Below are 72,089 nucleotides of genomic sequence, written 5' to 3'. Positions count from 1 at the left end.
ACCACTTTGTTCATGTACCTAGGATTCTATCCATAAGGTTGTTTAAACCCTCTAAGGTTAACGTTGGGAGTAGGGTTATCTGTCTTAGCCAGAATCTTCAAGGCCTAAACTCTTAGTGACAAATCAATTAGGTTCATAGCCCAGTTGATTGAGGTTTAGTGTTTATTCTAGGAAGTTAAACTCTTGTGATAGTTCCCCATCAGGATTCTATTCTTCATACCTATCTATCTTTCTTATTATAGTTATACTATAGTTATATTAGTTAATCTTAACCTATCACCACTTGTCGCTAGGGTTAACTATATAGGCACTTTTATCCCACGTTACTGAGCAAACTTACAATAATACAAACCTGAGTTATATTTACCATTTACTCGTTAAAAGGAAGATAAGTAGGTGAGTTATAGCTAGGATCCCCAGCTAAATATAAATAATAAAACCTTCGCTTTCTTTTGGTAGCTAATTCTGACATGTTGCGACCTAACGACACTGCACAAATAAAACCGCCCGTTTTGGCCATATCATAAGTAAGTAGAAGTTTTTGGCGCTGTAGGGGACTTATTTTCTGCATGTTAAGGTAACCGTTGATTCTGTCAAGATATCTGAGATTCTTGAGTGGTGTCTAAGAAAGACAATTACACACGGACTTGGTTGTTGGATTTTCTGAACAGTCTCCAATTATATTGGAACCAAAAGGATCCTGCCTATCTGTTGTCGGCCTGACCACTTGTTTCAAAGATAAATTGATAAGAAACACACATGCTTAACAAACAGGGAGTTTGTCAGTATAGGATTTAAAGTCATCATTATAATAAACCCTTATTAAACTATAAAAATAAAATATTAATTATGGTATTAATTTCTTAGATTCCAATTCAAACTTAACCGATTACGAATAAAGTGCGAAAGGCAGTTCCTCTCCCACAACTTCGGAAATTGGAAAAGTTTTCCTTTATAAAACTAAAACAAATCTAGACCCTGATGAATCTCATCAAGAATTAGTTCTTGATCCTTGTAGTCCAAGAAGCCGGATAACTTCATCCGACTTAGAGATTTCATTGCTTTTAGATAGGTTTTACTCGAATGGACCAGGATTCGACCCTCTTCACAATCTAAAAGGGAGGCTCAGTCTTAACGAACTCCTGATTATGGAAGATGAAATACGGGAAGAATACCCAACTATTTTCAATTATCCAGACTTGTTTGAATTTAATCCCAAAGAGAAACGACACATTGATAAAACAAAAGCTCCATTTACTGGAAATCTATTAAATCCTAGTAGAAGGTTAGACATCTATAGAGAATTCATTAGGCACCTCTATTCCTCAGACTTCCCATTCTCAACATTTCAAATCAATCTGTTAAAAGAACTGCGTTCTTAAGTTCGTTCTCTTCACAAACTGTTAAAAGAATGTGGGGATGATATTTTTGTCAAGTATCGGGATACAGAAATTGATTTCAAATTCGATTTAGAGTCATTCGTCAGTTTTCTACCTCACATCAGTGTAAGAAATTTTCTCAAATTCATATCAACCGTTATGTCGTCGCAATGATTTCTGAATTAGAATTTTGGATTGAAAGCAAAAAACCTAACCCTATTTCAAAATATTGAGGTCGAGATTTCTTTTACTTTGATCCAGCCTCATTTCTCATCAAAAGATTAATTGAAGTTTTTCCAGATTCAACCAAGGAAAGAATACATCAGAACTTCTTCGCAAAAAGAAAGGAAATATATTCTGAAATCGTACAATTCCTCACAATGTCAAAATATTTTTTTTACAACTCCGCAAGGAAAGATCATTCGGAAAATATCTGAAAACTTTAAATTTACTATCGGTGTTCCTGACTGCGCAGAAGATCTTTTATTTCAAGATACAGTGTCAAAACTTCTTTTCGAACTTAATTATCGAGATACTGGACCTAGGGATGGAATTTCAAATATTAAAAAAGTTAGAAGGGCTTTGGTTATACTTATGGACGACATCGGAGATTTACAAAAGCGTGAGCGTAAAATGTTAAGTGACTTTGAAATATTTTCAGTACACTCCACTGATTTACTCTGGATGGTCAAAGAAGCTTTAAATTTATCTTTCTTTCCACGTCTTTTCTGAAACTTAGTTGTGGAACCTGTGTAATTTGAGATTTTAATAAAATAAATATTTTAATTTTACTCCGTCCATTTGTCTTTTTCTTTTAAATTTTAGTTTAATTAATAAAAATAACCGGATTAAGATCCGAAGTAAAATTTTATTTTTCTTTTATTAATCTAGTAAAAAATTTAAAATTTAAAAAAATATAAAAATTCGCGAGTCGGGTCGGGGAAATAAGCCCGTGAGCCACACGGGCCCATTTTTCTTTCTTTTCTTCTTCTCCTCCCTTTGAACCCTTCGGCCGACGAGCTCCACCACCACCACCAACCTCAAATCTTGATCAATTTTCACGATTCAAAGCTCAAATCCGCATCTCTCGTGCCTCCTAAACGCGTTTCCATCATCAATTTTGCATAAAAGGTACTATTTCACGGTTAAAATTTGAGTTTTTACTCGGAGTCAAATTTTTTACTTTTGAGAAAAATTGTATTTTATGCCCAATGTTGAATTCCTATATGCTTAGTTAGATAATGTGATTGATATGTGTTAGTTTTTAGGTTCGATTGAAGCATTTTGGTTCACTTTTAGCTTTTGATTCGTTAGTTTAGATTTTAGGCTAGGAATTGATAAATTTTTTGGAAACCTGATGTTTTGCTAGCTCATTTAGGCTTAGTGATTCATCTGGAGTGCTTAGAAACTAGTTTTGGAACAATTTAGACTTGTTTGCTTGAAAATTGAAGTTTTGGTAAAACTACACTAAATTAGGCTTAGGGTTTTTCCTATAGTTAAAACGTTTTTAAAACTTAGGATTGATTGAAAATTAGCCTAAATGAAGATATCATTGACTTGCAAATGAAAATTGAGCCTAGTCTTTGACCTTTCTTATTTTGTACGTTTTGAACAAAATGAATATTTTTCGATAAAAACGGTCTTAAACCTTGACTTAAGGATGTTATAGGTAAAGTTTAATGATTAAAAATATTTAAGGTAATTTAAAATGGTCATTAGAATCATTGTATGATTAAAAATCATCCTACTTTAATCAAAGTTGTTCATTATGACTAACTCGCTATAATTATTAGTATTAGCATTATTTATTGCAATTACGGGTATGCTTTGAATTTTGCTTGGAAATAAGTTTGTAGACTTGTAGTAAGATTAGATATTATTTGCGGTAATTTTGGTTATAATTGACTATAACATGGAATTGGAAAATGCCATTTTTAAAGCCCTCATTTCGAATTTTTTCGAAAAATATAAGCATTTTTAATTTCTAAGTGTTATTATAAGTGTTATTATTTTGGAACATAACCTACATTACTTGACTTTTGTAGATGGCTAATTATCTACCAGAAGAGTATGAGTTGCCCCATTACCTCCGCGGGCAAGACAACCTGTCGGATAACGAACCGTTCATGCGGAATTGGATAAACCGACAAAAGGGTGCCAACAAGTACATAAACTGGGAAATAATGGATCAATGTGGTTGGGCCAATGAGCTGAGACAGATTTTGAGTTTTACAGCACACGGGAAAGTAAACAGCGCATGGCAAAAGCTGTTTGAAATTCATGAACGGGTGTATCAGGAGCCGTATGCAGAATTCATGGCAACATGGAGATTTGAAGCGAATGTTGACCAGGAGGAGTACAACAGTCATCAGTGCATCCATTTTCGCCATCAGAATCAAATGTATCACCTGACTCTTGCGCAGTTCGCGATGCATCTAGAACTGTACAAGAGATCACACGTTAACCGGTATGTGTTTAAAAGAGGATTCACCACCCTGAACAACATCGATCATCAAGCTTTCTGGCGAACCTACACCTCCGATAATGAAGCCTGGAGGTCAAGTAAAAAGGCTTCAAACTTCACTAATCCCGTTCACCGCATTCTTCACCACCTCATCGCCAAAACCCTTCACCCGAAAACCCAACATGGCGGTGCCGTCACCGTTAATGATATACGCCTAATGCACGCCATGATCAATAACCAAAATATGCAAGTCACACATCTTCTAGATCAAGCATTTACCAATGAAAGAAATGCCTCAAGGACAGTTGTGCTAGTTTTAGGAGTCGTTGTCACCAAAATCCTTTGCAGGATGCATGTTTTAGGAAGTATTGAGAGATTTGGGTATTTGACAGCAGCCGAGTATGAAGAGATAGGGTACAAGTTACTGCACACTTGGCAGTACATCCGGATTGAGGACGAGCAGTTGATAGTTACAACTAATCCGGCAATACCAGACTCCGAAGACCGGACAGTGCCAAGGGTAAGAGTTAGGGGATTTAGGCCTGATACGAGGACTAGAGATGGTTGGAGATGGCGAGGTTCACGGGAACCTCGGGATGAGGATGATCCCACCACACAGGGTAGGCCTACTGACACCCGCCGACACTCATCAGTAGGAGAGAGGGATCAGCCGCGCTTTCCACCGTACCATTATCATATGAGGGATATGCTCGGACATGAGAGTTAGTTTGCTCAGTATGCGATCTTTCAGAATCTGGATCACTTCACACATCATGCAGGCAGACATCTCAATGTCCCTCCATACCCTCATGAGTATCCAGTTATGTTTGCCCACAGAGACCCCAGAGGTGCAGGGCCGAGCCATCAGTATTCACAGTCTCCATCTCCACCTCGGCATCATTACACACGGCACACAGTCATCCCATCTCCTCCAAGGGAACAGAGCACAGGGGTCACGAATTTTGTTACCAGCCTTTTTGACACAACCCACGTCAGCACTCACTGAGATACATCCACCGATGCTCAGGTTTCCGCATGGAATCAGGCTGCATGCCGGTATATGACTGAGGATGTCACACAGGGTATAGACGGTATGGGTATGAACCCAAATTGGGGTAGAGATCTGCAGGAAGGGAAGGGTTGGCGTACAAGGCCTATGATTCACACGAGCACCTCATCACTCACGGGACTGATCGCACGATAAGATGAGGTCCAGTTCAGGATATCCTCGGGGATGAACACGGCAAAATTGGCACAGCAATTCACTACAGACGAGGAGATGACTGATGAAGGACAGTCTGCTTTGAGGAACCCGATGAGGCCATGCACGAGTGTATCTTACTATCTTCCATACCATCCAGCTCAGCCATAACTTTCCCTATCTCTGAACTATTTTTATGATTACTTATGATCTTTTGATACTGTACTACATTATTAAACTATGTCTGTACGCCCGATCTTGGGCATAATTACTTTGGTGTTTTTAAGCTTGTATAATAATTAGAATAAATTGCATGAATAAAACGCCACAAACAACCGACGATCGAGATCATACAAGATGGAAGCACGACTTGGAGCAAGGACGCACTGAACGAGGATGACGCCAGCACGAGAATAGAAGAAACCATAACTGGCAAACCTTCCAATTGCACGCCTTGCAACCATAGGGGAGTACTACGTCTTCACCGCTTTTTCAATAGAATATACGCAAATTACTATAGCACTTTAAACACTAAGTGTGGGATTGGCAACCCCATCAAAATAAACTTTTAATAACAAAACACCTCTTTCAAAACCTAAGTGTGGGATACGCCGTATCCATAACATTGAGGACAATGTTATTATAAAGTGTGGGATAACAACTATTGCACATAATGATTCTTGTAAAAATCCTCAAGTGTTTTTAAACTAAGTTTTTCACAAAATTTAAAACTTTCTGAACTATAAAACACTAAGGTTTATAAAATTCTAAGAAAGATCAAAAAGTTTTTTCTACAAAATAGACAAAAGAGTAAAACAAAGTGAAAAACTTTTTGCGAAAATCAAACCGAATTTTCCAAAAGAGCATTGCATAACGAAAGGCGCGATTCGACCTATTATAATTGTTGTGATGCACCCTCAAATAAGACTTTATTAGCACTCATTTTTAGTGCTTCACTATACTTCCATTGAGCGTGCCGATGTTAACATCTCGGAATCAGAACTTGCTCTTGATCTACATTTCGGAATCACACATTTTGACGAGAACTACTAAGTTAGAACCTCGGCTATTCGTGAAGACAAAAACACCCCCATTACACACCTTCATTGCCATCTTCACTCCAAATCACCACAAATTCCATCCACCACTACCTATCCATTCTATTCGCTTCAAAAAAAGAAATAAATCCTGACAAAATCATTCCTTCCGGGAAATCTTCTATAAAGCCGCATTAGAAAATGCGAGCATCCAAGCCAATTATCAAGGAGACCGCCAATAAAAGGGGACCTCGAAGAGAAAAGCAAAAGATGCTTGCAAAAAAAAAATGTGTGTTGATGAATAAAGGTTCTGAGAAAAGGAGCGGAACCAGAAAAGATTCGAGAAAAGAACTCCTGGCAGTCAAAAAGAAGGATGCTCATCTTGAAATTCCTGACAAAAAGCTAAAAGGGTCACCAAAAATTGATCTTTTAAAAGAATTCCCGTCTATCAAACCCTTCACACCCCAAAAACCTCCAAAATCACCATATCTTCACGATACAATCTGAGTCCATAACTAAAAATTCTCTCAAATAAGTGATGAAGATTTGAGTCTTGATCAAGCCTATGACGAAGAATGTGAGCATGACTGGCTAAGAGCAATTTCATTTCTTAGAACTATAGGACACCCAAAACATCTTATTGAATAGAGTGACCCGAGTGAGATAGCCTCAGTTATGTAACCTACTCTCATGCTTGCGGAAAAGGGTTTGGGAATAACAAAAAGAATAATACTGAGTTATCGCTCCTGCGTCTTATAGAACAAAGACCACTTAATCACTACGAATAAAAATCTTCAGTGTTAAAAGCTCAAAAATTTGCTTGAGGACAAGCAAAGTCTAAGTGTGGGATATTTGATATCGGCTAAAAAGTCACGTTTTTACCCCCGATATTGAGTCCCAAAAGCATAAAGTTCAAAACTTTGTTGGCAAAATAATCGCTTTTTGGTTAAATTTGTAGATAAAGTAATTACGAAGACGATGCAAAAAGAATCAAGAGAATCAGAGCTAAAATGAAGATTCTAGAGCGAAAACGGTGAAAGACAAGAAATCAAGTTATGATCTAGCAAATCAGCAAGCCAAATGGCTTGCCAAATGGGCTGTCAAACGGCTTGCCAGTATGGCAAACGGCCTGCCATAATCCCAGATCAAACGGGCATGTCAAACGGGCTGGCCTGGCAAACGGCCTCTGATAGTGCTAGATTTATACATTTTATCCTACGCACTATCGGGTAAGTTTTCGTTCATTTCAGTCCATAATCGAAGATAAAGTGTTTAAATATGTTGAAGATAAGAGTTTATGGTTCGAGGATGTTAGTGGAAGTTTTTATAGTGAATTTTGGGTGTTTCGAAGTAAAAATATCAAGTAAAATGTTCCAGGTTCGAATCGGGGTTAATGCTAAATTTTAAAGCGAGTATTCGAGCTTAAAATAAAGTTTCAGGTCTCGCTATCTCGAGGTTTTATCGCGCTATTGCGAAATTGGTGCCGAGCTGTTTTTGAGAACCGAAAGAAAAATAAACGAACGCGATGGCAGATGGGTTTAATTTCACGATCGCAAAATCATCAAGAAAAAAAGAATTCACCAACGCGAATATAGATTTAGTTTGATTTCGCTATAGCGAAATTGACAGAGTATTTCTTGCTATCTCTAAATTTGGATGGACCGAATTAATTTGATATCAATGGGCTGAACATTTAATTAACAAGGAAAGGAGATGCTGGATTTTGGATTTGGGCCCTACACCTTATTGCAACTGACATTCAGAGACTCAAGGGAGATCAGGGACCACTCATAATGAAGTTTATATATTAAGAGGATTCCATATAATTATCTATCTATCTCTCGACGTATAAAAAACAATTAGTTTAGGTTTTTAAAATTTTTTTCCCCTTTTTTTGGTTCTGGGAGGCCACGACAAAAAGAGGCAGACGACTGGAACTTTTCTTCTTCAAGCTTCTACTTTTTTTTAGCTATAACTTGGGATCTTTATTCTACTACAATACAATCGGTACTTTTATTTTAAACTATATATTATTTGCAATGATAAATAAATTGTTCTTGATTGTTTTGTGTTGTTTCAATTCCCATGAGTAGCTAAATCTCTTTTGTGTTTACTTAGATGTGAAACTTTTGACTATGGATTGTTCTTATGTTTATGGATTTAATGTTTGATTGATTTAGTTTATTTAAGTTTGGTCAAAGACCCATTGTTATGCATGCTTTCTACTTTAATTCAATTATATATGTTATCAACTTGTTATTGTGAGATAATATGTGTTAGATAATGTGTACTTCAACACTTCATGTGATCTAGACGGTTAGGGATTTGATTTCAAGTGATTGTATTAAATATCTAATCGGTAATTGAATGGTTTTTAACATCATAATCGTGATAATTACATTGAGTGATCTTTGTAGTTAGGATTTTAAGTGATTTTAATCCGGATCAAATCTTAATAGCTGAATCTGATTGATTAATGATTATTGGGTTCAACCAAAAGATCCATTATTGTGCAAATTGGTTACTTTACTTTAATTACATAATTTGTTACCTAGTTTATGTGAGTTTATTAGTGATAAACGGATTATGCTTCAACTCTTAGGAGATTTAGACATTTACATGTGAGTGTGAATGGTAATTAATTGGTAATTTGATAGCACAGTCGTGTAGTTGCTCCGAGTGATCGGTGTAATTAAGATTTTATGTGAGTTTTAACCTAGATTGAATCACAATAGTTTTATCATTTATGATTTTGATTGTTTCAAATGAGATTAATGTGAGTTGGTCGAGTTTGAATAATTGAATTATAACTTATCAGACATTTAATCAGTTTTAATTGAAAGAACAATCCACGTCACTAGTGAATCATCTGAGTGAACACTGCTTCGTCCATCTGGTTATTTGTTTAATTTATTTTCGCATTATTAGTTTAATCAAACCCCCATTTTTACAACTAAATCTTCAGAATAATTATCAGTCTTAAAATCTTAAACGTTGCTCCCTGTGAACGAATTCGTAACTTTATTACAATAAGATTTGTTGTGGTTTTACCATATCAAATTTTTGTAAGACCCATTATAATGCATGCTTTCTACTTTAATTCAATTATATATGTTATCAACTTGTTATTGTGAGATAATAGGTGTTAGATAATGTGTAATTCAACACTTCATGTGATCTAGACGGTTAGGGATTTGATTTCAAGTGATTGTATTAAATATCTAATCGGTAATCGAATGGTTTTTGACATCATAATCGTGATAATTACATTGAGTGATCTTTGTAGTTAGGATTTTAAGTGATTTTAATCCGGATCAAATCTTAATAGCTGAATCTGATTGATTAATGATTAATGTGTTCACCCAAAAGATCCATTATTGTGCAAATTGGTTACTTTACTTTAATTACATAATTTGTTACCTAGTTTATGTGAGTTTATTAGTGATAAACGGATTATGCTTCAACTCTTAGGAGATTTAGACATTTACATGTGAGTGTGAATGGTAATTAATTGGTAATTTGATAGCACAGTCGTATAGTTGCTCCGAGTGATCGGTGTAATTAAGGTTTTATGTGAGCTTAACCTAGATTGAATCACAATAGTCTTATCATGTATGATTTTGATTGTTTCAAATGAGATTAATGTGAGTTAGTCGAGTTTGAATAATTGAATTATAACTTATCATACATTTAATCGGTTTTAATTGAAAGAACAATCCATGTCATTAGTGAATCATCTGAGTGAACACTGCTTCGTCCATCTGGTTATTTGTTTTATTTATTTTCGCATTATTAGTTTAATCAAATCCCCATTTTTACAACTAAATCTTCAGAATAATTATTAGTTTTTAAAATCTTAAACACTGCTCTCTGTGGACTAATTCGTAATTATATTACAATAAGATTAGGTGTGTTCCAAGCATATCAAATTTTTGGCGCCGCTGCCGGGGAGCGGTGTGTCTTAGGATTTTACAAGCTTTTAGTTATTCGATCCTTTCGTGAAAACTTGTTTTCGCGAAAGTTACTTTTCTGTTATTTTATTTACAGTTTTACGCTTTGGTTTTGTGGTGGTGTGAACGCAGGTTTGGTACTAATAACTCTGGAACTGTCTAGAGTTTATCATACACATAGCAAAGCTAAAGTTGAGCAAGAAATCGCCGAAGGTTTCTCAGTATTACCTTTTTATATTCCGGATTCTGAGTATATTAAGGAAGAAGTTAAAATGGGTGAACCAGCGAGAGGTCAATCCATGGAAACGATGACGAAAACCACGAGGGCTGGGAATGGACATGCCAATACCCAACCGGTAGTCGATAATGATTTTGAGGTTAAAGGGCAGATTTTAAATATGATCCCTCATCAGTGCCAGTTTAGGGGTACACCGAAAGAGGATGCATTTGAGCATCTTCGAAACTTCAAAAGCATTTGCAATCTGTTCAAAATCAAAGACGTTGCGAATATTGTTATCTATTTGAGGGTCTTTCCTTGGTCTTTGAAAGATGACGCAAAAGACTGGTTGGAATCATTGCCCTAGGGGGATATTGATAATTGGCCTACAATGGAAGATAAATTATTGCAGCGTTTCTTTCCAGCTTAAAAGGCTGTAAAATTACAGAGTGACATTAATCACTTTGTTCAGAAGTCCAACGAGATACTCTATGATGCTTGGACCCGGTTCGGTAAAATGCTTCGAAATTGTCCTCAACACGGGTTGAACAATTTTAATAAGGTCCAAATCTTTTATAAGGGTGTTAATGTGCCGACGAGGAAAGAAATAGATATTGCTGCAGGTGGCTCGTTAATGAAAAAGACTCCGGATGAAGCTTACAACATCATCTCCGAAACTGCTACGCATTCTTATGATTGGCATCAAGAGATGGATACTTCTCGATCATCTCATGTCTCTAGTACCGAAACTAGTGATGAACTCGCATCGGTTAGAGCACAACTTTCAACTGTTAAAAGACAAATGGAATCGATGACTAAAGAGATGCATGCTATGAAAGTTGGTTGTGAGTTATGTCAGGGACCACATCTCACAAAGGATTGTAATTAGGCATCTATGGAAGAGCAGGTGAACTATTTGGGTAATCAATACAATAATCAGTATCAAGGAGGTAGTTCGGGTTATCAAAGGAATGGACCACCGGAGTTCGTTAATCAAAATCAGTCATATGTAGATAAGGGTCCTTCATTAGAGGAGTTATTGTGGGGTTTTATTATAAAGACAGATGAAAGCATCACGGCTTTGAGGCAAGATAGTGAATCAACAAAACAGCAAGTGCGAAGTCAACAGGCCTCGATTCAGAATTTGGAACGAGATGTGGGGCGTATAGCTCAGTCGCTAACGGAGAGACCACCGGGTGCTCTCCCTTCGAATATGCAATCCAATCCGAATGTCAATGGGCCACCCCGAACAATCTTGACTAATAACAACCGAAGTGATGTGAAGAATAAAGAGCCTCAAGTTTCTAATTATTCGCAAGTTAATGCTATTTCTGGTGTTGAGGGTTATGGTTCTGATGAGGTTGTTCCGAATTATACTCATAATGGTGTAGACGGTTGGATTTCAGTTAGTGATATAACTCCTGCATATGGTAATTACTTGATGAGTTTGATGACGGGGAGTTCTTCTAGTTCAGGTAATCAAGAGTCGGAAGTAAAGAGTGTTGAGACTACCGAGTCTCCTGAGTTTAGTGTTGATGAAAGTGTAGTGAAAGAAGAGGTGAAACCGTCACCTAAGTTGAAAGTTTACATGCCACCCATTCCATATCCAAGAGCTATTCAATCCGAGCAACCAAAGGACACTGTTTGTAAGTCTATTCATACTAATGATAATATTTGTGTGCATGTACCTTTGGTTGATGTTCTTGCAGGTATGCCAAATTATGGGAAATTTTTGAGGGATTTAATGGCGAAGAAAGGTGAGCATGAGCTGGCATCCTCAGCATTTCTTGAAGCGGAATGTGCTGCCATTTTTAAGAAGAGTGACATGCCACGAAAGTTAGGTGATCCCGGGCCATTCATAGTGCCCTGTAGGATTGATGACTCTGAAATTTTTAGGTGTTTAACCGATTCAGGTGTGAGTATCAATCTTATGCAGTTGTCTGTTTATTCACGATTGGGTTTAAATGAACTTAAGTCGACTAATACTGGAGTTAGGTTGGTTAACCAGTCAATTAGTAAACCCACAGGGATTGCTGAAAATTTGGTGGTTAAGGTAGGTGAACTAGAGTTTCCAGCAGACTTTGTGGTTGTTGATATGCCAGAGGATAAGGTTGTACCCATTATTTTAGGTAGACCATTTTTAGCAACTGCAGGTGCATTAACTGACTGGAGGACTTGTAAATTGATTTTGAGGGATAGAGGTAAAACCTTAAGCTTTCAGACTAAGTTTAGTGTTAAACCACCACCCACTCCTGTAGATTCTGTGAATGTAATTACTAGTGTGGAAACTGAAGCTAATAAACCTAATAAGTGTGGGGGAAAGGTGGAGGAGAAGCATGTTGATAAACCGCTCGAGGATAGTGTTATTGATAAATCAATGAGGAAGTTGTATAATCGGGTTAGGAATTCAATGTCTGAGAAAGATGAGCATGTTAGGAATAGATTGGTTTCAAATCTTTCTAGAAAAGAAAAGGAAAAGCTTAGTGAGTTGACCAAGGAGTCAAATATGGCGGATGTTTGGTTATTAAATGCGATTGGTTATAGAGATTCGATTAAAGGTTCCGGTGGTTTGAAAGATGGAACCGTGTATCATTTGGGCATTAGTTGAGAGGAAGGTGGAGTCTAGTGCAAGACTCGTTAATAAACTTGCACAATGTAAAATTTGTATAATGCGTGTGTTTTAAAATTAAAAATCCTAGAAATTTGAAAAACCCAAAAATCCAAATTTTTTTTTTTGTTTTGTTCTTTTGTAATCATTGCAGGTATCATAATGTGATGACAATCGAGGAATCACAGTCAGTGCAGAGCCATATGTCACTCCGTTTCGCGATTATATTGCTCTACATCCGGTTATGTTTTTCCTATTTACTCTATTGTCTTCTCGAATTTATACTTTACATTTCCGATTTCATGTAAATGAGGGCATTACATGATCTTAAGTGTGCGGGGAGAGATATAAATTCTCACGGATGTAATACACTTGGCTTGAGTCTTATTTTTGATTAAATTGTTAAGAATTAGGAATTTTTTAAAAAAAATTTTGACTCATTAAAAAGCCAAGTGTAGTTGTTTATGAAGCAAATGTTATCACTTTTGTAAGTTAAATTGTGCAGGTACCTCAATGATGTTGGTGTTTTGCATTTTTGTGTGAGTGTGTGTGTGTAATAAGGAAGCAAAGTCTTCCAGGGTTCTAAAAAACCCAAAATTGTAGGATGATTCAAGTCCATCCATAAAGGAAGTCAAGTCTTCCGAATGTCCGTCTTAGTTGGTGTAGGAGACTTCCTAATCTACATCATTTCATACTGACATTGGTTAATTCATCATTTCACGATGTTTTACACCGATGTATCGTACTGTGAGAAGAGGAGCCCTGAGCTTCAACCTGTGTTGTCTTCTTGATGAAGAGCAATGGCTCCGTGCTAGTGTTGCTAGACAACACACGCCATGGCCAAAAGGCGTGAAAAAATCAAATAAGTGTTTAAACACTTCCGGGAGAATCGAGTCCTCCCATGTTGTTCTTAGGAAGTAAAGTCTTCTGAAATTTGTAAGTAAAGTCTTACAAGTTATGCTGTTTCAAAAGACCATTGCTTGAAAGTAAAGTCTTTCAGGTATTGTGCACTAGACCCTCCGAAAAATTTACACCCAAGGTAGTTCGCTTCGGTGATATACCGGTTTAGCAACTAATCGTGCGGCTGCCCCATAACCAGGAAGGCTTGTATGCACACAGCTTTTTGAGCCAAATTATGGAATTGACGGACCTCTTAATTAGCCACGTGGGGCCCTAATTCCACGAACCTCCATCAATCCTTTCGCCATACTATGAGAGAAACCATAGAGTTGTGATAGAAAGCTTGATGAGTGCCGGTCATCATATGCCCGTATTGACCATAAAGATAGGGGTAACCAGTCCCCTACGCTTTGGCGCACCCACCTTAACCCAATTTATGAAATTGACGATTATATTTGGAATTGACGAATCATTGGTGTTTGGGGGCATGGAGGTCAAAGAGGGATATCCAACACGGGTTGATTAGAGGAGCATATTTTTGAAAGCATACACTTGTTGCATAACTGACTCCTTGGTGAATGGTAATTTTTATGATGCTTGAAGTTTTGCTCATTTTTACTTAGTGATTTTTAAGGTGACTATAATTCATGATACATATTGATTGACACCTTGAATTTATTTTGGTGAAATTGAGTAAATTGTTAATGATATTGAGGATGATTTTGATTGGTATTTTATTGAGTCAATGGCTATCCCGTGAATCCTACATAATTGGTCAAAGTCAAGGGGGTCAAATTTTGAATTTGAAAAGTTTGTGCTTGTTGATTGATGTTTTGACGACCTTTTGGAAGATGGAGTTGACTTTGATCGAGGAATAATTGTTTTGGGTAGACTTAGGCTTGAATTGGTGTTGAATGTTGATGGTATTTGATTGAAGACTTGAGCCTTGTACTAATTTTGACTGAAGACTACACGATATGGATTTAATGCTTTTGAAGATGATATCGGTACGTCTTGATTCTATGATTGTTGAAGACTTGTTTGCGTATGTTTATCTTTGCACTAGTTGATATTATTTGAAGGTAAATTTGCTTGAGGACAAGCAAGGTTCAAGTGTGGGGGATTTTGATAGTGCTCGATTTATACATTTTATCCTACGCATTATCGGGTAAGTTTTCGTTCATTTCGGTCCATAATCGAAGATAAAGTGTTTAAATATGTTGAAGATTAGAGTTTATTGTTCGAGGATGTTAGTGGAAGTTTTTATAGTGAATTTCGGGTGTTTCGAAGTAAAAATATCAAGTAAAATGTTCCAGGTTCGAATCAGGGTTAACGCCAAATTTTAAAGCGAGTATTCGAGCTTAAAATAAAGTTTCAGGTCTCGCTATCTCGAGGTTTTATCTCGCTATCGCGAAGTTGGTGCCGAACTATTTTCGAGAACCGAAAGAAAAATAAACGAACGCGATGGCAGGTGGTTTTAATTTCGCGATCGCGAAATCATCAAGAAAAAAAGGATTCACGAACGCGAATATAGATTTAGTTTGATTTCGCTATAGCGAAATTAATAGAGTATTTCTTGCTATCTCTAAATTTGGATGGACCAAATTAATTTGGTATCAATGGGCTGAACATTTAATTAACAAGGAAATGAGATGATGGATTTTGGATTTGGGCCCTACACCTTATTGCAACCGACATTCAGAGACTCAAAGGAGATCAGGGACCACTCATAATGAAGTTTATATATTAAGAGGATTCCATATAATTATCTATCTATCTCTCGACGTATAAAAAACAATTAGTTTAGGTTTTTACAATTTTTTTCCCCTTTTTTTGGTTCTGGGAGGCCACGACAAAAAGAGGCAGACGACTGGAACTTTTCTTCTTCAAGCTTCTACTTTTTTTTAGCTATAACTTGGGATCTTTATTCTACTACAATACAATCGGTACTTTTATTTTAAACTATATATTATTTGCAATGATAAATAAATTGTTCTTGATTGTTTTGTGTTGTTTCAATTCCCATGAGTAGCTAAATCTCTTTTGTGTTTACTTAGATGTGAAACTTTTGACTATGGATTGTTCTTATGTTTATGGATTTAATGTTTGATTGATTTAGTTTATTTAAGTTTGGTCAAAGACCCAAAGACCCATTGTTATGCATGCTTTCTACTTTAATTCAATTATATATGTTATCAACTTGTTATTGTGAGATAATATAGATAATGTGTACTTCAACACTTCATGTGATCTAGACGGTTAGGGATTTGATTTCAAGTGATTGTATTAAATATCTAATCGGTAATTGAATGGTTTTTGACATCATAATCGTGATAATTACATTGAGTGATCTTTGTAGTTAGGATTTTAAGTGATCTTAATCCGGATCAAATCTTAATAGCTGAATCTGATTGATTAATGATTATTGTGTTCAACCAAAAGATCCATTATTGTGCAAATTGGTTACTTTACTTTAATTACATAATCTGTTACCTAGTTTATGTGAGTTTATTAGTGATAAACGGATTATGCTTCAACTCTTAGGAGATTTAGACATTTACATGTGAGTGTGAATGGTAATTAATTGGTAATTTGATAGCACAGTCGTATAGTTGCTCCGAGTGATCGGAGTAATTAAGGTTTTATGTGAGTTTAACCTAGATTGAATCACAATAGTTTTATCATGTATGATTTTGATTGTTTCAAATGAGATTAATGTGAGTTAGTCGAGTTTGAATAATTGAATTATAACTTATCAGACATTTAATCAGTTTTAATTGAAAGAACAATCCACGTCACTAGTGAATCATCTGAGTGAACACTGCTTCATCCATCTGGTTATTTGTTTTATTTATTTTCGCATTATTAGTTTAATCAAACCCCCATTTTTACAACTAAATCTTCAGAATAATTATTAGTTTTTAAAATCTTAAACACTGCTCTCTGTGGACGAATTCGTAATTATATTACAATAAGATTAGGTGTGTTTCAAGCATATCAAATTTTTAGCGCCGCTGCCGGGGAGCGGTGTGTCTTAGGATTTTACAAGCTTTTAGTTATTCGATCCTTTCGTGAAAACTTGTTTTCGCGAAAGTTACTTTTCTGTTATTTTATTTTCAGTTTTACGCTTTGGTTTTGTGGTGGTGTGAACGCAGGTTAGGTACTAATAACTCTGGAACCCAAAACCTAAAACACCAAACCCTAAACCCTAAACCCTAAACTCTAAACCGTTCGTGTTAAAAACTCAATCTAAATCCTAAATCTAAACCCTAAACTCTAAATTTCTAAACCCTAATATCTAAACCCTATAAACCCTAATATCTAAACCCTAATAGCTAAAACCTCAACATACGCTCGAAAAACACGATGATTGTTATATATTACTTCTTCGAGCGTTTTCCCACCAAAATAAAAACATTTATCACAAAGTGTCTTTATTAAATATTCATATTTTCATCTCATCTATAATATTCGTGAACAAAGTTTTTTCAAAAAACAAACCTCCCGCTTCCCCCCGATTGGTTATATATATATATATATATATATATATATATATATATATATATATATATATATATATATATATATATATATATATATTAAAATTCTATAGTGATGATGTTATTATTAAGTTAATTTCTTTATTAAGAAAAAATCAAAAAGAAAAAGAAAAAAATCTTAGCATGGTGGGTGATGTCATTTATCTAAATAATTTTGAATTAAAATTAAATCTTATTAATTAGTTATTATATATTATATATTATTAATAATTATTTTAATTATTAAAATTAAATAATTTTGAATTATTTTGAATTAAGTATGAATAGGTATAAAAGCTAGGCAAAAGAAAACCAATTTTAAATTTATATTTTAATTTATACTTTTAAAATAAAATGACAATCAATATTATCTCTTATGATTGGATGTGGATTGTTTAATATGCATTTTAGGTCTTTGATGAAATGTTCAGCTGACGAGTTTCTTAGTCAGACTTTGTGATTTCACGGATCATTACACTAAATAACTTTAGCATTTACGTTTTAATACCTAAAACATATCACGAGTAAAAAATAGAGATAGATGAGAGCAGAATGTGGTAAACGCGATTTACTCTAGAAATTAAGACTCTAGTGATGATTAATGGATTTTGACTCATTTGCTTACCAATAAATCAGGTCATCAGGACCATACCATGTTATTCGATCTTTTTGTTCATATTATTATATATTTCCACAAATTGTCATTAAATTTAACAACTTAGAATTAGCACTAGCAACAAACATTAGAATACAAATCAAGATTCAAGACAACTCACCTTTACCACCATCCAATCCGTTATTCATTTGACTATACACAAAATAATAATACAAAAAAGATATATATTCTTGTTGCATGCAACAAACCACCCCCTTTTGGTTGCCATCTCCAACTAACAATGGAAAATGACTATTTGATCCTTCTCAATTTTTTTTTTTCTTTTGTATTTTCATTTTCATATTAAAACAATTTAACACATTAAGCAAACACAAAACAACACTAAGTGCATCCACTAATATTTCCCCAAGAAGAAAGCATGGATTGTAGTGTATATATCTTCACATGTCCTTCAAGTCTTTATACATTTCCCTGTATTTCAAGAAAGAACACTAATACTAAGGATCAATTCTGAAACAAGCATTGTGTAGAAACAAAACATATGGTTGATAATTTGATATATGATAATGCATTATGTATAAAGATTCTTATTCTTATTGGTAAGCAAAATTAGACATTGTTTAACATGACCTACAATTCCACTTGTTTTTTTATACTATAAAAGAGGAAAACTTTTGTTTCTGGCTTCTTTTTCTTGTAAGGTAGCAACAGCAATACAATACTTGAACTTAAAGAGAAGTAGCATAGCCAAAAAAATAATAATAAAAGATTCGTAGACCATTTGTATATAATTAAACAAAAAGAGGGCTTATTTTAGTCTACGGGCCGTTTGTTTTATCTCGTATTAATTTTGGTTGACTGAATTAATATATGACGAATGTGATAATAAATGATAAATAAATAATTATTGTTTGTTTTATATACTGAACTACCGTATGCGTCATCGAAATTGCAAAATCAATCCTCTATGTGAGGTACTTGAAAGAGCGGATAATAATAAAATTTAAATAGTCATAACCTAAATGTAAATTCACATTTATATGTATCTTATTGTAGAAGTGAAAGAAACCAAGCACCAATACCAAACTTCACGTACCTAATTATAAACTAAGATCTTTGTAAATTAAGATTTTTTTAGGTGTTAAAAATAAATCAATGTATCGAGGTCACCCTTACAACCTTGAGGTTGAGGGTTCGAGTCCTGTTTAGGACAATTCGTGGTGTATATATTCAAGTTAGATTTAGGTGGGTGTGTGAGTTTGCCTTTCAAAAAAAAAAAAAAAAAAAAAAAAAAGATTTGAGAGAAGATATATAAACCTTTTGATTGGCTAATGAAGTGTAATTGGTGAGAATTCTAGTGGCATGTGGTGAACCGGGAATCTTGCCCAAATGTCCCAAGCACTTGGCATGCTACTTCAAGCAATTTCCCTGCAAATATTAATTCAAATTTTATTATCTTAAATCTTAGTAGTTAAATAAATATAGATGTTAGTACTTAATTTATAACAGAGGTTAAATACTTCCAAATATTCATTATGTCCCTGAAAGCAGCTTCATAAATTCAGATTGTTCCACAACGACTAGTACTACTGACAACTATTAATTAGGACATAACATGGTTCTAGAGGGCCATAGCCCATCTCCATCTTTCCATTTTTTAACCCAACATGACGGTAGGGGGTACCGCGCATGTTGCATTGTGGCGTACCAGTTGCAGATCCAGAATTTCGACATAAACCAGTCAGAGATGCAATTTTTTGATTATTTGTTGAATCGGTTTGGTTAGTATTGTTTGAATCTCTAACGGGTAAAACAGGTAAAAAAAAAAAAAAAAAGTAAGAAAATGAACTCAATCAAATGGATCATACGGTGAAAATCACTCACATAAGTAGTTGTTAGTATATCATATTATTTATTACGGAGTATCTATATATCTATATTCTATATCTATCTATATCTATATCTATATCTATCTATATACTTATATAAAAGAGAGTTAAAAATAGCATAATTGTCATTAAACCCGTAATTAAAGGTTAATATGCCATCTGGACATTCCAGCTGTCCCATCAACAATATTTGAGAATTTTATGATATGGTTAATTTGAAAATGCAATCAATTACGTATAGTAACATAAATCAATACATACATACAATGAAAATAAAAAAACGGGTGTACCCCAATCACTTTTAAGATACGTAATCTCCATCCATTATAATCGCATAGTCTTAATGACTATAATTCCTTATTTTACGTATAATGTCATTCCTTAATGACTATAATTCCAATTCAAAATACAAATGGGTGACTATAAATATATAACATCAATCAAATATAGATGTGTAGCTTTGTTGGTATTATGAACTGATATGTATGATGTACTGTTAGTCTTTGGTGGTTTTCTTTGACTAAATCAACTTATTGCAGAAAGAAGAATGCGTATGGAACGAAAAAACTAACTAGCACTTTGTTCGTATCTTAATGTATTCATTTAATTTTATTGTAATATAGACATCTTCTGTGATCTTTTCAAATGTCTGAGTCAAAGTTGATGATATGTGCATAATGTCCCTTTTTAAATCGTTATTAGTTCAATGTTGAAGCTCACCTCATCATATAATAAAAAATATGTATCAATATGTGCAACGCACGGGCTCAAAACCTAGTTATTGATATAAGGGAAATACTGTGTTCATAAAAATTTTACTCGATGGATCAATTAAATTAGAAGAGATATATAAGAAAGAGAAATTTTAACATAATTGGATTGGACCATGAATAATGTAACCTCATTTTGTGAAAATATCTCTCTAAAATTTTAGTGAGTATAGGATTTCTCCGTAAAATCTCTTCGGATGAGGCTCAAACGTATAAATATCGAAACCTCCGAGGTCCATAAAATTGACGGGTAACCACAAGAGAAATAATTTTGCAATACATGGAAGTCGAATCCCCGACATCCCTTACGGGAAATCAGGTTACTACCAATGCACCAACACCTCGGGTTTTACCACAAGCGATGCCCCGCCGTGGGGGTTTCCTCCGAGAGGGTCGGTAGGACTGTTATGGTTCGTCTAGAGAAATGATCGAGTGGTTGAGTTCCAAATTGTATTCAGACCCCGTCAGTGACTCCTAGCCGACATTCAAAAAAATCAATATGATCTTTATAGTTACATTTTAGAAAAAAGTAACTCTTCAAGAAAACTGTGATGGGTCAACCCGTAACGGTTGGTGCATAAATTACAAATGACCCAACCACCCAACCCACACACATCTATACTATCAACAAAAACAATAATAGTAACCTTAAAACTTATAACTAGACGATGAAGGATTAACTTTGACCCATCTTCTAGAAAGGATAAATTTGATAATTTTATAAATTTTAGTCCACTTCATTCATTTTTTAACTCAGTCCTCACAGTCTTAATTAATCCGCCGGTATCCTCTATTATGCAAAGATCATTCTAAATAGTTAGTTGTGTTGATATGACATTATAAATGATTGTTAATATCTTACTAATTTTTTAAAACCTAACGGATCTAAATTAATGAGATTGAATGCTTTCTACTGACAGCAAGGATTCTAAAGATGTCAACTAGCTGAGAAAGATCTGATCATATGGCTAACTAAATGTAAATATATAAATATAGTAATATATAAGTTATAATTGCACATGAAAATACCATCAAAAAGTAATTTACATATAATATGTATTCTAACCCATAAAAATATATATTTGATGCTTAGAATGTGGAACATGCAACATGCTGACAGTATTGCAACTTTGCAAGTTCAATATAGGTGGAACAGAGATATGGTATACTTGTACTGATGTACAAGTGAATAAACATCAAGTACAAGTGATTATGAGAGATAAGTAGGGTCAAAGAAGACAAATAGACCAGGTAATACTAAGGAAAGTTGAAGTTATTGGATTTTTATGTTGTTTTGATTTGAAGGGTCATAAATAAGTCTTTTATGTTATTCCAAAATAAACACCACCTATTTTGTACTCCAATACAGAACAAAGACACTACAGCTAATAATATACGGTAATATATATATGTGTATATATGTATGTATATTATATATGACCCACTACCCATCTGCCTACTTGATATCATCATTCAATGATGGACCTCACAACATATATTGTTATTTTTAGAGGAATGATATGTAAAACACCACCAGTTGTATGTCTTTAACTTGTTCTTCACACTTAAGGTAGCTTATATAATTAAAGATTAATCAGTGATTTGAAAACTTAGTTGATAATCCTTCTTGTTTAACTAAAGAATGTTTTGTCTGTCACGAAAAAAGGTTGTACATTACAAGCATTGTAGATTACTCGGGGCGGTCCTTTCATGGGTCATAAATTTTACGGAAGTGTCATATTACACAAAAGCTTTGTATATATAAAAGGATAATATGTTCACTAATACTAAAAAACTTTCATAAATTATACTCCGTAGGTCTTTTTAAATTATGGGTCATGTGTAATTGCACAGATTATACGGCACGTGCTCATATCCGGCCTAGATTTTTTTTTATTTTTTTTATACACTATACATGTATAATTCAATTTCTACTATAACCAGTGAATTGGGTACTGAAATATGTAATCTGTTAACCTATGTTAGTCGCTTAGGCCACACGTTGAACCACTAAAATTTAGACTAATTAGTAGTATAATGACAGTTTGTACTTGTAATCAAATAAAAAACCGATGTCGTCACCGTACCTATAGTCAATACACAACTAACTTAGATAGATAGATTTGTCTTCTATTGAACAACCAACATGAAAGCTATTGAAGTTATAGTCTAGCAAACGGTCCCATTCGGTATTATTGAATTGGTAGAATGTTATTGTTCCCAAATACTCCGTATATAACTACCACAATTTACAAAAGTTACAGCACACAGTACAACTACATCAATTAACACACAGTTTTATTGTATGCACCTAATCTTACGTTTAAAACATAGTACTCTTATATGTTACATGTAAAATGCAAGTTATAATTGCATATGACATTCCAACCATGTAAAACTCAGTTCATACTTCATAGTGTCTAAATCAAAACTACCTCATTTATGATTTCTATCTAAGATCTCTTTAATAATTGATTGATAATTAAAAGGTTTGATTCATCACGGGCCACCAGTTGGTCATCAAAATGTCATTTTTGCCCTCGTTCACTCACCGACAGCCCAAATTCACTACCCTGACCCACAAAGAATCAGACTACACTGTTAACTATAACAGTAGCATATATGTTATTCTCTTGACCCACACATGTAAATATAAATACTGAATCAGTAGATAAAACGAGCCAAGATATATATGAGTCAGAAGTTACCTAAAAGGTATCACATCCTACTAACCCATTTTAGGAACTTAATAGACGCTCTCACCCATTATCAACTGAGCTACGCGTAGTTAACTTGTTATCCTAAATTTTTTAATTTTAATTCCTAAAAATAAGTCTGCCAAAGCTCTCAAATAATGTTTAAAAAACTTATATTTGTGTTTATGTTTTTCTGTTCCTTATAAACAATTTTTTTGTGTTTGAATAGACAAAATATAGTTTAATTAGCGAGACAACGAATAATCAGAATTAAACTTATATCGAAGAGTGAATTGAAGCCAACGTACCTCTACGAGGCTCAGTTGCAGGTTGAAGACGATCAACATTCTTTGTACTTTCCAACTTCTTCGCACCAATCTTCTCCGAAGCGGGAAACAAAACACCATCAATCCCTTGAACCGATATTCTACCATCCGTATAAATATCAGGATCGAACAAATATGCAGTTTCCTCATCATTCCCAAATTTAACCGAACCATCAGCCTCTTGAGCCAACACCTTATGAGGTATATGAAGCGTATCATATCGAATTTTACCAAATCTTCTTACCGCATTATACATACTTTCTTCTGTTTGGTATTCTGGTACAATGTGGTAGTACATGATCCTTTCTGGGGCACCTGGCTCCGCTAGTTGATCAGCGGTTAATTTCGCCATTGCTTCATCGTTAGGTGCTAGTACGGTTAATACGTACCCTTCTGATACTAGTTTCCCCATTTCGGTTGCTAAACTCGTTAAATTCACCAATATGTCCGCCAACTCGTTGTATCTATTTAACGATAAACATCCATTAGTCGAATCAATCGAGTTAATACTGAAAACCGTTTATAATAGGTTCAAAATTTAACTAACTCTCAAAAAAATTCTTAACTAACGTACATAAAAAATTCTTAACTAACGTACATTTTTTACCGTTACGACAACCATAAAGGTTGTCAGTAATATGCATAAGTGCGTTGTACATAGCGATAAATATTCATTTCTGGTGACGGTTATTTAGATGTAATAAAATATAAATAAAATATATATAATAACATCATAATAGTTCCTTTAAATCAGAACATGTGTATCTTATTTTATAAAGTCACAATAATTGGTAAATAATTTAAGTACCTTAACTTTTATTATTTTATATTTTACCTAACATATTAATTATAAGTAAATAAACATAAAGTTAACTAATAGTTACCCGCCGTATTGCAGCAACGTCTGGATGAAATCCTTGACCTGGCTCTCACCATCAAAGTGGTGGCGTGGACCGCCCGGTCCAGGTGCGGGTGCAGGAGCCAAGGACGGACCGGGTGCCATGGCGTATGATATCGGAAGTACGGGAGGCGATCCAGCTGGAACGGGTGCAGCTTTTTTCTTCAACCTGTTTGTTCTTGGATCGACCTCCGGTGCACCTTCCGGTTTAATAGCGGAAATTGCACGCAAACTCCTGCGATTATTAAAATCTCGTTCTACCGATTTCGGTATCAACAACCGATTGATCCCGTGAATAATTCCGTCCGGACGGAACACATCGTCAACCCGAACAACCTCCGCATTGCCCGCGAGCCGTACCGTATCCAAATTGGATAAATGTAGCGGCTCGGACGATAGCGTTGTATGCCGGGTCAACTTGTTCGGCCAGTCAGACTGGCCGAGTCGAGTCGGCACAATATGATGTAACAGAAGCGTCTGGAGTGAGTTAAGGTTCCGTGGTTCAAGTAAAAACCTTTTGAACTCCGGGTCAAGTTCTCGCTCCAACGCTTCATTTCTCGGAGCGAAAATTGTAATATTATGATTAGTTACAGCCTCTTCTAGAGTCTGTAGCAACAATGCTTTTTCCACGAGCTCTGCTAGCTCGGTGTACCGGGAATCCAATAGCGCGACCAGTACAGAATTTGAATTGACCTGTGCGGTCGCGCTGGGTGGCTTCCCGGCCAATGCAGCTCCAACGAGCGTGATAAAAACGATTGTGATATACATTTGAACTGACGCCATTTTTCCGGTTGGTGTCTTAACCGGATATTATGTATAAAGAAAGCCAAAAAAGGATTTTTGATTTGCTTGTAAGGGAGGTCAATGGGTAAAGATATAGACAGATAGATACAGAGTGTGTTTGTATGTATATTTCTAAATTATGTCTTGTGGTTGTTGTTTCTCTCTCTAAGTTTGGTTGATTTATATATTTGATATTTAAGTGTAGTCATGAAATGGTGAGGTGTACGGCAGTTGAAAACAGGGGTTTGGTATAAAGGTAGGGGGTTTAGGGGAACTAAATGATAATTTAGGGTGTGAAGTATAAAATATTGGGTAAAGTATCGTCGGTGGTGTGGTGGTAAGTTGCTTTCTTGGAGTTTATATGTAAGAGTCAGCCACAAGAAGAAGCAAAAGTTTGATGACATGATGATGAAATGTCTTTAAGTTTTATTAATTTTATTTTATGAGAACATTTTTATTTTTGGTTTTTAGTTACATTATATGTAAATGTAAATAAAGTACTCCGTAATTGGTTTTGCCAAAATTATTAGATTTCAAATTTATCAAGATTTACACAATAGCTATATATGTGAATACTTGATGATCATAATCAAGTACACGTCGTTACATCATATTACAAATGAGACGTCGTGTGTTAAAACAACATCTCAACGTCAAACCAACACATCTGATTAGTTCATACTTCGTGGTCATCGTGATAATTAAGCCTTATAATCTCATTAACTCTTTTGTAGTTGTTCACACGATTTGCCTAAGATAGGTCTCAAGCATAACGTTCGAATAAATAACCACTTCCAAAAGATAACCAAAGAACTGAAAAGAGGGGTTGAAATGTTAGTGCCACGTTAATACTTTCTTATAGTTGTTGAACAAATACTAGACGCTATGAACTGATGATTGAAGAACTGAATTTTTGAGTCTTACATCAGTCAAAAATACATTTGTTTGCTATATATTATCCTTATATACTAATTTCTGAAGCACTCTTCATAAAGGTGTTATTCGCTAATTATAATTGTTCTTTACAATCTTTAAACGGCAAAATCACGCATCTAATTTCACCATAGGAGTGCAAAACGCCACCTGAACTTAATCTGGTAATTACATTTTACTTAAATGTAATATATTGTACCCAGATTTTGTCTTTCTCGTCTAAATATCTAAGATCCCTTCAATGCATGTTGCTACCGTCAGTAGCATGATGAAAAGATGGAACAACACATGGTAGATGCTTCCGTCGGGAGCGATTTATAATAACTAGGGGTGTGCATATTACAGAAAAATCGAACAAAGCTGAAGAATGAATCGAACTGTAGTCGAGGAGTTTCGATATGGTCCATGATTCTTACTTTACAAGTTTTTCACTCCTATGTACCCTACGTACCAAACTCGGAAGAAAACAAAATATTGAACCATATCAAATATTGAATATAAATTCGTTGTTAGAATACTATCAACCATGACACCTGTCATACAATCACATTGGTGTCACCTCAGCGCCACCTCAGAACCTTCTTTCAACCACATTCTCAACCACATTCACTAACAACCATCACACCAACCACATTGACCCCATTTCCAATATTTTTTTATTCTAAGTATTCATATTATTATTATTATTATTATTATTATTATTATTATTATTATTATTATTATTATTATTATTATTATTATTATTATTATTATTATTATTATTATTATTATTATTATTATTATTATTATTATTATTATTATTATTATTATTATATTATTATTATTATTATTATTATTATTATTATTATTATTATTATTATTATTATTATTATTATTATTATTATTATTATATTTAAATTTTAAAATTATATTTAAATTCTAACGGCTAGTTTATGACCTTTTTAAAAAAAAAAACGGCTACTTTTTACCCTCTATATAAACAACCCTTCACAACTCATTAAACACACACTTCTTCATCATCTATTTTCTCAAAATCAAACTACAAACTTAAACCAAAAATGTTGACTACTCCCCCCATGATTGCTTCGTTTAACGTTCATTACGGTGGTGGTTTCGATATAGACTACAAAGTGTATGATTACACTAGTGGTAAAAAAAGTCACGTTTGCCGAAATCAACATTCGTGACCTCGGCTTATGAAGTTTATTAGCTTTTTTGAAGCAAAACGTACCCTTCGAACACACGGATGTTCTATACTTTGAAGACGATTGTCTTCCCGAATTGTCGGCGATGAGTCTTCGGACCGAAAAAGCTTGGGACTCGATCATGGCGTTCAAATGTAATATCTCTGTATTTGATTTATGAAGACTACTCTCCGTCATGCTGTTCCGGTTAGTACAGTGATGGTCAGTTCTGGTCGGACGTTCCTGAATCTCAAGCATACCCGGAAACCCATGTATTTCTTCATGTTTGAAATTAAACGTTGCACATCATGTGCATTTGGCCTTCTCATGTACTCGGCCGAATATAAGTGTAAAACATTTTTGCAAAAGTTTCTAAACAACAATAAGCAGTTGATTCACCCATGTGTATATATTCATCAAAAGCATTAGGTGCAATACCGTACGCTAATTGTCTAATAGCGGACCTTCATTTTTAGAAAACATTAAAACCTAATAAACCGGTTATATCGTATTTCTATTGAAAAAATGAAATGTAATCGGGAATAGGCTGTTGATTAAAATTAATTATACCTCGACATATACGGATGAACAAAGATTTGCTCATACGGAAGCGTCTTCGAAACTTATCAAGCGGGAAAGTATGTGTGTCGGAAAAATAATCGTTGTACAATTGTTTAGCTTTTCCCTAACGATCTCGTGGAAAATGTCTTCTCGGAGCTTTAGGTATAGAGACATTTGAATTTTCGGCATCATCATCTTGTTCTAAAAAATCGATAGCATCGAGTGTACGAAGAGGATTATACGCTTGTGCAATAGCTAACATTTCTTCATAATTTTCATCATCTCTATCCATACTCGAAAGTTTTTAAAAATTAGTATGATAATCTAGTATTTAGAGTGTTTAAGATAATGTTGTAGTGTGTGATTTAAATGATAATGTAGTGTGTGTAATGTTTAAAATTGGGTAGTGTATAAATAGGAGAAATAAATAACTTTGAATAAAAAAAAATCCAGCCGTTGGGTTGCAACGGATATATTTGTTTTTAAAAATTTATTTTATTCAAAATGGCCAAAAATAGCGTGATTGTAAATGTCATACCATAGCAATTTGAGGGACGGGGATCGAATGGCACTAGCAACCGCGCTTGGTAGCAACGGCGCCAGACCAACGGCGGAGCAACGACGCCCTCAACGGCGACCCGTTGAGAGCAGTCTTATTAACACATTACTTCTCTTGTGTTGTTAAGTATTAATATGAAAAAAATTAAGCCGGTAGTACCTGTGGTTTGCATACTTTTGCATTGATACACCTAAACTTTTTTTTTTTTTGCTTGGTTGATACCCATGGTTTGCACTAGTAATGTGTGTGGTACCTCATACTAACAGCCGTATGTTTTGTCAGCTTAAACCCTCACATGTGCAACGCATGTGAGGGTATTTTCGTCCCATCAAATAAATGTTTCCCTAGTATAATACATAGAATACTTACATTGATCAGCAAATAATTATACGACGGTTTGTTTTCTCCTTCTTCTTATGCGTTCATCATCATAAACAAAACAGTAACCCTATTTGCGAACGAGATGGATTCTCGTTTATATCATATATGAAACGAATCAGACTCCTTTGATTTCAACGATTTATATGGTAAGATGTTATATTCATCATGTTTTTTTTATATTTAAACTGCTACTGTTTCATTAATACTGCTCAGTTTTCTTTTTTTAGTTGATTATCCTGGACTTTTTACAATCAAATTACATCATGGTGGCCAAGTTACTCATCCTCCACGTAGGAATTATGTTTAATGGTAATACAACTTATTTCGACTTAGTTGCAAGTGATACATTTAGTGTTAAGAAGATAACAAAAATAGTGGTAGATTTTGGTTATGATTGCTATTCTAATATGTCATACCATTTTTGTTTACCTGATTCAAATTTGGATTATGGATTAGAAGCATTAAGTACATGAAGTAACATGAAGTAACAAAGCTTGATGATATAGTGACAATTTTGGTTAAGAATCACATAGGAGAAGAACAATGTGAGGATGATGATAGTGACTTGAATGTTGATGAAGATAAGACAGGTAAAGAAGAAAGTGAGGATGATGATATTGATTTTAATCTTGATGAAGTAATCAAGTACAAGATTTTGATGTTGATATGAATGACTTTCATTGTAGCATTGACAAAGATATTGAATTCATGGGAAATGCTTCTAAAACTATTGATGTATGTCCAACTGATCAACAGATAGTTACTATTGAAAGGTTGAATGATGATGAGTTTGATAGTGAACTTGAGTACGAACATGATATTGAAGGCGACAGGAAGAAGAAGTTAAAATAATTAAGTTTGCAACAAAAACAGATGTTGGGTGTGACAAAGAATAATCTGTATTTTGGTCAAGAATTTGGGACAAAAGATGAAGCTATTGAATGTATAAGGTTGCATGCCATTGAAACACAGATAGATATTGTGTTTAAATACAATGATAATAGGAGGATTAGAGTAGTTTGTAAAGGGTTAAAAGCAGATGTTGTTAAAGTGAATGAAACAAAGGAAGACACAGTGGGTAATAATAAACAGAAAGGCAATAATGTAATTGTTGATTCTGAGAAAGAGAAGGGTAATAAAACTTGGAGAACCAAAAAACTTAACAATGTGGAGTGCAAGTGGGTAGTTCATGTATCAAAGAGAAGTGGTTCAAAAATATGGCAAGTGGTAACATTTAAGGATAAACACATATGTGCTTGGTCTAGAGAGGTTACACATTTCACATATACTTTCTTGTAACAAAGTTGGTTGAACAACTACCCTCAAATCCAAGATTACCAGCAAAGGCAGTTAAGGTACATGATGAAACACAATATGGAATGAAAGTGTCAAAGATGAAGGCATACAGAGCATTAAAGAAGGCAAGAACAATTGTGGAAGGGGATTATGCTAAACTGTGATGACCCGGAAATTTCCGACCAAATTTAAACTTTAATCCTAATATGAGTTCAACACGATAAGCAAAGTCTGTAATATTGAATCTTAAAATTTTGGAACAGTTTACATGAATGCATTTGTCCTTTGACTATTCCCGACGATTCACTAACTGTTGTGTGTAAATAAATAAGTAAATAAGTATATATATATATATATATATATATATATATATATATATATATATATATATATATATATATATATATATATATATATAAGCGTATATATAATACTGTGAAGTAATAAAGTACACTTTAAAAATGAAAAATAATAAATAGAATAATTCAATTAATACTAAAATGAATATATAAACAAAGGATATATATATATATGTGTGTGTGTGTGTGGATACTATGCATAAGTAAAATTATATATAATGTAATATATATATATATAAATATATATATATATATAATGCATACATAATAAATAACTAATATATGTTATCATATAATATTGATAATTAAATTTAATTACAAATGTGAATATAGTTGTTATATTAATATTATTAACAATACTTTCATTGTAAATGATAAAATTAATATTTGTATTACTGATATTAATTGTTTTTAATATATATATATATATATATATATATATATATATATATATATATATATATATATATATATATATATATATATATATATATGAATATGTAAAAGTTGATATGTACAAGTATTAGTAATATTATTGATATTATTATCACTATTATTCCTAATGTTATTATTATTATTTTAAAACCATTATTTTTATTATAGTTAGAAAATAATACAAGTTATTATTATTATCACTAATAATATTATTATTATCATTTTTATTATTATTATCATCAATTATTATGAAACTTATTAAAATCATTATCATTGTTATTTTATTTATTATTACTCATTTATTCTTATTAATATTATTATTATTATTAGTATTTTAATTATTAATATAATTATTAATATAATTATTAATTATGGATATTATTTATATAAAAATCATATATCATATATAAATATGAAATTGGAAACGTACCAAGATACAAATCCCTTTCAACCTTTATTCTTTTGTCTCAAATTCTGTACTAAGATTCGAAATCAAAAACAGATATATCCAAATCAGTTAGCAATCCACATCGCCCTTTAATTTTTCTTCTTCTTTTCATGTACGACTGAATTTTCTGTCGAAATTATTTTGGTTATATATAAATCTAATCCAGTTGTTAATTGAGGGGATACGACTCACATTATCATTCACAAATTACAGAAGTCAATAATAAATTTTTTTATTCAAATTAAACAGAAACCAGGAAGAACCCAGTTTCACTACCTCTGTTCTTCATATTTTCAACCAAAATTTGATTTCGATTTTTATTTCATAATCTATAAATGAGGTTCTGTTAGGAATCTTTAGTTTAATCTATCTGCAAGTTTTCAATCGTTAATTTATCATATTGACTTCGAATTTTCGAGTCAAAGTTCTGTTTTAAAAAGTCAAAGAAATTGTTCATGAGGAAATTCGAAGTTGTTTTGAGGTTTCAGATTAAATTGATCATTTATAAAGTTCCTATGAATCAATTGCAACACAATTCAAGTTATAACTTTTCTCTAAAACAGTCTTAATTTCGAAATCACATATTGAGTTCAATATATTAATTCGAGTGCAGGTGTTTCTGTTTTGTTTTAAATTTTGTGTCTGTCAATTAAATTCTCAATTACTGGTTGGTCCTAAGTCAATTAAAAACCCTTAAATTCGTTTAATCAATTAAATGTATGGAGGATTTGATCTCTGGTCGATGTCACGATGAAGAAGATGATGAATAATAGGAACGGTATATATAAATTTTAGGATGGAATTATATTAGAAAAGCAGAAACAGAGCGATGGTTAAGTATGGTGTCGGATTATCGAGAGGTCTCGGGTTCGAGCCCGGTCGTGGGCATTTCTTTTTAGAACGATTTTCTTAAGGGTATACATCCTTTTCTTTCTAATTTTTTGTAACAACCCAAACCAACCCTCGACCAAACCACGCGAAAATACAAAAAAAAAAAAAAAAAAAAAAAAAAAATTCTTGTGCAGCATACCCGCGCGGCGCGCCAGGTAGGGGCGCGACGCGCCAAAGTGGTCTGTCCGGAAAGTTTTAAAATGTGAAAAAGATCGGCTAGTTCCCGACATTTTTAGACGACACGCTTTTAACCACACATTCAAATATGTAAAACTATCACGATTCAAACATAAAAATGATGTTTTACAAGTGGGGCCCACATCGGCCGTTTTACGAGTTTAATACAATCTACGAGTTTCGATCACCAAAAAGTTTAAGTTCCAAACTACACAATGAGCATGGCGTTTGGGATTAAACTACCCAACTATCGGTCAAACTCCAAGAGCTACTAAAGCCAAAAGCGTCCCCTAGCATCAAGCGGGATCTCTAGTCCAAAACGATGCCCTTACCCTTGTCCAAAACCGAACCTATAAAATGGTAAACAACGAGAGGGTAAGCAAAGCTTAGTGAATGCAATAATTATACGAATACATATATAATTATACCTACTTGCATACACTTACACACCAAACCGCAAACACGCTAGCATACACACTTAGCTTACCGTCACAATAATGAGCTATAAATCACCAATACTACAAGCTAGCATAATAACCGCATATGAATATAACTCGAATAATATAATATGCTTACAACACAAATAACCATGGTCGACCAATAGTACAAGGGAACGGCGCTCGCAAAAACGCCATCGGTGTTCATAACATCCGTTAGGGCACTTAACACCTCGCACCACTAACCCCTAGGGTGGCACCTTAACACCTCGGCACATCACCCCGAGTGGCATCTTAACACCTCGATGCAACACTCATTATTTTACGGAGTGGTGTCTTAACACCTCGACACTACACTCCTAGGTGGCATCTTAACACCTCGATGCTACACCCGAGTGGCATCTTAACACCTCGATGCTACACTCTTCACGTGAAACGTGGTGTCTTAACACTTCGACACTACACCTTTCACGCTACAATAAATAGATACATTATATACATACGCATATAATTATTCCACTCACCTCAAAGTCTTGTGAAAAGATACCCGAGCTTGCAAGACCTCAAAGTAACGTACCTATCATATTATACACATCATCAAACGCAAACTCAAGTCGGTCAACCAAACCCTTTCACCATTCTAAGCCATTTTGATCCAATGGTGCAATTTCAACCCATTTGCACCCTTAACCCTAAATTGGGTCAACACATACCAAAACCTAATCATTCGTCAAGATGGGTTTAAAACACATTTAGGTCACAAGGCTAACTCGTTTTCATAATTGCTAGGCCACTTAGGTCATTAAAGACTCATTTGACCCATTTCAAGGTCAACACACCCATTTGGGTCATCCATACCCAATAACACCCATTTACATATTATTAAAGTGTTCTAGCACTAACTAACTAAATTTAAGACTCAAAAGTCCAATTAACACATTCAAACCCTAGGTTAGTCATCAATGAGCCTTCATAACCCATATTCACCCAAAATCCCCAAAATACTAACAAAATGGGTCTTTGGTTCATCACTAGCCCAAACCCTAACCCTTAAAGCAATTAAAGTAAGAAATTGGGTTTTATAACTTACCAACACAATCACCACGTAGCTATCGACTAGATGAACGACTTTATAACTTGCACCGAGACCCGATTCAACCTCTTTTACCCTTTAATGGAGCTTTCTCTCTCAAGGATTGCACTCTCTCTCTAGAGTTTAATTGGAGAAGATGAGGTTATTGTGGGAGTAGTAAATGAGCTCCCCAAAACTGATCTAGGGTATTAAATTCGGCCCCAAAGTGAAATTACACAATTGCCCTCAAAATATCTATTTTAAAAAAAGAAAGGAATCTGTCGCAGGCAGATGGAGCGGCGCGCCACCTAGCCGCGCGGAGCGCGACCTCCCAGTTCAGCATCTTTTGTCTTTTTAATTATGTGCAACAAAAACCCCAAACTTGAGTAACTCATATACACATATGTACACTACGAATATTCGGGTCTTACAACTCTCCCCCACTTATTCGTATTGCGTCCTCGCAATCCAAGCTGCATGACATGAGGGAAGATAAACTAACACGAACTCTTCGGGCTCCCAAGTGAACTCGGAACCTTTACTTCATTGCCATTGAACCTTAAAGGTCCTCACCTCTTTATTCCTCAACATTTTCACCTTCTCGTCAAGGATAGCAATCGGTTCTTCGACATATTCTAACTTGTTGTTTAGCTCGATCTCGTCTAAAGGCATCCATGAGGAATCATCCGCAAGACACTTACGGAGGTGGGAAACATGAAATGTATTATGGATCCCCGCAAGCTCTTCGGGTAATTCTAATCGATATGCAACTTCACCAACACGAGCTAAAACCTTGAACGGTCCAATAAACTGAGGAGCTAACTTTCCCCGTTTTCGAAATCGAATAATACCTTTCCATGGTGAAACCTTAAGCATCACCATATCGCCTTCTTGGAACTCAATCGATCGCCTACGTCTATCGGCATACGACTTTTGCTTATCTTGAGCCTTCTTCAAATGTTCCCGAATCAAATCAATCTTGCTATTAGTCTCTAAAACCAAATCGGTACTCCCGATCTCTCTTTGACCCACTTCTCCCCAACAAACGGGAGTTCGACACCTACGCCCATAAAACATTTCGTAAGGTGGCATCCCGTTACTAGTATGATAACTATTATTGTACGAGAATTCCACCAAAGGCAAATGCTCATCCCAACTACCACCGAAGTCAATGATGCACGCTCGTAGCATATCTTCCAAAGTTTGATTCGTACGTTCGGTTTGACCGTCCGTTTGAGGATGATACGCCGTGCTCAACTTCAATTGCGTACCCATATCTTCATGAAACTTTTCCCAAAACCGAGATGTAAAACGGGTATCTCGATCCGAAATAATAGATATAGGAACCCCATGTCGCGAGACCACTTCCTTGATAAACAACTTAGCCAAGGTCTCCGACGATATCGCTTCTTTAATGGGAAGAAACAAAGCGCTTTTTGTCAATCGGTCAACTATAACCCAAATCGAATCGAATTGGGTTCTTGCCGTTTTAGGTAACTTTGTAATGAAATCCATGGTAATGTGCTCCCATTTCCATTTCGGGATTTCTAACGGTTGCAACTTACCATACGGCTTTTGGTGTTCGGCTTTTACTTGTAAACACGTGACACATTGCTCAACATACTTCACAACATCACGTTTCATGCCCGGCCACCAATAATCTTTCTTCAAGTCATGATACATTTTTGTCGCGCCCGGATGAATGGAATATTTTGACTTATGTGCTTCATCAAGTAGCACCCGTCGGTAATCACCCATCTTAGGCACCCACACCCTTCCTTGAAAGGACAACAAACCACGCGGGCCCATAGTAATGAACTCCAATTGGCCCACGATTCGTTCCACATGCTTATTGTGAACGTAAGCCTCTATTTGAATCTCGCCAAGCTTCTCAAGAAAATCATTGGAAATAATCAAACGTAACGACCCCACTTTTATCGCCGAATGTTGACTCTTTCGACTCAACGCATCCGCGACAACATTCGCCTTACCCGGATGATAAAGTATTTCACAATCGTAGTCTTTCACCACATCCATCCACCTACGTTGGCGATAATTCAAATCTCGTTGTTTAAAGAGATGTTTCAAACTCTTATGATCCGAATAAATCGTACACTTGACACCATACAAGTAATAGCGCCAAATTTTCAACGCATGCACTACCGCCGCCAACTCAAGATCATGAGTCGGATATCTTGTTTCGTGTTCCTTTAATTGTCGAGAGGCATAAGCGATGACTTTACCTCTTTGCATTAGAACACACCCGAGCCCATTTAGCGAAGCATCACAATAAACCGTCATATCTTCCACACCTTCCGGTAATACTAACACCGGAGCTTGACACAACTTCACTTTTAACAATTGAAAAGCAATTTCTTGTTCGTTCTCCCAAATAAACTTAGCATTCTTCCTCGTCAACTTCGTTAATGGAGAAGCAATCTTAGAAAAGTCTTGGATAAACCGACGATAATAACCGGCCAATTCGAGAAAACTTCGGATTTCTGTAGGTGTAGTCGGTCGTCCCCAACTCTTCACCGTCTCTATCTTCCCCGGATCTACTTGAATACCGTCTTTTTTCACAATATGACCAAGGAATTGGACTTCCCTTAGCCAAAATTCACATTTGGAGAACTTAGCATACAACTTCTCCTTTCGTAGCGTCTTCAATACTTCACGCAAATGACGTTCATGCTCGTTCATACTTTTCGAGTAGACTAGTATGTCGTCAATGAACACTATTACTGACTTGTCCAACATAGGTTGGCACACTCGGTTCATAAGATCCATGAATGCCGCCGGTGCATTCGTAAGGCCAAAAGGCATCACCACAAACTCAAAATGCCCATACCGCGTTCTAAAAGCCGTTTTCTCAATATCTTCCTCACGGACCCGCATTTAGTGATAGCCGGACCGTAGGTCGATCTTAGAGAAATACGTTGCACCTTGAAGTTGATCAAATAAATCGTCAATCCTAGGTAATGGATAACGATTCTTGATCGTCACTTTATTCAACTCACGGTAATCAATGCACATACGCATACTACCATATTTCTTCTTCACAAATAACACCGGAGCGCCCCACGGTGAAGCACTCGGTCGAATAAAACCCTTCTCGAGCAATTCTTGAATTTGATTTAACAACTCTTGCATCTCCGTTGGCGCTAAACGATAAGAAGTTTTAGCAATGGGGGTAGCCCCCAGAACCAACTCGATGCAAAATTCAACTTGTCTTTCCGCCGGAACACCCGGTAATTCGTCTGGAAAAACGTCTTCGAAATCACTAACAACCGGAATTCCACGAATGGGTGGCGGCTCATCACGAGTATCAACAACATGAGCAAGGAAAGCCATGCTGCCAGTAACAACATGACGATGTGCCCGTGCAAAAGTGCATATCGGCACCGGTCTCCTCCGCCTATCACCATGAATAATCAACTCTCCCCCACTTGGGGTCTTCACACGAATAAACTTATCATGGCATGCAATATCGGCTCTATAACGATCAAGCCAATCCATACCAACGACAATATCAAAGTCGCCCAAGGTCATTGGAATAAGATTAATTTTAAAGGTTTCGGCACCAAAAACAACATCACAATTTTCACACACATCAACCACTAGCACCGTCTTGCCGTTCACTATTTCGACTTCTACCGGACGACTCAACTTAACTAATGGTCTATCAAGTTTGGGCACAAATTTAGGAGACACAAACGACAAATTTGCACCGCTATCAAAAAGAATCCTCGCCGGATTAGAATTAACCATGAAAGTACCTGAGACAACTTCGTTCGATTGTTTGGCTTCATCATTAGTCATCAAGTAGTTGCGACCCCTAGCTGTACCCGCCGCCTTCTCTAACCGTTTCACATTATCATTTCGCAAATCGGGACACTCCGGCTTCTTATGCCCCTCTTTGCCGCAATTAAAACAAGTGATTTTGTTTCCGGAATGTGGTTTCGGACACTCACGAGCCATATGACCAGGTTGCCCACAGTTGTAGCACGTATAAGAAAACCCGCCGGTAGTGCCCTTCTTCGCACTATTGACACTTTCGGCCCCCCTCTTGCTCTTGCCCTTCTTGCTTGAGGCGTTAGAGTAACTAGAACCTTCAAACTTTCTTTTGGAAAACATGAAATCACTCTTTCTTGGAACCTCCGGCTCAAAACCCCGAGCCAACTCAAACAATTCATCAAAAGACTTAGCCATACCCCGACTATGTAGTGACCCGAACTTTTCCATGTTTATATATATTAATTGAGATTGATATTTACATGATTAAATGTTTCCAACATGTTAAGCAATCAAACTTGTTAAGACTTGATTAATTGAAATATGTTTCATATAGACAATTGACCACCCAAGTTGACCGGTGATTCACGAACGTTAAAACTTGTAAAAACTATATGATGACATATATATGGTTATAAATATAGTTAACATTATATTATGATAAGTAAACATATCATTAAGTATATTAACAATGAACTACATATGTAAAAACAAGACTACTAACTTAATGATTTTTAAACGAGACATATATGTAACGATTATCGTTGTAAAGACATTTAATGTATATATATCATATTAAGAGATATTCATACATGATAATATCATGATAATATAATAATTTAAAATCTCATTTGATATTATAAACATTGAGTTAACAACATTTAACAAGATCGTTAATCTAAAGGTTTCAAAACAACACTTACATGTAACGACTAACGATGACTTAACGACTCAGTTAAAATGTATATACATGTAGTGTTTTAATATGTATTTATACACTTTTGAAAGACTTCAATACACTTATCAAAATACTTCTACTTAACAAAAATGCTTACAATTACATCCTCGTTCAGTTTCATCAACAATTCTACTCGTATGCACCCGTATTCGTACTCGTACAATACACAGCTTTTAGATGTATGTACTATTGGTATATACACTCCAATGATCAGCTCTTAGCAGCCCTTGTGAGTCACCTAACACATGTGGGAACCATCATTTGGCAACTAGCATGAAATATCTCATAAAATTACAAAAATATGAGTAATCATTCATGACTTATTTACATGAAAACAAAATTACATATCCTTTATATCTAATCCATACACCAACGACCAAAAACACCTACAAACACTTTCATTCTTCAATTTTCTTCATCTAATTGATCTCTCTCAAGTTCTATCTTCAAGTTCTAAGTGTTCTTCATAAATTCCAAAAGTTCTAGTTTCATAAAATCAAGAATACTTTCAAGTTTGCTAGCTCACTTCCAATCTTGTAAGGTGATCATCCAACCTCAAGAAATCTTTGTTTCTTACAGTAGGTTATCATTCTAATACAAGGTAATAATCATATTCAAACTTTGGTTCAATTTCTATAACTATAACAATCTTATTTCAAGTGATGATCTTACTTGAACTTGTTTTCGTGTCATGATTCTGCTTCAAGAACTTCGAGCCATCCAAGGATCCATTGAAGCTAGATCCATTTTTCTATTTTCCAGTAGATTTATCCAAGGAACTTAAGGTAGTAATGATGTTCATAACATCATTCGATTCATACATATAAAGCTATCTTATTCGAAGGTTTAAACTTGTAATCACTAGAACATAGTTTAGTTAATTCTAAACTTGTTCGCAAACAAAAGTTAATCCTTCTAACTTGACTTTTAAAATCAACTAAACACATGTTCTATATCTATATGATATGCTAACTTATTGATTTAAAACCTGGAAACACGAAAAACACCGTAAAATCGGATTTACGCCGTCGTAGTAACACCGCGGGCTGTTTTGGGTTAGTTAATTAAAAACTATGATAAACTTTTATTTAAAAGTTGTTATTCTGAGAAAATGATTTTTATTATGAACATGAAACTATATCCAAAAATTATGATTAAACTCAAAGTGGAAGTATGTTTTCTAAAATGGTCATCTAGACGTCGTTCTTTCGACTTAAATGACTACCTTTACAAAAACGACTTGTAACTTATTTTTCCGACTATAAATCTATACTTTTCTGTTTAGATTCATAAAATAGAGTTCAATATGAAACCATAGCAATTTGATTCACTCAAAACGGATTTAAAATGAAGAAGTTATGGGTAAAACAAGATTGGATAATTTTTCTCATTTTAGCTACGTGAAAATTGGTAACAAATCTATTCCAACCATAACTTTATCAACTTGTATTGTATATTATGTAATCTTGAGATACCATAGACACGTATACAATGTTTCAACCTATCATGTCGACACATCTATATATATTTCGGAACAACCATAGACACTCTATATGTGAATGTTGGAGTTAGCTATACAGGGTTGAGGTTGATTCCAAAATATATATAGTTTGAGTTGTGATCAATACTGAGATACGTATACACTGGGTCGTGGATTGATTCAAGATAATATTTATCGATTTATTTCTGTACATCTAACTGTGGACAACTAGTTGTAGGTTACTAACGAGGACAGCTGACTTAATAAACTTAAAACATCAAAATATATTAAAAGTGTTGTAAATATATTTTGAACATACTTTGATATATATGTATATATTGTTATAGGTTCGTGAATCAACCAGTGGCTAAGTCTTACTTCCCGACGAAGTAAAAATCTGTGAAAGTGAGTTATAGTCCCACTTTTAAAATCTAATATTTTTGGGATGAGAATACATGCAGGTTTTATAAATGATTTACAAAATAGACACAAGTACGTGAAACTACATTCTATGGTTGAATTATTAAAATCGAATATGCCCCTTTTTATATAGTCTGGTAATCTAAGAATTAGGGAACAGACACCCTAATTGATGCGAATCCTAAAGATAGATCTATTGGGCCTAACAAACCCCATCCAAAGTACCGGATACTTTAGCACTTCGAAATTTATATCATATCCGAAGGGTGTCCCGGAATGATGGGGATATTCTTATATATACATCTTGTTAATGTCGGTTACCAGGTGTTCACCATATGAATGATTTTTATCTCTATGTATGGGATGTGTATTGAAATATGAAATCTTGTGGTCTATTATTACGATTTGATATATATAGGTTAAACCTATAACTCACCAACATTTTTGTTGACGTTTAAAGCATGTTTATTCTCAGGTGAATATTAAGAGCTTCCGCTGTTGCATACTAAAATAAGGACAAGATTTGGAGTCCATGTTTGTATGATATTGTGTAAAAACTGCATTCAAGAAACTGATTTCGATGTAACATATTTGTATTGTAAACCATTATGTAATGGTCGTGTGTAAACAGGATATTTTAGATTATCATTATTTGATAATCTACGTAAAGCTTTTTAAACCTTTATTTATGAAATAAAGGTTATGGTTTGTTTTAAAAATGAATGCAGTCTTTGAAAAACGTCTCATATAGAGATCAAAACCTCGCAACGAAATCAATTAATATGGAACGTTTTTAATCAATAAGAACGGGACATTTCAGTTGGTATCAGAGCGTTGGTCTTAGAGAACCAGAAAATTTGCATTAGTGTGTCTTATCGAGTTTGTTAGGATGCATTAGTGAGTCTGGACTTCGACCGTGTTTTCTTTAAAAATGATTGCTTAACATTTTTTGTTGGAAACTATATATTTTTAACATATGAATATTATGTGATATATTAATCTCTTAACGTGTTTGATATTATGTGATAGATGTCTACCTCTAGAACAAGTCCCATTGACTCACCTAATAATATTGAAGAGTCAAATGTAAATTGGAATGATTCGTGGACTGATTCACAAGTTCCCGAAGAGGAACCGGAAGAAGAGTCGGAACCGGAAGAAGAATCGGAACCGGAAGAAGAATCGGAACCGGATGAAGAAATAGAACCGGTGGGGGAAATAATAAAACGGTTAAGTAAAAGAAAATCTTCAACCAACCGACCAAGGTTAATTATGGTCAATGGTGTTTCCGCCAAGGAAGCAAAATATTGGGAGGATTACCAATTCTCCGATGAATCGGATTCCGACGAGAATTCCGATGATGTTATAGAAATTACCCCAACTGAATTTAAAAAGGCAAAAGAAAATAATAAGGGAAAGGGCATAAAAATAGAGAAATCTAATTCCAACCCCGATGAACTTTATATGTATCGTCAACCCCCGAAGTCCTTAAGTTGTAACAATGACCCGGGAACCTCTAAACCACCAGGTTTTTCTAAACCAATGTGGACAACGACGGCTCGTATTAGGGGAACATCATATATCCCTAGAAACTTGGCAAAACGAACCAAAACCGAAGAAGAAGAAACGAGCGAGTCGGAATAAGATAGTTGTATTCGTGTGGTGTAATATATGTAATATAGTGTTCTTATGCTTTATGATATATGTAAAAATTGCTTGTATTAATAAGTATTTTTTTTATGAATCTAACTCTTGTCTATTTTACAGTTTAAAAACACAAAATGGATAGACAACCCAATATTTTAAGAGACCTACCCGGAGACATGATTGATGAAATCTTGTCTAGAGTCGGCCAGAATTCCTCGGCACAACTATTTAAGGCGAGATCAGTTTGTAAGACATTCGAAGAACGTTCCAAGAATGTCTTGGTTTATAAGAGACTTTCGTTTGAAAGATGGGGGATATCACATTGGGAAACCCATAAGTTACGATGTGTTTACTTTGACGCATATATTGCGGGGAACCCAAATGCTATTTTACGCAACGGGTTAAGAAATTATTTTGACTCAATATATCCGAATATTGGACTTCGTGATTTAGAAAAAGCGGCTAACATGCAACATAAAGAAGCATGTTATGCTTACGGATTAGTAATGTTCGCTTCTCACCAAAGTGAGAACAAGAACATCGGGCTACAACTATTAAACAAAACGTTTCCACAAGTGACGGAGTCGGTAATTGGGGTAAGAAATGAGGTTTTTAGATTATTACGGGACTGTTGGACATTACGTAACCCTCGTCCCTTTGACGACGTTACAACACGCTGTCTTATCAACGGCCATAACGGTTATGTTGCACAAGACCAAGGATGGGAAGTAGTCCTAGTAAAACCAGAATGCATGACTTGTTTCTGGACGTATGAATTACGTGTCTTTATTGCCTTTGTTGAACGACTTGTGTACTAGCTAGAATTATCTTCACAACTATCTTGTATCAAAGTTATTGTGTGCTATATTTCATGCTTTATGTAAAATAAGCGGTATTGTAAGTTTGTAAAATATTGTATAAAAGTTTGAACGCGAAATATTATTATAATCAGTTTTTCATATAGAATTGTAGTAGTTGAATTGTATATTAGCTACTAAGTATGAACTTAACGGGTAGGTACTACCCGAATTTAAACTTATAAAACGCTAATATGAAGAAAAAGCTTTTATAAATGAGTTCATATTATGCTACGAAATACTATTAACTACTCTTAATATTCTGTATGATTAACTTGTTCCATTTAACTATTTTGAAGGAAATGGCACCGACTACTCGACACACCGTGAATATGAATGAAGAGAAATTCCGTACTTTTCTAGCTTCAAACATAGCCGCAGTACAGGCTGTGCTACATACCAACAATAACCTTGGATCTAGCAGTACAGGAAATCGTGTAGGATGCACCTACAAAGAATTCACTGCCTGCAAACCTTTGGAATTTGATGGAACCGAAGGACCGATCGGATTGAAACGGTGGACCGAGAAGGTTGAATCGGTGTTTGCCATAAGTAAGTGTACTGAAGAGGACAAAGTGAAGTACGCTACGCATACCTTCACAGGTTCTGCGTTAACATGGTGGAATACCTATCTAGAGCAAGTGGGACAAGACGATGCGTACGCACTACCGTGGTCAGCATTCAAGCACTTGATGAACGAGAAGTACCGTCCCAGAACCGAGGTCAATAAGCTCAAGACAGAACTTAGAGGGTTACGAACCCAAGGATTTGATATTACCACGTACGAAAGACGATTCATAGAATTGTGCCTATTGTGTCCGGGAGCATTCGAAGATGAGGAAGAGAAGATCGACGCGTTTGTGAAAGGATTACCGGAAAGAATCCAAGAAGATATAAGTTCACACGAGCCCGCCTCCATACAACAAGCATGTAGAATGGCTCACAAACTCGTGAACCAAATTGAAGAAAGAATTAAAGAACAGACTGCTGAAGAGGCCAATGTGAAGCAAGTCAAAAGAAAGTGGGAGGAAAACGGTGATAAGAATCACCAATACAACAACAGCAATTACAACAATAATCGCAACAATTATCCCAACAATCGCAACATCAATCGCAACTACAACAAACGGCCCAACAACAACAACAACAGCAACTACAACAATCATCCCAACAATAATAATAACCGCAACAACAACAACAATCAGAAGCAGCTATGCCAAAGGTGTGAAAAGAATCACTCGGGGTTCTGCACCAAATTTTACAACAAGTGTAAAAGAAATGGTCATAGCGCGGCGAAGTGTGAGGTCTACGGACCAGGGGTTAATAGAACGAAAGGAACAAATGGTGTCGGAACGAGTAATGGCGGAGCAAGTAGTGTCGGAACAAGTTATGCCAATGTAGTTTGTTATAAATGTGGAAAACCGGGCCACATTATTAGAAATTGCCCGAACCAGGAGAACACGAATGGACAAGGCCGCGGAAGAGTTTTCAATATTAATGCGGCAGAGGCACAAGAAGACCCGGAGCTTGTTACGGGTACGTTCCTTATTGACAATAATTCTGCTTACGTTTTATTTGATTCGGGTGCGGATAGAAGCTATATGAGTAGAGATTTTTGTGCTAAATTAAGTTGTCCATTGATGCCTTTGGATAGTAAATTTTTACTCGAATTAGCAAATGGTAAATTAATTTCAGCAGATAATATATGTCGGAATCGAGAAATTAAACTGGTTAGCGAAACATTTAAGATTGATTTGATACCAGTAGAGTTAGGGAGTTTTGATGTGATAATCGGTATGGACTGGTTGAAAGAAGTGAAAGCGGAGATCGTTTGTTACAAAAATGCAATTTGCATTATACGAGAAAAAGGAAAACCCTTAATGGTGTACGGAGAAAAGGGCAACACGAAGCTACATCTTATTAGTAATTTGAAGGCACAAAAACTAATAAGAAAAGGTTGCTATGCTGTTCTAGCACACGTCGAGAAAGTACAAACTGAAGAAAAGAGCATCAATGATGTTCCCGTCGCAAAAGAATTTCCTGATGTATTTCCGAAAGAATTACCGGGATTACCCCCACATCGATCCGTTGAATTTCAAATAGATCTTGTACCAGGAGCTGCACCAATAGCTCGTGCTCCTTACAGACTAGCACCCAGCGAGATGAAAGAACTACAAAGCCAATTACAAGAACTTTTAGAGCGTGGTTTCATTCGACCAAGCACATCACCGTGGGGAGCTCCTGTTTTGTTTGTCAAGAAGAAAGATGGTACATTCAGGTTGTGTATCGACTACCGAGAGTTGAACAAACTTACCATCAAGAACCGCTACCCACTACCGAGAATCGATGACTTATTTGATCAACTACAAGGCTCGTCTGTTTATTCAAAGATTGACTTACGTTCCGGGTATCATCAAATGCGGGTGAAAGAAGATGATATTCCAAAGACTGCTTTCAGAACACGTTACGGTCATTACGAGTTTATGGTCATGCCGTTTGGTTTAACTAATGCACCAGCTGTGTTCATGGACCTTATGAACCGAGTGTGTGGACCATACCTTGACAAGTTTGTCATTGTTTTCATTGATGACATACTTATTTACTCAAAGAATGACCAAGAACACGGTGAACATTTGAGAAAGGTGTTAGAAGTATTGAGGAAGGAAGAATTGTACGCTAAGTTTTCAAAGTGTGCATTTTGGTTGGAAGAAGTTCAATTCCTCGGTCACATAGTGAACAAAGAAGGTATTAAGGTGGATCCGGCAAAGATAGAAACTGTTGAAAAGTGGGAAACCCCGAAAACTCCGAAACACATACGCCAGTTTTTAGGACTAGCTGGTTACTACAGGAGGTTCATCCAAGACTTTTCCAGAATAGCAAAACCGTTGACTGCATTAATGCATAAAGGGAAGAAATTTGAATGGAATGATGAACAAGAGAAAGCGTTTCAGTTATTGAAGAAAAAGCTAACTACGGCACCTATATTGTCATTGCCTGAAGGGAATGATGATTTTGTGATTTATTGTGATGCATCAAAGCAAGGTCTCGGTTGTGTATTAATGCAACGAACGAAGGTGATTGCTTATGCGTCTAGACAATTGAAGATTCACGAACAAAATTATACGACGCATGATTTGGAATTAGGCGCGGTTGTTTTTGCATTAAAGACTTGGAGGCACTACTTATATGGGGTCAAAAGTATTATATATACTGACCACAAAAGTCTTCAACACATATTTAATCAGAAACAACTGAATATGAGGCAGCGTAGGTGGATTGAATTATTGAATGATTACGACTTTGAGATTTGTTACCACCCGGGGAAGGCAAATGTGGTAGCCGATGCCTTGAGCAGGAAGGACAGAGAACCCATTCGAGTAAAATCTATGAATATAATGATTCATAATAACCTTACTACTCAAATAAAGGAGGCGCAACAAGGAGTTTTAAAAGAGGGAAATTTAAAGGATGAAATACCCAAAGGATCGGAGAAGCATCTTAATATTCGGGAAGACGGAACCCGGTATAGGGCTGAAAGGATTTGGGTACCAAAATTTGGAGATATGAGAGAAATGGTACTTAGAGAAGCTCATAAAACCAGATACTCAATACATCCTGGAACGGGGAAGATGTACAAGGATCTCAAGAAACATTTTTGGTGGCCGGGTATGAAAGCCGATGTTGCTAAATACGTACGAGAATGTTTGACGTGTTCTAAGGTCAAAGCTGAGCATCAGAAACCATCAGGTCTACTTCAACAACCCGAAATCCCAGAATGGAAATGGGAAAACATTACCATGGATTTCATCACTAAATTGCCAAGGACTGCAAGTGGTTTTGATACTATTTGGGTAATAGTTGATCGTCTCACCAAATCAGCACACTTCCTGCCAATAAGAGAAGATGACAAGATGGAGAAGTTAGCACGACTGTATTTGAAGGAAGTCGTCTCCAGACATGGAATACCAATCTCTATTATCTCTGATAGGGATGGTAGATTTATTTCAAGATTCTGGCAGACATTACAGCAAGCATTAGGAACTCGTCTAGACATGAGTACTGCCTATCATCCACAAACTGATGGGCAGAGCGAAAGGACGATACAAACGCTTGAAGACATGCTACGAGCATGTGTTATTGATTTTGGAAACAGTTGGGATCGACATCTACCGTTAGCAGAATTTTCCTACAACAATAGCTACCATTCAAGCATTGAGATGGCGCCGTTTGAAGCACTTTATGGTAGAAAGTGCAGGTCTCCGATTTTTTGGAGTGAAGTGGGGGATAGACAGATTACGGGTCCGGAGATTATACAAGAAACTACCGAGAAGATCATCCAAATTCAACAACGGTTGAAAACCGCCCAAAGTCGACAAAAGAGCTACGCTGACATTAAAAGAAAAGATATAGAATTTGAAATTGGAGAGATGGTCATGCTTAAAGTTGCACCTTGGAAAGGCGTTGTTCGATTTGGTAAACGAGGGAAATTAAATCCAAGGTATATTGGACCATTCAAGATTATTGATCGTGTCGGACCAGTAGCTTACCGACTTGAGTTACCTCAACAACTCGCGGCTGTACATAACACTTTCCACGTCTCCAATTTGAAGAAATGTTTTGCTAAAGAAGATCTCACTATTCCGTTAGATGAAATCCAAATCAACGAAAAACTTCAATTCATCGAAGAACCCGTCGAAATAATGGATCGTGAGGTTAAAAGACTTAAGCAAAACAAGATACCAATTGTTAAGGTTCGATGGAATGCTCGTAGAGGACCCGAGTTCACCTGGGAGCGTGAAGATCAGATGAAGAAGAAATACCCGCATCTATTTCCAGAAGATTCGTCAACACCTTCAACAGCTTAAAATTTCGGGACGAAATTTATTTAACGGGTAGGTACTGTAGTGACCCGAACTTTTCCATGTTTATATATATTAATTGAGATTGATATTTACATGATTAAATGTTTCCAACATGTTAAGCAATCAAACTTGTTAAGACTTGATTAATTGAAATATGTTTCATATAGACAATTGACCACCCAAGTTGACCGGTGATTCACGAACGTTAAAACTTGTAAAAACTATATGATGACATATATATGGTTATAAATATAGTTAACATTATATTATGATAAGTAAACATATCATTAAGTATATTAACAATGAACTACATATGTAAAAACAAGACTACTAACTTAATGATTTTTAAACGAGACATATATGTAACGATTATCGTTGTAAAGACATTTAATGTATATATATCATATTAAGAGATATTCATACATGATAATATCATGATAATATAATAATTTAAAATCTCATTTGATATTATAAACATTGAGTTAACAACATTTAACAAGATCGTTAATCTAAAGGTTTCAAAACAACACTTACAAATAACGACTAACGATGACTTAACGACTCAGTTAAAATGTATATACATGTAGTGTTTTAATATGTATTTATACACTTTTGAAAGACTTCAATACACTTATCAAAATACTTCTACTTAACAAAAATGCTTACAATTACATCCTCGTTCAGTTTCATCAACAATTCTACTCGTATGCACCCGTATTCGTACTCGTACAATACACAGCTTTTAGATGTATGTACTATTGGTATATACACTCCAATGATCAGCTCTTAGCAGCCCTTGTGAGTCACCTAACACATGTGGGAACCATCATTTGGCAACTAGCATGAAATATCTCATAAAATTACAAAAATATGAGTAATCATTCATGACTTATTTACATGAAAACAAAATTACATATCCTTTATATCTAATCCATACACCAACGACCAAAAACACCTACAAACACTTTCATTCTTCAATTTTATTCATCTAATTGATCTCTCTCAAGTTCTATCTTCAAGTTCTAAGTGTTCTTCATAAATTCCAAAAGTTCTAGTTTCATAAAATCAAGAATACTTTCAAGTTTGCTAGCTCACTTCCAATCTTGTAAGGTGATCATCCAACCTCAAGAAATCTTTGTTTCTTACAGTAGGTTATCATTCTAATACAAGGTAATAATCATATTCAAACTTTGGTTCAATTTCTATAACTATAACAATCTTATTTCAAGTGATGATCATACTTGAACTTGTTTTCGTGTCATGATTCTGCTTCAAGAACTTCGAGCCATCCAAGGATCCATTGAAGCTAGATCCATTTTTCTATTTTCCAGTAGGTTTATCCAAGGAACTTAAGGTAGTAATGATGTTCATAACATCATTCGATTCATACATATAAAGCTATCTTATTCGAAGGTTTAAACTTGTAATCACTAGAACATAGTTTAGTTAATTCTAAACTTGTTCGCAAACAAAAGTTAATCCTTCTAACTTGACTTTTAAAATCAACTAAACACATGTTCTATATCTATATGATATGCTAACTTAATGATTTAAAACCTGGAAACACGAAAAACACCGTAAAACCGGATTTACGCCGTCGTAGTAACACCGCGGGCTGTTTTGGGTTAGTTAATTAAAAACTATGATAAACTTTTATTTAAAAGTTGTTATTCTGAGAAAATGATTTTTATTATGAACATGAAACTATATCCAAAAATTATGATTAAACTCAAAGTGGAAGTATGTTTTCTAAAATGGTCATCTAGACGTCGTTCTTTCGACTTAAATGACTACCTTTACAAAAACGACTTGTAACTTATTTTTCCGACTATAAACCTATACTTTTCTGTTTAGATTCATAAAATAGAGTTCAATATGAAACCATAGCAATTTGATTCACTCAAAACGGATTTAAAATGAAGAAGTTATGGGTAAAACAAGATTGGATAATTTTTCTCATTTTAGCTACGTGAAAATTGGTAACAAATCTATTCCAACCATAACTTAATCAACTTGTATTGTATATTATGTAATCTTGAGATACCATAGACACGTATACAATGTTTCGACCAATCATGTCGACACATCTATATATATTTCGGAACAACCATAGACACTCTATATGTGAATGTTGGAGTTAGCTATACAGGGTTGAGGTTGATTCCAAAATATATATAGTTTGAGTTGTGATCAATACTGAGATACGTATACACTGGGTCGTGGATTGATTCAAGATAATATTTATCGATTTATTTCTGTACATCTAACTGTGGACAACTAGTTGTAGGTTACTAACGAGGACAGCTGACTTAATAAACTTAAAACATCAAAATATATTAAAAGTGTTGTAAATATATTTTGAACATACTTTGATATATATGTATATATTGTTATAGGTTCGTGAATCAACCAGTGGCTAAGTCTTACTTCCCGACGAAGTAAAAATCTGTGAAAGTGAGTTATAGTCCCACTTTTAAAATCTAATATTTTTGGGATGAGAATACATGCAGGTTTTATAAATGATTTACAAAATAGACACAAGTACGTGAAACTACATTCTATGGTTGAATTATCAAAATCGAATATGCCCCTTTTTATATAGTCTGGTAATCTAAGAATTAGGGAACAGACACCCTAATTGACGCGAATCCTAAAGATAGATCTATTGGGCCTAACAAACCCCATCCAAAGTACCGGATGCTTTAGCACTTCGAAATTTATATCATATCCGAAGGGTGTCCCGGAATGATGGGGATATTCTTATATATGCATCTTGTTAATGTCGGTTACCAGGTGTTCACCATATGAATGATTTTTATCTCTATGTATGGGATGTGTATTGAAATATGAAATCTTGTGGTCTATTATTACGATTTGATATATATAGGTTAAACCTATAACTCACCAACATTTTTGTTGACGTTTAAAGCATGTTTATTCTCAGGTGAATATTAAGAGCTTCCGCTGTTGCATACTAAAATAAGGACAAGATTTGGAGTCCATGTTTGTATGATATTGTGTAAAAACTGCATTCAAGAAACTGATTTCGATGTAACATATTTGTATTGTAAACCATTATGTAATGGTCGTGTGTAAACAGGATATTTTAGATTATCATTATTTGATAATCTACGTAAAGCTTTTTAAACCTTTATTTATGAAATAAAGGTTATGGTTTGTTTTAAAAATGAATGCAGTCTTTGAAAAACGTCTCATATAGAGATCAAAACCTCGCAACGAAATCAATTAATATGGAACGTTTTTAATCAATAAGAACGGGACATTTCAGACTAATCTTCCCCTTGTACTCATCATTCAAAGTACGGTAGAAATCCTTCATGAGCTTATGATCATCACCCACATATTCCGGGCAAAAACGAGTCTTTGCCAAGAATGTAGACTTGAGGGTAACCAAATCCATGGAACCTTGTTGCAAATGGTGCAACTCGTCCCGGATTCTATCGAGATCGGATGAAGTTCGGTATTCTCTGAAAAATTCTTTCTTGAACTCCTCCCATGTCAAGCCCATACATTGTTCTTCACCATACAAGTTGATTTTATCGTCCCACCACAACTTAGCTTCTTCGTGTAACATGCTAGAACCATACCTCGTCTTCCTTTCGGGAGGACATTCCGCGGTACGGAAAGCTCCCTCAATATCGGAGATCCAACATGTACTTTTTAAAGGATCCCGCACCCCATTAAACATCGGGGGTTGTGCATCCTTGAAGTTCTTGTAGTGGAAGTCCCGCCTTCCTTCACCTCCTTCACCGCGAGGTTAGATATTCCTAGCGTCAAGGGCCTCTTCGATAGTGGCCTTCATTCGTTCATTAATTAGATCGGTTATTTGCTCATCAACCGAATCTTGGAAGACCTTTCGAACGTCCGCAAGAAAATCCGATTTTAACTTCTTAAAGATAGCCTCAACCTTGGTTGAGAACTCGGCGTCCCCGCTTGTACTTCCATTATCATGTTCGGGACCGTTTCTCGTCTTCATTCTATAAAACGAATTAGGTTAAACCACAAAACGGAAGGACAGATTACATATATACATACATATACGCCACACTACTCCATCTCGGTCAACAATCGTCGTACATTACTTGTTTGACACGATTTGCACTCGTAGTGATGGTAGCTAGTCATTACTACGCGAGCACGTCGCGTTAACTCGCCAGTACAACGTCCATCTCGCTTGATGATTGCTAAACACAACACAACAAATAGCGCATGATTAGTTCACTTAAACCTATGCACTAACCATCCCGATCCGACCCAAAGTCCTACAAGTCCCGCATAAACGAGCACACAAAAAGTCTAAGTCTAGGCGCCTATCTCAAGTCACCTAAATCCCTTAGACCATGCTCTGATACCACTTGTAACAACCCGAACCAACCCTCGGCCAAACCACGCGAAAATACAAAAAAAAAAAAAAAAAAATTTCCTGTGCAGCATACCCGCGCGGCGCGCCAGGTAGGGGCGCGGCGCGCCAAAGTGGTCTGTCCGGAAAGTTTTAAAATGCGAAAAAGATCGGCTAGTTCCCGACATTTTTAGACGACACGCTTTTAACCACACATTCAAATATGTAAAACTATCACGATTCAAACATAAAAATGATGTTTTACAAGTGGGGCCCACATCGGCCGTTTTACGAGTTTAATACAATCTACGAGTTTCGACCACCAAAAAGTTTAAGTTCCAAACTACACAATGAGCATGGCGTTTGGGATTAAACTACCCAACTATCGGTCAAACTCCAAGAGCTACTAAAGCCAAAAGCGTCCCCTAGCATCAAGCGGGATCTCTAGTCCAAAACGATGCCCTTACCCTTGTCCAAAACTGAACCTATAAAATGGTAAACAACGAGAGGGTAAGCAAAGCTTAGTGAATGCAATAATTATACGAATACATATATAATTATACCTACTTGCATACACTTACACACCAAACCGCAAACACGCTAGCATACACACTTAGCTTACCGTCACAATAACGAGCTATAAATCACCAATACTACAAGCTAGCATAATAACCGCATACGAATATAACTCGAATAATATAATATGCTTACAACACAAATAACCATGGTCGACCAATAGTACAAGGGAACGGCACTCGCGAAAATGCCATCGGTGTTCATAACATCCGTTAGGGCACTTAACACCTCGCACCACTAACCCCTAGGGTGGCACCTTAACACCTCGGCACATCACCCCGAGTGGCATCTTAACACCTCGATGCAACACTCATTATTTTACGGAGTGGTGTCTTAACACCTAGACACTACACTCCTAGGTGGCATCTTAACACCTCGATGCTACACCCGAGTGGCATCTTAACACCTCAATGCTACACTCTTCACGTGAAACGTGGTGTCTTAACACCTCGACACTACACCTTTCACGCTACAACAAATAGATACATTATATACATACGCATATAATTATTCCACTCACCTCAAAGTCTTGTGAAAAGATACCCGAGCTTGCAAGACCTCAAAGTAACATACCTATCATATTATACACATCATCAAACGCAAACTCAAGTCGGTCAACCAAACCCTTTCACCATTCTAAGCCATTTTGACCCAATGGTGCAATTTCAACCCATTTGCACCCTTAACCCTAAATTGGGTCAACACATACCAAAACCCTAATCATTCGTCAAGATGGGTTTAAAACACATTTAGGTCACAAGGCTAACTCGTTTTCATAATTGCTAGGCCACTTAGGTCATTAAAGACTCATTTGACCCATTTCAAGGTCAACACACTCATTTGGGTCATCCATACCCAATAACACCCATTTACATATTATTAAAGTGTTCTAGCACTAACTAACTAAATTTAAGACTCAAAAGTCCAATTAACACATTCAAACCCTAGGTTAGTCATCAATGAGCCTTCATAACCCATATTCACCCAAAATCCCCAAAATACTAACAAAATGGGTCTTTGGTTCATCACTAGCCCAAACCCTAACCCTTAAAGCGATTAAAGTAAGAAATTGGGTTTTATAACTTACCAACACAATCACCACGTAGCTATCAACTAGATGAACGACTTTATAACTTGCACCGAGACCCGATTCAACCTCTTTTACCCTTTAATAGAGCTTTCTCTCTCAAGGATTGCACTCTCTCTCTAGAGTTTAATTGGAGAAGATGAGGTTGTTGTGGGAGTAGTAAATGAGCTCCCCAAAACTGATCTAGGGTATTAAATTCGGCCCCAAAGTGAAATTACACAATTGCCCTCAAAATATCTATTTTAAAAGAAGAAAGGAATCTGTCGCAGACAGATGGATCGGCGCGCCACCTAGTCGCGCGGCACGCGACCTCCCAGTTCAGCATCTTTTATCTTTTTAATTATGTGCAACAAAAACCCCAAACTTGAGTAACTCATATACACATATGTACACTACGAATATTCGGGTCTTACATTTTTTTATTATTATTATTATTATTATTATTATTATTATTATTATTATTATTATTATTATTATTATTATTATTATTATTATTATTATTATTATTGTTATGTTATTATTGAGTATTAGTATTATTGTTATCAAATATTATGACTATTATGATTATTATTATTATTATTATTATTATCATTATTGTTATTATTATTAGAATTATAATTATTAAGATTGTTATTACAAATATAAGTATTATGATATAAATTTCCATTTATTATTATATTGAGATTATAGTTACAAATATGATTTTTATTAGTATTAATGTTATTACTAATATTATTATTATCATCTAAAAATATAAATGATATCATTTTACTACTAGTATAAGTATCATTATTATTATTAGTAACATAAGTATTATTATAAATATTATCATTACTATTATTATTACTATCACTATTATTATTATTAGCATTACCATTATTATTATTATTAGAGTTAGTATCAAAATGATTAGTAAAATCGTCGTTATTATAATTAATATTAGAATATGATTATTAGAATAATTAGTATTATTATTATTATTGTTATCACTAAATATTAACATTAAGTATTATTAGTTTTATTATTACTATCATAATACAATTTATTATAATTATCACTAATATTATTATCATTATCATATTTATAATTATTGAAATCTTTATTATTATTAATATAAGTATTATTATTAACATTATCAGTATTATAATGATTATCATATTTAGTGTTATTATAATAACTATTTTTCAAAACAACTGATATATATAAAAATATATTAAGACATATAACATAACAAAATCAATATTTTTATATACAAAAAGAAAATATGAGACATATATATATCATTAAAATAAAAATGATACAACTAATAAATTATTATTATATATATATATATATATATATATATATATATATATATATATATATATATATATATATATATATATATATATATATATATATATATATATATATATAAAACTTATTCGCTTACAATTATGTGTATTAATAAATATACAAATGATATAGGTTCGTGAATCCAAGGCCAACCCTGCATTGTTCAGTTGTTCAATACCGTCATATGTATTTTTACTACAAAATACAGTATTGTGAGTTTCATTTGCTCCCTTTTTAAATGCTTTTGCAATATATATTTTTGGGACTGAGAATACATGTGATGTTTTTATAACTGTTTTACGAAATAGACACAAGTACTTAAAACTACATTCTATGATTGGATTATTAAACCGAATATGCCCCTTTTTAGTCCGGTAATCTAAGAATTAAGGAACAGACACCCTAATTGACGCGAATCCTAAAGATAGATCTATCGGGCCCAACAAGCCCCATCCAAAGTACCAGATGTTTTAGTACTTCGAATTTATCATGTCCGAAGGGAGTCCCAAAATGATGGGGATATTCTATATGCATCTTGTTAAGGTCGGTTACCAGGCGTTCAATCCATATGAATGACTTTTATCTCTATGTATGGGATGTATATTTATGAAAAATGGAAATACGAAAATCTTGTGGTCTATTAAAATTATGGAAATGATTGATTATGATAAACTAATGAACTCACCAACCTTTTGGTTGACACTTTAAAGCATGTTTATTCTCATGTATGAAAGAAATCTTTCGCTGTGCATTTGCTCATTTTAGAGATATTACTTGAAGTCATTCATGACATATTTCAAAAGACGTTGCATTCGAGTCGTTGAGTTCATCAAGATTATTATTAAGTCAATTATAATTGGATATATTATGAAATGGTATGCATGCCGTCAACTTTCGATGTAAAGAAAGTTTGTCTTTTAAAAACGAATGCAATGTTTGTAAAATGTATCATATAGAGGTCAAGTACCTCGCTATGTAACCAAATATAATGTATTCGTCCAGATGGATTAGGACGGGTCACTACAGGTGGTATCAGAGCGGTGGTATTAGCGAACCAGGTCTTGCATTAGTGTGTCTAACTGATAGTTGTTTAGATGCATTAGTGGGTCTGGACTTCGACCGTGTCTGCATGTCAAAATTTTTGCTTATCATTTCTTGTCGGAAATTACCTGCTTATCATTCTTAGTCTAGACACGTTTTACTGCATTGACTGCATGAATAGTGTATAGACAAAATTCATATCTTAACGTATCTGATAATTCATATCTTAGCGTATCTGTTACTGTAGACTTTGCCTGACAGCTTCCGTAGATTCCTCCGTAACTTATGGGATTTTAGTATTATATATACATATGTAAATTATGTATTGCAGGATACTAATCTACATCCTATAATCTAATTCATATCGAAAATCCTCCATCTGATCGTACGAGATGGATCCCTCAACCAGTTCGAATTCCTCGGATTCCGACAGCTATTCCGATATGGATATCCACCTGAGCTCTGAAAGCAATGTAACCGGAATGGATCGACCGATTAGTCATCTTCAATTCTGGATGAATTGTTGATGGGTTCGTGATCTACTTAATCATTGGAGACAAGAAGAATGTGATCCTTTCCACCCACCGAATTCCCCTCTTGGAGAAGAACCTGAAGCACTTACCGGTGAACCTGTTCGTAATACTATTTTCTCTCTCATTTCCGGGGTATCTTGGCATGACTATATATTATCTCAAATTCTAGATCTTATTCATCCGCTCGTCTGAACCGACAATCATCCCGGTGTAATAGAAGAAGTCAACGAGCTTCGCGCTCGGGTAGTGACTTTGGAGAATATGGTGCAAAGATTACAAGCACCAGCGGCAACACCGACAGTAACAGTACCACCATCAACAGCATCAGCAGCATAACCAGTACCACCAACAACAACATCCGCATTATATGTATCAACATCACAATCTATACCTCGAACTTAATCATCGTTCTACGTATCGTTCTACATCATTTATCTTCGTTCTACAAGGAGAATATGTAATCTCTAAAGTTTTAGAGATTATTCATTCTAATTTCAACCGAAAACCAAATGAGTTTAATATCATATAAACTCATTAAATCCATAATTACATCTGAAGAAAATATATATGTATATATATTTTCATAAAGATTGTAATTAAAAATTCTTTTATACAAACTGTTAATGGTGAAAATATTTTAACGGGTAGGTAATACCCGAGGAATATTTAGATTTCACATTAATAAGTTACACTGTACATCCTTCGAATCTGATTCAACAGTCATTTACTATCCTACTTACATCCATAGATATACGAATCAGTTCACCACAGAATAACCATTTTTATTCAATTTCATATTTGGATTGATACTTACCAGAAATCCAACAAGTGGCATAATGAAGAAAACATTGGACAAAATAAAATTTGTTAGAAACAAACAAATTTACTACGAGAAATTTTGTTAAGAATCCACGCTAACTATCCCTAGCTAATTGTTCCTAGCTAACTGATTACATTTTATTTATCGCAAATTAATTATCGCAATTTATATTCTCGCAATTTTATTTATCGTCATTTAATTTCTGTTATTTATTTTACGCACTTTAAATATCGGGACACGTATACAAAGTTTTGACATATCATATCGACGCATCTACATATATTATTTAGAATAACCATAGACACTCTATATGCAGTAATGCTTGAGTTAGCTATACAGGGTTGAGGTTGATTCTAAAATAATATATATACTTTGAGTTGTGAGCGAGTCTGAGACATGTATACAATGGGTCACGATACGTATTAATTAATTCGAATATTATATATTAAACTATATATAAATTATTGAATTGCTAACTGTGGACTACTAATTGTGGACTACCAACATTGGACAATTAAAATGAATTAAAATATTGATTATAACATATGAAACTAAATATTTCTTCAAGTTTGCCACTTGATTTCATCTTAAACCTCATTTGTATCTTAACGATTACAATCTGCGTTCAAACCTTTCATGATTCTTGAAAACACCTCCATCGAGAGGATGAACCAACCGCACTTCATCTACGAGAAGAAAGATTTATGCATATAGTTATGCACCTGAAAAACTCTCGGAACCTGAGTAAACGTTTAATATGTATCTGTGCTAGCTCTTTTGGCGTTGTTATTACCGAAAATAACTTTACAATCCCTCTTCAAATTAGCCAATTTTATCACAGCTCCAACAAACCAACTTCGACTTTCATTCGAATTAGCCTTATTATAACCTGGATATATAAGTTGCCTTTCATCATTGTTACCGGAGAACTGTTTATATTCCACCATATTAGCAGTAAACTTACCAGCAACTTCATCACTCATTGACTTAAGTCTCTCCAAAGAACCATTATATATGTTCATTAAAACCCTATCATATACTCATCCGCACCTTGTAACGAGAATTTTCATACCAATTACTAGAAATCAGTAATCAATATTTTGAATCTCGCAGTGTTTCTACATCAATAGTTATATGTATACATATAACATTTATCCCTTAGAATTATGATCTTCCATCCTGAAATTCTGAAAAGCACTCCAGCTTACGAATCAATACTCCAAATTCTGAAAAAGCTGAATGAAGCAGCAGAAACTGTAGACAACTGTATGTAGTGACCCGACAAAATCATCATTGACGGCGCCGTCTACTTAGGTCCCGTTACGTGGTAATAAGTCTTTAAAACAACGCTTGACCAAAATATGTCGCATTCATTTCAATTATAAAGATGTTTTAGAGTTTACAAAGTAGTTCAAGTCTAAACATGTTACAACGTTTTAAGTACAATTGAAACCTATGCGACACATATTAAGTTAAGTCAAATGACGCTCCACGTATGTATGTATACTCGACATCCAAGCAAGTATCAAAAATAATGTGCGGAAGCATGTATCACCTAGCGTTCAAGGACCTGAGAAAACATATAGAAAACTGTCAACGAAAAACGTTGGTGAAATCATAGGTGTAATAGTAACGTTGTTTTTGAACCACAAGATTTAATATAGTTGATTATATAAATCGTTTGTATTCCAATAGTATGTTCGCGAGCACCCAATTATCAAGACTTAACTGTTTTATGCCCTGTTACATAGTGTTAGAACATACAATATACTCGAAAATATATTTCATCCGCTAACGGTAGTGAACCGTCTGAATGAGGGCTCGTCAAGTCCAATGTGATCACATAACATAAGTTTACGTTTACACCCTGCAAGTGTAACTAATGATAATTAAATTGAGGCTTTTTGTTCTAACTCGCTGTGGAATGTTTGTTTTCGTACTTGTTTTCAAAGCATAAAAGTATGGTACGTATATGTTTCTCATCCCATAGTTTAAAAGTAAAAGTTGGGTGGGACTATGATCTCACCTTGAGTGCAAGCGTATAAAAGTACTTCACAAGTAAACGTGTGCAAGAACGAATGCTAGTCTTAACCTAAAAAAATAGGTCGTATCAATGACGGTAAACACGATCGGTCAAAGTGTTCAATTAGTCCTATGGCTCGTTACGACTCGATTATATAGCATGTGAATCAAATTGTCAAGTTTCATGCAAGGTACAAGCATAAGCATAAAAACATGTTAGAATGATTGCATAAATATTTGGTTAAGTTTGGACAAAAGTCAACTTTGGTCAAGTCAAAGTCAACGAAAAACTCAACACGTTCGGGTCGGGTCCCGAACTATTTTTCTGAGGTTTTTAATCATATATAAGAATGTTGGCCAAGTTTTATGTTAATCGGAGGTGCGTAGCATAGTTAGAACTAAACGAAAAAGTGAAACTTTAAACAGCCGGGTTTGGAGCGCCGTTCAAGGTTATGGAGCGCCGCTCCATGTATCTATTCAGCAAGTCTGGCAGTTTTGAACACTTAAACGAATCCAACTTCAAATAACCATAACTTATGAACCGTAAACATTCAAAACACGTATCTTATATCGTTGGAAAGGTAATTTAACAAGGAATACAACTAAACACTTTTCATCAAACAAAAACATCATTTACAATAATCAAATTCTCGTAAATTGATCATTTAAATTTCGTTATTAAGGTTTCAAGTTCGTAAAACGCATAAGATGATTCGGGAACTTACTACACACATATAATACGCCGTTTCGTAGGTAATTACACATACAATACTACTAAACACTTACAAACAACATTGCAAGGCTTTTAATGCATCAAAAATCACATTCAAGGCTACCAAACCCTGACCAAAAATCATAAAATCCTTAATCATGTTAATGAGGCTTTTTCAAGTCAACTTACATACCAAATTGAAGCTAGTGATGCTAGTAACACATTTAATACATGCAATTTTAACATCTAACAACATATGATCCATCAAAACTCAAGATTAAGCACACCCATTTCAAGTTTAAGCTAGTTACATCAAAATAACAAGAACAAGCATACAAATCATATATTCATGTTAGACTTGAGCGATAAACACTAATTAACACTTCTATAAGTTAAAAACATCAAGAACACAAAATCTAGTGTTTTTAAAAAATTACTCAAATGCAATAAAGTTGGTATGGATTTGAAGAGGAAGATGCAAAGATTCCAAATATGTAATTTATTTGAATTGATGCTTGCTAGATCTTGAATAGATGATGAATCTTGTTTAGTGAGTTAAGAGAACATGGAAGTATCAAAAGTTAGAAAAGGGAGGTGAATGGATGAGTGGAGGAGAAGGGTTTGACTAGTTGACCTAGTCAAACCTTTTGTCCTTTGACAAGTTTAGTCCCTCAAGTTTCAAAGCGGGTGCGTGAATTACCTAAACGAGATAATTTAAAACGCGTTTTAACGGAAGATGTTATAATCATATAACGGACTTTAAATAATTAAACGGAAAGTAACCGGAAAAGGCGGGATGTTACATTACCTACTCCTTAAAAGAAATTTCGTCCCGAAATTTAAGTAGGCGTAGTAGTCATTGTTTCTTCCTCGGGATCTTGCGTTTCCGAATCCACGAATAAATGTGGGTATTTCTTTTGCATTTGATCTTGCCTTTCCCAAGTAAACTCGGGTCCCCTTTTGGCATTCCAACAAACCTTAACGATCGGAATTCTACTTTGTTTTAGCGTCTTGACGGAGGTGTCCACAATTTCAACTGGTTCCTCCACAAAATGAAGTTTGTCATCAATAGTAAGTTCCTCGAGAGGGATTACGAGCTCGGGTTCGGCAAAACACTTCTTCAAGTTTGATACATGGAAAGTAGAATGAACGGAGCTCAGTTGAGGCGGAAGATCTAAACGATAAGCAACGGTTCCAACACGCCCCAAGATTTCGAAAGGACCAATATACTGCGGATTTAGCTTCCCGCGCTTCCTGAAACGGATTACACCTTTCCAAGGTGCAAATTTTAACATTACGCGGTCATCGACTTGAAATTTGAGGTCGTTGCATCTTTTGTCGGTATAGCTCTTTTGACGACTTCGGGCCGTCCGGAGCCTATCTCGGATTTGAACGATCTTCTCGGTTGTTTCATGAATGAGTTCAGGTCCGGTTATTTGTGTGTAACGACCCTGGATTTTCCAACGTTTATTTATTAATAATTCATTATTAATGCTTGCGTTTTAATAAACGTGTTCTTATACGTGTTACTTGTTACCGTATTTAACTTTTCATGGCCCGACTTGTCTTTGTGACATACGTACTTTTCACGAATAATATTTTCGAATATTATTTACATTCATGATTAATTAATATTGATCATTTTAATTAACTAATGTTACTAGTTAATTACTTGGGCTTTGTTTATTTAATTGCATACTTACTTGGACTTGGGCTTTTATTATTGGAAATGGACTTGGAAGCCCACCCTACACACTTAATGGACTAGTTAGCCCATCATTAAGTTAATGAATTATTAAGATTAAGAACAAGGAGTAACTAGTTCATGAGGAATCTTGTTACATGCATACTTACACCACTTTTCCATATCACTTAACTTTATTACCATTCCAAGCTAACACCTTCTCTCACATTTGAAAGTAGATTTGAACCCTTCCCCTTTTGTGCACCAAAAACCGTCGGCCACCATGGGTATTAGGGGGGGTTCCATTTCTTTTTTTGTATTACTTATTACTTGTATTCATCTCACTTTTACACACACAAACTTACTTCACTTTTCTCTCATTTCTTTTCTCTCAAATATTGTAAGTAACAAGCTTTGTTTTCCTTCTTTTTCTTTTATCCAAACCGCCACCATTCATCATCTAATTACTTGTCTTTGTTTGTGATTACTTACTTGTTGTTTATTGTTGTTAAAGATCAAGTTCTCTAACTTGAATCTTCATGTAATCTTGGTTACTTTTATCTTTTGTTTGTAAAGAACCAAGAACAAGAACCTAAACTTTCTAGTTTATGGCTCTACACTTAATGTTTTAAAAGATTTAAAGTTCATGAGTTTATAATCATGCTTGTGTTCATGTTTGTAAACTTAAGGTTTACTTTCTTAAGGATCAAAGCCTTGGCTTGAATCTTTCTAAGTATGAACAACCATGAACTTATTACTTGTAGAATTAGTTTATCTCTTCATTTTATGTACTTTAAAGTTGTGATGCTGTTAAAATTGGTCAAGTATTACTAGTTAATCTTGATCTCATATTTCTTGAAACTAAAAGTTAACTTTATAAGTTCAAGAACATGGAAGTATAACTTTATAATTATAACTTCATATACTTATGTTGGATCTAAGTTTCTATAGCTTATGGTCTTCTAATTTTGTTGTAAATAAGATCTTACAAGCTTACATACATTTTTCAAGTTGAAAATCTAAGTTTTATAACTTATGGTTTCATTAAAGTGAAGATCCAAGTCTTATAACTTATGATCTAACTTAAGAACACTAGATCTAGACTTTCTAGTCTAGGATCTTTAAGATCTAGCTAAGATCTAAGTTCTACAACTTATGATCTTGATAATTTAGTTTACTTTCAAGTTTATAGTTTAATATTACTTTTGTAACTCATGTATGTGTCGGATCTAAGATCTTGATGTAACTTTGGTTCATCAAACTACATACAACTCTTAAGTGAGTTGTGCTACATATCTTAGACTTACACTAGTGTTATTATGGTTAAACCTTGGTTAAGATGATGCAAACCCATCAACGAGTTGTACACTTGAAGCTATACGCATCAAGGATGAGAACCACGATGAGCATCAAGCACCAAGAACCCACCAGAACACCTTTACCTACTGTTTCTAGAACTTATCAGACTACCTGGGCTAATGAAAAGTTGATTTTAAGTTAGTTCAGTTCGATTAGATGATTTTCTGTTTAGGCCTCGTCTTAATCCGAGTTACGGTTTAGGATCTATGGCCTCCCGAAAGTCACTACACCCTATTAACGTTGTGCTAAAATTTCTGACCTACTCGTACTTAAACCGTCACCACAGTCAAACGAAGACAAGTTTGGTTCTGGAAATTGGTCAGCCTCTAGGGGACTCATATACAGAACCGTGGTCACTGGTCTCACCTCATTTCAGTTTGTTTAGAGTTCGTGGTGACTAAACGAAGTCAGCCCTTGTTTCAAACCCTAGTCCTGACTTAAAACTTACTTTACACTTTTTGTTTAATGATGAATGATGATGGTACTTAAGACCTAATTTATATACTTTTAAACCTTTGGGAACGATTTACTGACTTAGTAACTTTTGACTTAGGTTGAGGACCTTCCGGACCAACCATTTGCTTACTATTCCCGTGTATCGACTTTTACTACTTTCCACTGTGAGTTATAGCATCCCTTTTTTACTTTAACTATTTTGGGAACTGAGAATACATGCGCATTTTACGTTTTACATACTAGGCACGATTACTTAAACTTTATATATGTGTGGGTTATACAACGGCATAAACTTTCCCCTTAGCTCGGTAACGTTTAGTCATTGGTCTTTGAACCGGTGAACGCGAATATTAGATATGGATCCATAGGGTTTGACATCCCCACTCGGGCTAGTAGCGCTAGCATTTAACGGGCGTTTAATACTTCGTAAACATACGCACTCGCCAAGTGTACTTTTAGGGGGTGTTATTTACGTTAAGTTAGTTACCAAGTGCCCACGGTTATACATATACTTTTCATACTGTTTTGAAATGCTGTTGAAGCACTGAAATCTCGTGGCCTACCTTACATTACTGTTATACTTAAATTATAGCTCACCAAACTTTGTGTTGACGTTTTTAAGCATGTTTTTCTCAGGTGCTTAAGGTTTGCTTGCTTCCGCTGTACCAGTCATGCTTTGTAGACACCCATTGTGCTTATTAGAGATGTCACCGCATGAAACATTTAATTTGCATTCAAACTATATTACTTTTGAAACGATGTAATTGTAACGACCTACGGGTCACGTACTATTATTTTTGCTTGCTATCCGTTGAAGCATACTTTCGGATGTTAAACATTTGACGTTGGTTAAAACGTCACCTTTTATCATGGATGCAAACTCTTTTTAAAATAGCATCTAGTATTTGACCTTGTAATGATCCTATTGTTGATGATTCGTACACGATGGTTTTGTACGGGGCATCACATTTGGTATCAGAGCATTGGTTGTAGGGAATTAGGTTGCATTAGTGAGTCTAGACCGGACCGAGTAGGATTCACTAATAGGACTAATCTACAACTTGCTAGTTTACTTGTTTCTGCGGAACTTAATGCATGCTGCTGCTTGCTTTTACTGCTAGATGCTATACACTGCTACTTGTTTTCACTACTGCATGATACTATCTACTTTCGATTGCATGCTACTTCGGTACGATTCGTTATTATTACCATGCTATTTACCGCTATACATGATCTAGACTGTCTTAGTTATTTTACCTAATACGTGCTTGCTTTATGACTTACTGACATGTAAAAAGTTATTTTTCCTTGTTCAGATGTTGGATATTCCACCTGTTATCATTTTGGAGAGCAACTCGGACTCATCCGCCACCTCGCCTGTCATTGTTGCCGATTCTCAGATCCCGTCGTCGACACCCTCCAGTGACTCAGGCGCTTCGTCCTCTGGAGCCAGTAGCCATGCACCCGACCCAGTGGTCACCTCAGACGAAGCTGAGGACCTACAGGAGATTCCAGCTCCACTTGTCCCAGGACCCTCGGAGCCACAGCACCATCCCGGTGGTGCTGTGATTCCCGCGGAACTTGGGGAAGGTCCGGTCCGTAATGAGCATAACCATTGGTGCCGACGCCTTCCTGATGGATGTCTCGTGCCGATCCCGCCTTTCAGATACCGACTGATGATAGCCGGCCGAGCAGAGCCACCCATGCAGCCACCCCAGATGATTCCGACGACTCATCATCCGACGACTCATCCTCTGACTACTCCAGCGATGAGGATTCCGATGAGGACCCTGATGAGGCACCCGTACAGCCACCCTCCACCCCGCCGAAGAAGCGGTATCGTTTCGATGGTACCGTTATTCCAGGGATTAACGGAGGTAGAGCGTTCATTGACGCACATGGTTAGCGGGTTAGGGTTACCGCCCGTAAGTGGCTTGTGCCGTATCCTGCTAATCCCTTCATCTGTAAACCTTACCGCTATGCACCATCTACTTTTGGAGCCGGACCATCTGCACCACCAACACCACTTGTACCGACTGCACCGCCTGCCCCACCATCTCCCTCTATTGAGGAACTGACTAGGGAAGTGGAGATCCTCCGTGCTCGGGTCACTGAGCTCGAGGACCAGATGTCCCACGTAATGGACATCCTACACCCACCATCACCATTACCATAGGACATTTGTATTAGATTTCATTATGTAATATCATTTGTAGTTTCTTGTATTACTTATGTACTGTACGAACATATGCGGATGTATGAAACTTATTATTTATGAATGGAACTTTGTGTTGTTTAATTCTTGCACAGTGTTCTATTTACGTTACAGTGTGATGACTTTGTGGTATCTGAATCTATTTGCGTTACTTAATTAACATGTGATGTGTTGATTCCATGTTGGTTACCATATACTGTATTACTATTATTTGAATACTGGATTTTGACTTGAGTCAAAATTTTTGTTTAGAACATCAATGGCCAACGGAAGATCAACGCCAACCGCAGCACATATCGAGAAATGATCGCTGAACGTGTGGCCACAGCTTTAGCGGAAAGGAACCCCCAAGCTCCACCAGTTAACCAGCCCATTCGTAATAGGTGCACATACAAAGAGTTTCAAAGCTGCAAGCCCCACAACTTTAGTGGTACTGAGGGGCCGGTTGGTCTCACTAGGTGGTTTGAGAAATTAGAATCTGTGTTCCGTGTTAGTAACTGCTCAGAGACGGACAAAACCAAGTATGCCTCGTGTACGCTGTCAGACGGCGCACTAACCTGGTGGAACACACTGGCTCAAGCAAAAGGTATTGATGAGGCGTATGCTACGCCGTGAGAAGAATTCAAGGGGGCCATGATTGAAGAGTATTGCCCGAGAATTGAGATACAGAAAATGGAGATTGAGTTTGGGCAGTTGAAGGTTGTGGGAAACGATCTCGATGGTTACAACCGTAGGTATCTGGAATTAGCCCTGATGTGTCCTACCATGGTTACCCCGGAGTTTAAGCGCATGGAAAGGTACTTGTGGAGACTTCCTAAGTCCATTAAGGGAAATGTCACCTCATCTAAGCCACCAAATGTCCCGGAAGCAATGCGCATGGCGCACACCTTAATGAACCAAATTATCAGTGATGAACCGGAGAAGGCAAAATCTGAAGCGGGTAGTAGTGATAAGCGTAAGTGGGACAACTACAAGGGGAGAGCCTATGATCAAACCCTCACAAAGAGGCACAACGATGGGAGGAACCCCAACCCAAACACTGGCTCAAACCCCAACTACAAGGGTACTCTACCACAGTGCAAGAGGTGCTACAAGCACCATACCGGATACTGTAATGTTGTCTGTGAAAAGTGCAAAAGGACTGGGCATATTGGCAAGGACTGCAAGATCACTGATGTGCGAAACGTGGTATATGAATTGTTATATGAAATAGTATGGAAAAATACCGATTAAAGATTGTTACACACTAACGGGCAGTGTACCCGATCGTGTAGTAGTATAAATAATGGTTTAGTTCCGTATATCGTTCTAAGGACAGTTGTATTAGTCAAACTAGAATTAGAAACTATATTATGATTACTAAGTAAATGAAACTTAAAGGTACAAGATATTATGTTTTTGTGGCTATTTAACGATTTAGCCAAATCAGAGAAGATTAAAAGTAAAGACAATATTTTTGGTATTTTAAGTTAATATAATGAAAACAAGTGCAAAGAAAGCAAATAAGATAGTTTGATTAAAATCAAAGATACGAAATGTTCATCTAGATATTTTACCCTCGGTATTGGATGTAAGTTATATTGTTAAGACCCGATTGAATGAATATGTGTGTAAGTTACCTAATAGATTTACCAAGAGTTCTCTTTAGTAAATACGCAAACTCGATTACAAGATCAAGGGTTCCCTTTTCTCTATAGTTCTCGTGTTTGTAACCAAATAACTATGATATATATGCTAATCACCCAAATCGACTTGCCAAGAGTTCTCTTTAGCAAGTACTCAAGCTAGAATTACTAAGTGGAGGGTTCCCTATCACCTAGACCTTTTCGTTTGTGACTAGTTGATTAGCTAGATCAAAGACTTGAATGCCAATTGTCTTTTGCATTTGCTCTACACAATTCATCCCTAAAACATCTAACCGTTTTGATCTAATTTACCCCCTTGGTCCGGTTTAGTAAACAATCAATCTAAGACAAGTTGATTGTAAATCAATATGATACATCAACAAGAGTTCTCTTTATCAACAACATATCAATTAACTAGATACAAATGATTTGACATCAATAAGCATGGTTCTTTAATTCAAACTCTAATCTATCACACATAATACATTCAATCCATAAGATTACATCCAATACCTCAGTTATTAATCTAGACAAACATTATAGAATTTAGCCAACAATCATATTAACAAACAAAATAGCAATCAATTGATAAGTAGAATTCATTGTTAAGAACAATAAATCAACCTAATAGAGAATGAATCTTGAATGGAGAAGGTGTTGAATCTTGATCCTTGGATGTTAAGCCTCTTCAAAGAGCTTGGAGTTCTCCAAAATAGCTCCCAAAATCGTCTTCTAACTCCTCTGGTTTGTATCTTTTCGTATCCCTCTCAATTATTTGGTTTTAAAGCAGTTAAAGTTGGTCAAAAAGCAAAAGTAGGCTGAAACCTACTTCTGGACGGCGTCCAGATTTCTGGACGGCGTCCAGTTGTAAAGGCCTGGACGGCGTCCAGATTTCTGGACGGCGTCCAGATTTCTGGACGGTGTCTGAAATGTCCCGTTCATATTGATTATAAACGTTCCATATTAATTGATTTCGTCGCGAGGTTTTGACCTCTATATGAGACATTTTTCGAAGACTGCATTCATTTTTATAACAACCATAACCTTTATTTTATCAATAAAGGTTTAAAAAGCATTACGTAGATTATCAAATAATGATAATCTAAAGTATATCATTTACACACGACCATTACATAATGGATTACAATAAAAATATATTACATCAAAGTAAGTTTCTTGAATGCAGTTGTTACACAATATCATACAAGCATAGAATCCAAATCTTGTCCTTATTTTAGTATGCAACAGTGGAAGCTTTTAATAATCACCTGAGAATAAACATGCTTAAAACGTCAACAAAAATGTTGGTGAGTTATAGGTTTAACCTATATATTATCAAATCATAATAATAGACCACAAGATTTCTCATTTTTCATAAATATCATTACACTCGCAAGTGCATAAAAATCATTCATATGTGGAACACCTGGTAACCGACATTAATTTAATGCATAGAATATCCCCAAAACAGAACCTCGTATGTATAATAATCTTGAAGTACTAAACCATCCATAACCTGAATGGGGGATGTTAAGCCCAATAGATCTATCTTTAGGATTCACGTCAATTAGGGGCCATTTCCCTAATTCTTAGGCTACCAGACTTGAAGGGCGATATTCGTTTAATAATCCAACCATAGAATGTAGTTTTGCGTACTTGTGTCTATTTTGTAAAACATTTATAAAGCGCATGTATTCTCATCCCAAAATATTAGATTTTAAAAGTGGGACTATAACTCACTTTCACAGATTTTTACTTCGTCGGGAAGTAAGACTTGGCCACTGGTCGATTCACAAACCTATAACAAATATGTACATATATATCATAGTGTCTTCAAAATATATTTACAACATTTTTAATATGTTTTACTGTTTTAAGTTTATTAAGTCAGCTGTCCTCGTTAGTAACCTACAACTAGTTCTCCACAGTTAGATGTACATAAATAAATCGATATATATTATCTTGAATCAATCCACGACCCAGTGTATACACGTCTCAGGCTAGATCACAACTCAAAGTATATATATATTTTTGGAATCAACCTCAACCCTGTATAGCTAACTCCAATATTACTGCATATAGAGTGTCTATGGTTGTTCCAAATAATATATACATGGGTCGATATGATATGTCAAAACATTTGCATACGTGTCTATGGTATCCCAAGATTACATAATATATTATAATTCATGTATAATACAATATGAGTTAGCTAGGATATGATTAATATAGATTTGTTACAATATTTCCCGTAGCTACAACAATAAAAAAATATCCAATCTTGTTTTACCCATAACTTCTTCGTTTTAAATCCGTTTTGAGTGAATCAAATTGCTATGGTTTCATATTGAACTCTATTTTATGAATATAAACAGAAAAAGTTTAGGTTTATATTCAGAAATATAAGTTACAAGTCATTTTTGTAAGATGTAGTCATTTCAGTCGAAAGAAGGACGTCTTGATGACCATTTTGAAAAATATACTTCCACTTTGAGTTTAACCATGATTTTTGGATATAGTTTCATGTTCATAATAAAAATCATTTTCTCAGAAGAACAACTTTTAAATCAAAGTTTATCATAGTTTTTAATTATCAAACCCAAAACAACCTGCGGTGTTACTACGACGGCGTATGTCCGGTTTTACGGTGTTTTTCGTGTTTCCAGGTTTTAAATCATTAAGTTAACATATAATATAGATATAGAACATGTGTTTAGTTGATTTTAAAAATCAAGTTAGAAGGATTAACTTCTGTTTGTGAACAAGTTTAGAATTAACTAAACTATATTCTAGTGATTACAAGTTTAAAGCTTCGAATAAGATAGCTTTATATGTATGAATCGAATGATGTTATGAACATCATTACTACCTCAAGTTTTGTGGATAAACCTACTGGAAAATAAAAAATGGATCTAGCTTCAAAGGATCCTTGGATGGCTTGAAAGTTCTTGAAGCAGAATCATGACACGAAAACAAATTCAAGTAAGGTTTCCACTCGAAATAAGATTGTTATAGTTATAGAAATTGAATCAAAGTTTGAATATGAGTATTACCTTGAATTAGAAAGATATCTTACTGTAAATAAGAAAGATTTCTTGAGATTGGATGATCAATTGAAATGGATTTGCAAGATTGGAAGTAAGCTAGCAAGATTTCTTGAAGTGTTCTTGAATGGTTGTTTTTATGATGATTAAAGCTTGTAATTGAAGCTAAAAGATGGTGAAAATACTTGGAGATGATCAAGTATGATGTTAGGAGTATTTTGAGAGAGAATTTGGAGTGTAAGTATGGGAAAATGGAATGGAAAAATGAGGTGAAATCATAAAAACGAAATTACTTGTTATAAAGAAAAAAAGATCCTTAAGTTTGTTTTTATCTCATTAGTCATACAAGTTGTTAAATAATGGTTCTGCATGTTTTTGACTCTAAGATGGCTGCTAAGAATGAATGATTAAAGGTGTATATACCAATAGTAAATACATCTAGAAGCTGTGTATTGTACGAGTACAAATACGGGTGTACACGAGTAGAATTGTTGATGGAACTGAACGAGGATGTAATTGTAAGCATTTTTGTTAAGTAGAAGTATTTTGATAAGTGTCTTGAAGTCTTTCAAAAGTGTATGAATACATATTAAAACACTACATGTATATACATTTTAACTGAGTCGTTAAGTCATCGTTAGTCGTTACATGTAAATGTTGTTTTGAAACCTTTAGGTTAACGATCTTGTTAAATGTTGTTAACCCATTGTTTATTATATCTAAAGAGATGTTAAATTATTACATTATCATGATATTATGATATATTAATATATCTTAGTATGATATATATACAGTTAAATGTTGCTACAAAGATAATCGTTACATATATGTCTCGTTTCGAAATCATTAAGTTAGTAGTCTTGTTTTTACATATGTAGTTCATTGTTAATACACTTAATGACATGTTTACTTATCATTTATCATGATTAAAGATAGTGTATCAATATCTTAATATGATTCATATGTATTTAGTAAGACGTTGTTATAACGATAATCGTTATATATATCGTTTCGAGTTTCTTAATTCAATAAACTCAATTTTATGTATATAACTCATTGTTAAAATACCTAATGAGATACTTACTTATCATAATATCGTGTTAACTATATATATAATCATATATATGTCATCATATAGTTTTTACAAGTTTTAACGTTCGTGAATCACCGGTCAACTTGGGTGGTCAATTGTCTATAT

The 72,089-nt window shown here is 35.1% G+C and overlaps 1 protein-coding gene across 1 annotated transcript; it reads right to left on the bottom strand.

The window, feature by feature from the left end:
- Positions 1–18,034: 18,034 nt before the first annotated feature.
- LOC139892837 (fasciclin-like arabinogalactan protein 17) lies at positions 18,035–25,396 on the bottom strand. Its single transcript, XM_071875965.1, has 4 exons — positions 24,477–25,396; positions 23,575–24,056; positions 19,229–19,339; positions 18,035–18,382 (listed from the first exon to the last, which is right to left on the bottom strand). Exons 1-3 carry the CDS (start codon positions 25,271–25,273, stop codon positions 19,266–19,268), a joined length of 1,353 nt encoding a protein of 450 aa, XP_071732066.1. The 5' UTR covers positions 25,274–25,396; the 3' UTR covers positions 18,035–18,382; positions 19,229–19,265.
- Between the last annotated feature and the right edge of the window lie 46,693 nt (positions 25,397–72,089).

The sequence above is a fragment of the Rutidosis leptorrhynchoides genome, chromosome 2 (genome assembly GCF_046630445.1).
Source record: "Rutidosis leptorrhynchoides isolate AG116_Rl617_1_P2 chromosome 2, CSIRO_AGI_Rlap_v1, whole genome shotgun sequence".
In the NCBI taxonomy this organism is placed as follows: domain Eukaryota; kingdom Viridiplantae; phylum Streptophyta; class Magnoliopsida; order Asterales; family Asteraceae; genus Rutidosis; species Rutidosis leptorrhynchoides.
The sequence above is the reverse complement of the archived record's forward strand: the minus strand, read 5'-3'. Positions and strand labels throughout refer to the sequence as shown.

Coding starts and splice junctions, on each gene's coding strand:
- LOC139892837 (XM_071875965.1), bottom strand. CDS start 25,273: ATGGCGTCAGTTCAAATGTATATCACAATCGTTTTTATCACGCTCGTT. Junction 24,057..24,476: donor ACGTTGCTGCAATACGGCGG/GTAACTATTAGT, acceptor ATCGTTAAATAG/ATACAACGAGTTGGCGGACA. Junction 19,340..23,574: donor TGCAACTGAGCCTCGTAGAG/GTACGTTGGCTT, acceptor TAATATTTGCAG/GGAAATTGCTTGAAGTAGCA.